Source organism: Chiloscyllium plagiosum, unplaced genomic scaffold, assembly GCF_037043375.1.
Source record: "Chiloscyllium plagiosum isolate Xiang-an unplaced genomic scaffold, Cpla_swu_hap1 HiC_scaffold_4, whole genome shotgun sequence".
Taxonomy (NCBI): domain Eukaryota; kingdom Metazoa; phylum Chordata; class Chondrichthyes; order Orectolobiformes; family Hemiscylliidae; genus Chiloscyllium; species Chiloscyllium plagiosum.
The window spans coordinates 41,261,816-41,330,821 of record NW_028270142.1 but is presented as its reverse complement, the minus strand read 5'-3'; the positions used below and the strand labels follow the sequence as shown (position 1 = coordinate 41,330,821).

The 69,006-nt window shown below is 55.6% G+C and overlaps 7 pseudogenes; all 7 read right to left on the bottom strand.

Moving 5' to 3' along the window:
* Positions 1-16,285: 16,285 nt before the first annotated feature.
* On the bottom strand, positions 16,286-25,417 carry LOC148150125 (uncharacterized; annotated as a pseudogene).
* Positions 25,418-25,794: 377 nt separating this feature from the next.
* On the bottom strand, positions 25,795-28,292 carry LOC148150124 (uncharacterized; annotated as a pseudogene).
* A 465-nt stretch (positions 28,293-28,757) lies between these two features.
* LOC148150123 (uncharacterized) lies at positions 28,758-34,141 on the bottom strand (annotated as a pseudogene).
* A 103-nt stretch (positions 34,142-34,244) lies between these two features.
* LOC148150122 (uncharacterized) lies at positions 34,245-40,616 on the bottom strand (annotated as a pseudogene).
* Positions 40,617-40,862: 246 nt separating this feature from the next.
* On the bottom strand, positions 40,863-51,645 carry LOC148150121 (uncharacterized; annotated as a pseudogene).
* Positions 51,646-52,166: 521 nt separating this feature from the next.
* On the bottom strand, positions 52,167-62,420 carry LOC148150120 (uncharacterized; annotated as a pseudogene).
* A 177-nt stretch (positions 62,421-62,597) lies between these two features.
* Positions 62,598-67,711, bottom strand: LOC148150119 (uncharacterized; annotated as a pseudogene).
* Between the last annotated feature and the right edge of the window lie 1,295 nt (positions 67,712-69,006).

Genomic DNA, 69,006 nt, shown 5'->3' with positions numbered 1-69,006 from the left:
ATTGAAACCTTAGTATCTACTGTTTGGCCTAATGTTTGTGTTTAGCTTAAATGTTAGAAAGGATGTATTACTTTCCTATGATAAGGTTGTCCTTCTTCTGTCAAGATTTGTCTGTTTTCTTCCTGGTTTTAGAGAACAGTTTTCTCTAAATTCAGGTCTTTATTTGGACTATAAAATGTCTGACAATGGCTCATTTGTTCAATTCCAACAATAGTCTGTCTCTTAGGAATTATGATTTAAAGCTCATTGTCAAAATTTTCCACTAATCTGAAGAAATCATTAATGAAATTATTTATGGATTCCCATGGAAATTGAACTCATCATAGATCTTCCTCTTTCAACAATTGTATTTGTCCCTAGATTAAAATTATCATCAAAAGTTTTTACAGCTCTGTCAAAAGTACCTTCTTTTATGTTTTGGCAAATTATAACATTCACAATTATGTGCCTTATTGAATAAATTAGTGTATTTACTTGTTCAAATTGTGATTTAGTATTTAAGTTAGAAACAAATCTGTATCCTAAAAACTGTTTTCTCCAAGATGTCCGAATCTTGTGTTCTGTTTGACTTGTGACTGATATTTCATCTTGCTGGTTGTATGTTTCTTCTGTTGTGTCTTCCTAATGTGATTATTTATTCATCTTATTTTAAAACTTTTAAAATCAGCAATATCTCAGCGCAGCTGCAATCTCTTTTTTTGAAGGCCTTTACTTCAGTAAATCGAAGTGCAGTTTTTCTTTCCTTATCTTAAAGCTTTAAACTCGCAATATAGTACTGCTGAATTCTTTTTCTACTTTAAAAAGCTTTTAATGCTTTTGAATAGTCATCTCGTATAGCTGTACTACCTGCTTATGAGTAAGCAGTTTCATGTTTCCAGTCAGAATGGAGATTTCCTGCAGACAAAATTCAGATGTTCTGCTTTACTCATCAGCAATAAACAGATTATTTCCTGCCTTTCACAATCTGATGCACAATACACATCCTTTTCCATGACTTCACCAATAAAGTTTTATGTCTGTGACTCTAATAAACTCTTTCCTCCCGAACCACAGTGTACCTTATGGAAGTTCATTCTTACCATGACCTCAGACATATTCTAACTATCTTCTGTTAGACTCTGTCTGCTTGGGCTCTTAAATGATCTGTTTTGTCAGCTTAATTCTGCATTGCAATGTTTCAATATTGCAACCTCAGCAGAAAGTATTTGGATGACACTTGATCTCCCTTCTTAGCTAGTTTATTCTATCATTGATTTAAAGCTTTACCCCTTGTCCAACAAAGATTTTTTTAACATTAATGACACAATTAATGATTAGGATATATTTGTTTCCTAGCTAACCAAATATCTAGGAATGCTCCTGCAGATTCTTGCTTTCCAATAAAATCTTCACTTGCCACGTGTGAATACTCTAAACATTTTCTTGCCTGTGCTGCTTCCTCTGTGTTTCTTAACAGGGCTAATGTGAAGGCTGATGTGTTGTTTCTCCCTGTTTCAATGAGTTCCTGCTGAACACTTGGTCGTTCAAGGACTTGTAGCTGCTGACAGTCTGTATATATAGTTCTTAAATTGGTAAATTCCCTGAAGTTGTAAACTCGCTTGGTCTTCTGGAAATTTCTTTATGCTGAGTCCAATGGATTTTTTCATCATTGTACTTTGAGGTATTATGATGTGGAGGTGCCAGTGTTGGACTGGGGTGTACAAAGTCTGAAGTCACATGCACCAGGTTATAGTCCAACAGGTTTATTTGAAATCACAAGCTTTTGGAGCATGACCCTTCAGCTCCGATAGCTTGTGACTTCAAATAAACCTGTTGGACTACAACCTGTGACTTCTAACGTGTGGTGTTAAGCAATGATGCCCAATGTGGAGCACCATGTGCTATTTGTGGTAAAAGTGTGCAACCATCATTCCTCATCCTTTGACTGCATCTAAGGGGTTACCTGGTTTACAAAGAGAGGAACAACAACAAGACAGTTTTAACAAGATGAGTTTCTTTTCTTAAACAAGGTATAGCTTATTGCATGATAGCAATTAGGCTGGGTTTCATTCATTTACTATACATCATTGCGATGACAATAAGGAGACCTCTAGATATAAGTTTTCACTTTCCTGAACTCCCAAGATGTATCTGCTTTATCCCCAACCACGCCTAAATGGCATCATCAGATTAGGTGAAGTTTAATGCTGTCTTCAGCAGTTTTCCAGATTGTTGACTTTACAATACTGATTTGGAACTACACCTTTAGCCAATTAATTCCAGTGTTTTTAATATATTCAAATTCCACCATCTGCCATGACAGGATTTGAACCTGGGTCCCTGGATTAATAGCTTAGCAACAATACCACTAGGCCATTACTTCCTGCCTGAAGACCATTCAAAATTGAGTGAACCTACAACAGGTCTGGAACAGTTCAAAAAAGTGTACTCAGCACACTTTCTCAAGGGCTAATCAGGAATGGGCAATAAATGCTGGCCTAGCCAATGATACCCACATTCCAAGAAAAAATAATTGTTAAAACTGCACCTCAACCACTCCCTGTTGGAGTGAGTTCCACATTATAAGCACTCTCTGAATAAATGTTTTTCTCATGAATTTCCTATTGGGCATATTAGTGACTATCAAATGATATTTAGTTTTGCTCTCTGCAATAACTGGAAACATCTTTTCACAGTTTTAAGAAATTTTATCAGGTCATACCCTAGTCTTTACTTTTCTGGAGATTTACATCCCTACTCTGTAGAATCCTTCCTATTTGTTATAACCATGTACATTCTGATATCATCCCTGGAAGTCATTTTTACTCTTTTTTTCCATTGCTGCTCTGTAATTTTTTTAAATATGAAGAGTAAAGCAGTTCACAGTCTTCGAAGTGAGGTTATAATTGGGAAGCCAGGAAATCTACGAGCTACAGAAATTGCTAACTGGACAACTTGGAGAATCATTAGTTCACTTTTACAACTGTTGAGTCATAGAGTTTTTACAACATGGGAAGAGGCCCTTCAGCCCATCATGTCCACACCCATCATCAAACATCCAACTAATGTAATCCCATCTTCCAGCACTTGGCCTACAGCTTTAGATACTCTGGCTCTTCAAGCCATCATCTGAATAGTTCTTAAATGCCTTGAAGGTTCCTATCTTTAACATTCTTTTAGGCAGTGAGTTCCAGATACACATAGCCCCCTGGTGAAAAACATTTTCCTGAAATCCCCTCCAAACCTCCTATTGCTTATCTTAAAATTGTGCCCCCTGGTTCTTGACCCCTATACTAAAAAGAAAGGTTTCTCCTTATCCACCCTGTCTATGTCTCTCAGAATTTACAACTTCAACAAGATCCCCCTCAGCCTTCTCTGCTCTAAGGAAAGCAACCCCAGCCAATCTAGTCTCTCTTCATAGCTGGTGACAGGCAACATCCTGGTGAATCTCTTCTGCACCTTGTTCATGGTCAAGGTTACGTGAAACTGACTCCTGATTTACTGGCTAGCAGGTGCAAGGTAACTGACACAAGGTAACTGACACCCAAGAAATTCGCAAACACATTGGATTATTTCTTGGAAAAAAAACCCCTGAAAAGTGAGGATTTGGGAATTTATTTTACAGTGAGTTTTTTGATCCAGTTTTCCTCTGAGAAGGTGGTGGAAGCAGATCCAATAACTTTCCAAAGGGGAAATAGTTAATTTTCAGAGCTATGGAAAAAGAGGGACTAACTGGATTGGTCTTTCAAAGTGTTGCCTCAGGTATGATGGACTGAACAGCCTCCTTCTGTGCTACACCCTTCTATTCTTTCAAATGGGAAAGGCAGAATTCTGTTTTCCTGATGGCTATAAAAACCAGTATGTAAATCTTACTGAGAAAGCCAATGTTCTGTAAATTGTGCAGGTTTATGGTGATATCTATTTAATTTTATTGTGCACTTGAGTTCAATAAGTGAATATGGGACTGTTTAGTGGTGTTACCACACAGTGATATATTAGTACTTTAATTATTGGATGAGATGGAGGTCACTTCTGGGGCTGCTTCCATTCTCCTCACTGGCTAGTTGTGACAATAATATGGCAGATGAAAGAGCTAATTCAACATAAATGTAATAATGTAAGAGTTTATCTTTGTACTGAGAGAAAAGCAATATTAATATGAATAATGTGAAGCCGTATGCAAACACTTGAAAAAGCATCAACTTCAGAACAAACAAAGGTACATTATTATTGAAGATTAGTGATCTTGAATTAATTTCTCTGTTTCTCCCATCATAAGATAGGCCTGTTAAATCTTATTGTAGAGGAATGCATCTCTCTTTAAACAATTAGGGTGCAGCGTCTATCATACACCCATGTCACAATATAATCATTAATGAGGCTGTGATTCATGCCTCTGATTTTCTTTTCTGCCATAATGGTAACTCACCCTCTTGCAGAGTGAGGGAGGGGAAGATAAGCCGTGTCTCTGTCTGAGGGGGTAGGTGTAACAGCAGATTATTAGAAGCAGTGTGCTTGTTCATGACAGATTAGATTGTCTGAGCACTGTGACTCAAATGTACTCCTTTGCAGTGTCATCCTGATGGTGTTTGGGGGAGCAGACCTGTGACTTTGAGTGTGGCCTCTCCAAACCCTTATCAAACACAGCAAGAATCCATTAGTCATAGAGTCACATAGTATGGAAACAGAGCCTTTGGTCCAACTTGTCCGTGCTGACCAGACATCCCAGTGTGACCTAGTTCTGTTTACCAGAACTTGGCCCATATCCCTTTAAACCCTTCTTATTCATGTACCCCATCCAGACGTCTTTTAAATTTGTGATTGTACCAGCCTCCACCACTTCCTCTGGCAGCTCATTCCATACATGCACCACCCTCTGTATGACAAAGTTAGCCCTCAGGTCCTTTTTAAATCTTTCCTTTCTCACCTTAAGCCTATGCTCTCTATTTTGGACCCTCATACCCTAGGAAAAAGACCTTGTCTATTTACCATGCCCCTCATGATTTTATAAATTTCTATAAGGGCATGCCTCAGCCTCCAACACTCCAGGGAAAAAAACCCTATCCTATTCAGCCTCTCCCTATAACTCAAACTGTCCACGCCCAGCAACATACTTGTAAATCTTATGTACCCCTTCAAGTTTAACAATATGCTTCCTGTAGAGGGGCCACCAGAATTGTATGCAGTATTCCAAAAGTGGCCTCACCAATGTCTTGCACAGCCACAATATAATGACCCCACTCCTATAATCAATGCTCTGACGAATGAAGGTACGCCTGCCAAATGCTGCCTTCACCACCCTGCGACCCAACGTTCAAGAAACTATGCACCCATAGGTCTGCTTGTTTGGCAACACTTTCCAGGGCTCTACCATTTACTGCAACAGTCCTGCCCTGATGTGCCTTACCAAAATGCAACACCTTATATTTATCTAAATTAAACTTCAACTACCACTCCTCAGCCCATTGGCCCATCTGATCAAAGTAAACTTATCCTCAGAACATCATAGAGCACTCCACTCCCACTGAATTTCTTTTGAACAACAGCCACTCACATAAGCAAACATAATCAAGTAAATTAGTTTGCATTGTATGCAGAAGTGAGTTTATCGCATAGCTGGGGAGAGAAAAAAAAATAGAGATTTGCTAAAAACCTCCCAAAGATCATTTGAAGAGAGTGGTAAACTGTGACACCAGGTGAGCAAAGAATGAGTAGCATTTTGTAAATTCTCTTTGTGATGCCAACAGCCATGATTCATAGCTCCTCTCTCATAGCTCAAACTCGACTCCAGAGATTTAGTAAAGAATACCAGCTGACAGTCTAGTGCAGCACTGATGGTGTGCTATCCATCCCAAGCATCACTGTCTTCCAGCTGAGATATGATACTAAAGCCCAGACTATGTGCTTGCCTGGATACAAAAGATCAACATTTCAGGCAAAAGCCCTTCATCAGGAATTCCTACACTCAGGTCTTGTCCAATATTATGGGTCAACCAGACTCAAGCAGGGAGGTGTCTGCTGGGCTTTTAACTCCTTCCCTGCCTCAATTCCTTTCTCCCACTGCTCCGATTGAGCTGAAGAATCAGTGTGATACTAAAGTGCGAGAAACCAAGCGTAAACTTCACCTTATTAGTCCTTAGCTCATTCCAATCATGTACAACATTTCACAGCAAATAAGCTCTTCATTGCTGATATCAACCGTGTAATTTGTGCTAGAGTCAAGATCACCTGGTACTCTGCACAGTGAGGGAGAATTCAATTCACAGATTAAACATGCCTTCATTGATCATAACCATCAATCATTTCACAGTTAATTGTATTTTTAAAACCTCCTTAAAGAAACAGTCTGTTCCCTGCAAAAATATTGACAAAGACAAGTGCCTTTTCTAGAAGTGAACTGGCAGTGATTTTGGAAAGAGGGGAAACTTCTGTTGAAAGATACACAAATAACACACAAGGGAGAATAAGAGAAAATTCTACAGTGCATTACAAATTGTAGCATCCATCTGTTATTTATTGATTATCTCATAGAATGCACTGTGACATTATTCTCTGAATAAGAGCTAAATCTATAGCTTAACTCACATGTCTGAACTTGCTGTCACACGAATCAGAGCTGAAAATGTGTTGCTGGAAAAGCGCAGCAGGTCAGGTAGCATCCAAGGAGCAGGAGAATCGCCGTTTTGGGCATGAGCCCTTCTTCAGGAATTCGAATCAGCTCTTCCACAGGAATCAAAAGCAGGAATTTCAGTATCATTTCCACAAACGATGTGAGTGGGCTAAAGCAGTGGCAAGTGTAAAACACTACGCATGGGAAGCAGATACAGGCAACAAAACTACTTCACAAAGTTTGGGGAAATGGCTAAGAGTGAAGTTTGAAATGGATCTCAGGGGTTTAGTAACAGAAACAGGAATGATAAAAGCACACAGAAAGTTCAACTAGACAGCTACAGAGAATGCATGTTAGAGAACTATGAAAAATTTAACCAAGAGCACAAAATGTGGAGGTGCTGGTGTTGGACTGGGGTGGACCAGGTCAGAAGTCACATGACACCAGATTAGGGTCCAACAGGTTTATTTGAAATCACAAGCTTTTGAAATACTGTTCCTTCATCACCCAGTGAAGGAGCAGCGCTTCAAAAGCTTGTGATTCTAAATAAATCTGTTGTACTATGACCTGGTGTTATGTGATTTCTGACCAAAACATTTCAGTGACTGGGGCAGGAGCAGGTCACATATCCTTTCAAGCCTCTCTGCCATACAATAAGCTGTTTAAAGCTTATTGTAGTTTTAACACCACTTTCTTGCTTACATTTTCATAATCTTTGAATCCCCTATTGTAATGATTCAGTGTCCATTACTCTGTTGGGGTAGAGAATTCCAAAGACTCACAACTCTCTGAAAGAAGAAAAAATCATCTTCGTTGCTCTGTAAATAAGATACATTTCTGAAGTTATCACCGCTGGATCTAGACTCTGTCATGAGGGGAGAAATCTTCTCAATATCTATACTGCAGGCCCCCATCAAAATTTCACATATGATTTGTTCCTTAAATACTGAAAGTCTTTAATTCCCTGCCTGTGCCTCATTTGATGAAAACCAACTGGGGACAGGAGCTGTTAAACTGGAATGAGGTTTCTCTTCCTGCTCCAACCTGAGTTAATGAAATATTAAACTGCAGTTAACAGGGTAACTTTCTCTGAGCCAGTGTATGGTCCTCTTCAAATATGCAGAATAATAATGGCTCTCCAATAATGGCTTTGGGATCTCATGTGCCATTTTAACCCAATATGTGAGCTGGGGAGATGTAATCAATTCTCTGAAACCCTCTTCCCCAAATCCAACTTCCAGAAAACAGCCACTTGGATCAGCAAGAGTTCAGTTGCATAAAGGTCTGTTTCCATTGTTTTGGTTTCTCATTAACCAAGAGGAGCAGGAAAGTTCTTCTTGAAACTAAGAGGGAAAGAAGAACTATCAGTATCCTTGCTATTATCAGTCTATATTGTTTTCTGCTTCCTTCGTTGTTCACTTGCAGTTGATATCCAGTTCCTTTGTGAATTCTGTCATCTGTATTATCAGTCTATTTCATGCTGGATAGTTGTAGACATCATTTTTTTTCCCCAATCTGTCAATTTATCATGCAACTGTGAATAAAAGAAGAGAAGCACATTTCTTGACACCTCCTCAAGTATCAGTGTCTCTTGACTGAAACGGTAATTCTAATGCAGATGCCATTGAGTGTCGAGTGTAATGTTAAAGATAATGGCCTAATGATTAATCACTCGGCAGAGATTGATTAGCGCTATGGATTACTTTATTTTCAACAGTGAAACAAATCACAAGTTATGAAGCAGATTTTACAGCAATCAACTGATTTCTGTGTATTCAGCTTGCAGACACAAAGCAGACTAACTACAAGGCAGATTTGTGACATTTTATACGCACATCATATATACATGGAGCCCTTGAAGGTAAACTCTCTGATAAGCAAGGTACACCCTCAACAGCCTAGGTTTGTCAGGTGATCACAGCAGAGTTGATAAAGTGTGGCGGTGAAAAAAGCACGGCAGGTCAGGCAGCTTCCAAGGAGCAAAAGAGTCGGCATTTCAGGCAGGACACTTAGAAGGGTTATGCCCAAAATGTCGACTCTACTGCTCCTCAGATGCTGCCTGACCTGCTGTACTTTTCCAGCACCACGCTTTATCAACTCTAGCTCTCCAGCAACTGCAGTCCTCACGTTCTCCTAGATGGTCACGGCAACCATTTTAAGTCAGTAGTGTCATTTTAACACCATGAAAGACTCAGGTATTATAGTCAAATGATGAAAATTAAATAATGACCATCCATTTTCACTATGATCAGAACACTTCACTGCTCCAGATTTCTCTCCCTGATTGAGATTCCCTTCTTGCAGCTGAGAATTACATCTGACAACCAGCAATAGCCCCTGGCTCTCGTCCAGTGGCCAGGCTTCATATTCTTTCTGGAATATGGCTTCATATTCTTGCCTCATTCCTGAAGCAGGGCTTATGCCCGAAACGTCGATTCTCCTGTTCCTTGGATACTGCCTGACCTGCTGCGCTTTTCCAGCAACAAATTTTCAGTTCATATTCTTTCTGACAACCTCTTTAAGTCTATTAATATTTTCATCTTTGTTTGTTATCCTTCCATGTTTTGTATCTTCTACATATTATGAAATTGTAACAACCATTACATCCAAGTCCAAGTTATTAATATTTACATAAATGAGTAGTCACCCTGTGATAATGTTCGGCATGGACTGGTGGGACTGAATAGTCTGTTTCCGTGCTGTATGACTTTATGACTCTATGGTAGAAGACCTATATGCTGGAAAAATGGAGTCTAGCAAAGGTGAATCTGAAATATTATTGTGCGGCCCCTCCAAACCACACACTAATCTGACTTGAATCTATATCAATATTCCTTCACTGATCTTTGGGTCAAAATCCCTTAGTAACAGCACTATAAGTGTGCCTAAGCTTCATGGACTGCAGCAGTTCAAGAAGGCAATTCACCTTCTCAAGGACCTGAAGGATGGGCAATAAATGCTGGCCCAGTCTTCAGCGTCCTCATCCTATGTATGAATAAAAAAAAGGGAACACAGATGGCAATTTCAGAGCTGATATCAAAAGATTTACATCCACTCACAGAAATCCTGGTTGAAACAAAACTTTGATGGAATTTGATGGAATGCAAAAACAGGGAGTTCTGGAGTTGTTCTCCTTTGAACATAGAAGGCTAAAGGGGAGTTTTGATCAAGGTTTTCAAAATATTTAAGAGTTTTGATGAAGTAAGTAAGGAAAAATGGTTTTCAGTGGCAGCTTGGTCACTAAACAGAGACACCAATTGGAGATAATTGGCAAAAGAACCAGAGGGAGAATGGAGGAACCCTTTTCTTTACCTGGCGAGTTGTTGTGATGTGGAAAGTACTGCCTGAAAACAGTTGGTGCAGACTCAATGGGCTAAATATCTTCTTTCTAACCAGTATGAGTCAAATGCTTAATGTGGGGAGTGTAGGTTTGGCTGTACTAGATGTATGCACAGCCCAAAATGCAGAGATAACGGTGCGGACCTTTTAATAAGAATAAAAGAAAGGTTATTGGGGCCCATTATTATTATACAGCATTTCAGTTCTACATGTGCAGTTAATTTGATGTCCAATTTGAGTGCAGCAAATACTTACTAGTCTGAGCCTATGGCTTCATGCTATAATGATGTAACATCAGAAAACTGAGAGAAAGAGTTGGAGAGATAGATAGTGGAGGAGATACTCTGAATGTGTGGAGATCATTGTTTGGATGTGGGGTCAGTCCATTGTTCCAGTGTAGGTGGACTGTTACAAAATTATTTAACAGAAAACAACACCAGCCATCACATTGACCCAAAGACAAAATAATTTGTCCTGCTCTTTCAAAACCTTTGCTACAATGATACGTTATGAAGAGAATCAGTATTCAATTACAGGAAGGGTATAAAGTTATGATACTCAACCCTTATATAGCTATTAAACAGGCCATGGGGTGACGTGGTGGCTCAGTGGTTAGATTGTTGCCTCACAGTGCCAGGAACCCAGGTTCAATTCTAGCCTCGGTCAAATGTATGGAGTTTGCACATTCTCCCCATGTCTGCGTGGGTTTCCTCCCACAGTCAAAGATATGCAACTTCGGTGGTTGGTCATGCTAAATTTCCTCAAGTATCCAGGGATGTGCAGGTTAGATGAGCTAGCATTGGGAAATGAGGGTTAAAGGTCAGGGGGTTGTGTCAAGGTGGGATGTTTTTCAGAGGGTCAGTTTGGACTTGATGGATCGAATGGCCTGTCTCCACACTGTACGGATTCTAACAAAATGTTACAACCTGTCCATTTTAAAATATGTGACTGCTTAGGGCTATTTGTCCACTGCTGAACACAAAGTCCAGGCCATTATCATTATGTGGACTGAAATTGCCAGATGAGAATTGTGAATCCCCTTTCTGACTGAACTATCCCTCGTGCCGAATTCCAGAGTATTTAAATGTGTTACTTACCCTGGTTTAAGACTATCCTGCTGCCTGGATCCTAACTTCCATCAAGCTCCATTCACTTGAATACTTGCCATTCTCCATTACTGATAGTGTAAAAAGTGGTGAGTGACAAGTACTTTCAGTATGTACCCAGCCCAACAAGAAAGGAAAGCTAACTTGATTCTTTGGAAGGAGGTGGACCAAGTAGATCAAGTATCTGCGAGGGAACATTCAGGAGATAATTATCATTATATTATATCATTTAGGATGGGAGGGAAAGGACAAAGGTTAATCCAGAATAAGAAAAAACTGACTGAAGGTGGTTTTCAATGGAGCAAGAGCAGATCTAAGTTGGATAGACTGTAAATATAGTTCGGTAGGAAACACTCTAACTGTGCAATGGGCTAGCTTCAAATAAGAGGTAATTTGGCTACCAGGTAAGGTATATTTCCAAATAAAAGAAAGATAGGGCAAACAAATCCAGAGTTGATGGGATGAAAGAGAGATAGAGATTAAGAAAAAGAGAAAAAAATGTGCTTACAACAAGTATCAAATGACAAAAATAGTTGAGAACCAAGCTAAATACTGGAAGGACAGAAAGGAGGTGCAAAAACAAATAAGAATACAAGAGGGATTATGAAAAAAAGACTGGCAGCTAATTTATCACAATGTATATCACAACATGTTATTTAGGCACATGCACGGTAAAGTAGTAGTAAAAGAGGAATAGAGATAATTAAGGGTTAAGATGAGGTGGCAGGTGGTGAGGATTGAAGATGGCAGAGCGGTGGATGTGATCTGTATGGGCTTCAGTAAGGCGATCAATAAGATTCCCCATGAGAGTCTGATAGCAAGGTTAGATCTCATGGAATTCAGGGAGAATTAGCCATTTTGGATACAGAACTGGCTCAAAGGTAGAAGACAGAGGGTGGTGAAGGGTTGTTTTTCAGACTGGAAGCCTTTGACCAGTGGAGTTCCATAAGGATTAGTGCTGGGTGCACTGCTTTTCATCATTTATACAAATGATTTGCATGTGAGCATAGGAGGTATAGTTAGTAAGTTTGCAGATGACACCAAAATTGGAGGTGTAGTGGACAGCGAAGAAGGTTATCCAGATTACAACAGGATCTTGATGAGATGGGCCAATGGGCTGAGAAGTGGTAGATGGAGTTTAATTCAGATAAATGTGAGGTGCTGCATTTTGGGAAAGCAAATCTTAACAGGACTTATACACTTAATGGTAAGGTCCTAGGGAATGTTGCTGAACAAAGAGACCTTGGAGTGCAGGTTCATAGTTCCTTGAAAGTTGAGTCACAGGTAGATAGGATAGTGAAGAAGGCATTTGGTTTGCTTTCCTTTATTGGTCAGAGTATTGAGTACAGGAGTTGGGAGGTCATGTTGCAGCTGTACAGGACATTGGTTCGGCCACTGTTGGAATATTGCGTGCAATTCTGGTCTCCTTCCTATTGGAAAGATGTTGTGAAACTTGAAAGGGTTCAGAAAAGATTTACAAGGATGTTGCCAGGGTTGGAGGATTTGGGCTAGAGGGAGAGGTTGAATAGTCTGGGGCTGTTTTCCCCGGAGTGTCGGAGGCTGAGGGTTGACCTTATAGAGGTTTACAAAATTATGAGGGGCATGGATAGGATACAGAACTGACTCAAAGTCTCTTCTCTGTTGGGGGGGGAGGCCAGAACTAGAGGACATAGGTCTAGGGTGAGAGGGGAAAGAGGGGAAAAGAGACCTAAGGGGCAACTTTTTCATGCAGAGGGCGTTACGTGTATGGAATGAGTTGCCAAAGGAAGTGGTGGAGGTTAGTATGATTGCAACATTTAAAAGACATCTGGATGGATATATGAATAGGCAGGGTTTGGAGGGATATGGGCTGGGTGCTGGCAGGTGGGACTAGATTGGGTTGGGATATCTGGTTGGCATGGACGAATAGAACTGAAGGGTCTGTTTCCGTGCTATACATCTCTATGGCTCTAAGTGTTAAATAAATATAGTAAATTTGTCTTTACGCGGAAGACGATGCCGTCCAGGCCATTGTGACAGAAGAAAAAAATTACAGAGCACTGGCCATTATCCTTCAATCTTCCCTGGACTCAGGGTGATACCAACAGGCTGGAGAATTAGAAAAAAATGATTTTAAAGATAAGTTGAGCAATGACTGACCAGTTAGGTTAACTTCCCGCCTCAGGCGACTGACTGCGTGGAGTTTGCACGTTCTCCCCGTGTCTGCGTGGGTTTCCTCCGGGTGCTCCGGTTTCCTCCCACAGTCCAAAGATGTGCAGGTCAGGTGAATTGGCCACGCTAAATTGCCCGTAGTGTTAGGTAAGGGGTAAATGTAGGGTTATGGGTGGGTTGCGCTTCGGTGGGTCGGTGTGGACTTGTTTGGCCGAAGGGCCTGTTTCCACACTGTAATGTAAAAAATGTAAAAACTTCAGTGGTCGGGACCATTCCTAAAACAATTATTCAGCATAGAATTAATAATCACATGGAAAAATATAGGTTAATTAGGTAGAGCCAGCATGTATACCTTAAGGGAAAATTGTGCTTAACTAACTTGCAGGAATTTCTTTGAAGAGGTAACAAATAGAGTTAATGAGGGTAATGCTGTTCATGAACTTCCAAAAGAAATCTGAATTAGTGCCACATCACAAACTTCTGAGAAATGATATAGCTCAAGGAACAAATAGGAGAGCAGCAAGACAGATACAAAATTAGCTGAGGGATAGGAAATAAAGGATATGGTTAATGAATATTTATGGATGGGGAAGGTTTGTAATTCAATAACTCAAGGGTTGGTTTTTGGGCCCTTGATTTTCTTGATATATATGAGTGTTCGAGATCTTGGTATCTAGGGGACAATTTCGAAATTTACAGAAAACAAACAACATGTGGAAACATTGTAAACTGTGAGGTAGACAACGTAAAATTACGAAAGGACATTGACATGTTGGTGGAGTGGACAGATGCAATTGAATATGGAGAGGTTTCAGACAATACATTTTGATGGAAAGAACACATATGTAAGAATTAAATAACGGCTGTGTAGGAGCAGAGAGACCTGGGTGTACTTCTGCATAAATTATGAAAGGTAAAGGACAGGTTGAGACAGTTAATACAGCATGTTGTAATTTAGGCTTTATTACTCAGGATTTAGAGTAGGAACATTCTGATGAACTTAAATAAAACATTTGTCAGACGTCAGCTGGAATATTGTATTTGTTCTTGATATATTAGGAAGAATGTGAACAAACTGGATAGAGTACAAAAGAGTTTTGCAAGCATGGTTTCAGGGAGGAGTTACACTTCGGTTACAAGGATAGATTGGAGAAATTAGCATAGTCTTCCTCAGAGAGAAGAAAGCTAAGGGAAGATCTGATAGAAATTTCAAAAATCATAAGGATGTTGGATAGAGTAGATAGGGAGAAACTGTAACCTCTTATAAAGAATCAAGAATGGGAGTGCACAGACAGATATAAAGTAAATTGCAAACGTAGTGCGCATACATTCTGTTTTCAAATTCCCACTATGACCAGTACTTTATGTAACTTCCTCCAGCCATACAACCCTCTGATACATCTACACTCCTCTCGCCTTTTTGGCATTTCAGATTTCAATCACTCAATGATTGGTGCCCAAGCATTTAGCTGCTATGGCCCCAGGCTTTGGGACTCTTTTTTGCTCAACCTGTCAGTCTCTCCAATTCCCCTTCCCTATTTAAGACACATCTTAAAACTTACAGCTTTGATGAAGCTTTTGGTCATTCACCCTAAGATCTCCTGACGTGGTATAGTGTTAAATTTTATGTGAATTTTATTGGGATGTTTTACTGCATTAAATCACTATATAAGTGCATAAGTTATTGTCATTGTTGTTGTAAATATGAGTTACTTCACACCATAACTTCCTCCTAAACTTTTGACTAACACGGGATCTTAACTGTTTCTCTTCAAATAGCATTTGTTTCTATTGAATAGGCTTCCTGCACTATTGCTCTTTTATTAATTTACATCCAGCATGAGTCTGAAGATGGATGATTGCTTTAATTGTTTCACTTACCAAAAGAGGCATTGGAATAAAGTATCTTTTGACTAGAATTGCTGAAGTGTTCTGCGTTATATGTATGTGGGCAGTATGCCTTTGAAAGTTGAAAGTTAAAAAAATAAAAGTGCAACCAAAAAGTCACAGCCTCAAAATCATTTTCCACCCACAAGTTTGTAATTATTTTTTATTTCCAACCTTTTTCTAATCTCTACCCAATTTTGCACTGATCCTCAATAATCCCTTCCTTAATTGAGAGAGTAGGAAACCATGAACTCTCAAGTATCTGTTGATTTCTCGATTTCTTTCTGAAATGAGAGAATTCTAGAATTAGAATTAGCTTTATTGTCACATGTACTCACATGACTACAGTGAAAAGATTACAAGTCACCACTTATGGCGCCATCTTAGCTGCTAAGGTAACTAGGTACAGATTCTTAAGTACAAATTCTTAGGGAAAAATGAGCAAAAATAAAGAAATAAAAAATCCAGCAATAAATTAAAAAATAAATAGACCAGAGTTCAAAATAACAGCCCTTCCAACCCAGACCACACCTCAAGGCCAGAAGTCGAATTCGCACTGAGACCAGGAGTTCGAGTCCACGCTGAGGCTGAGAGTTCAAGTCCATGCTGAGGCCCGGAGCTCAAATCTGTGCCGAGGCTAAGAGTTTGAGTCCACATTGAGGCAGGGAGTTCGAGTCTATTCTGAGAATTTGAGTCCTCGCTGAGGCCATGAGTTCATGTCCACACTGAGGCCAGGAATTTGAGTCCACACTGAGGCCAGGAATTTGAGTCCACACTGAGGCCAGGAGTTCAAGTCCACACTGAGGCCAGGAGTTCAAGTCCACACTGAGGCCAGGAGTTCAAGTCCACACTGATCAGGAACTTGAGTCCACACTCAGGCCAGGAATTGGAGACCACGCTGAGGCTGGGAGTTCGAGTCCAGGCTGAGGCTGGGAGTTCAAGTCTTCACTGAGGCCAGGAGTTGGAGTCCACACTGAGGCTGGGAGTTTAAGTTCACGCTGAGGCCGTGAGTTTGAGTCCACACTGAGGCTGAGAATTGGAGTCCATGCTGAGGCCGTGTGTTTGAGTCCGTGCTGAGGCCGGGAGTTGGAATCCACGCTGAGGCTGGGAGTTGGAGTCCACGCTTAGGCTAGGATTTCGAGTCCATGCTGAGGCTGGGAGTTTGAGTCTTCACTGAAGCCAGGAGTTCGAGTCCATGCTGAGGCTGGAAGTTCTAGTCCATGCTGAGACTGGGAGTTGGAGTCCACGCTGAGGCCAAGAGTTCTAGTCCACGCTGAGGCCAAGAGTTCTAGTCCATGCTGAGGCTGGGAGCACTAGTCCACACTGAGGCCGGGAGTTCTAGTCCACGCTGAGGCTGGGAGTTGGAGTCCACGCTGAGGCTGGGAGTTGGAGTCCATGCTGAGGCTGGAAGTTCTAGTCCACGCTGAGGCTGGGAGTTGGAGTCCATGCTGAGGCTGGGAATTGGGGTCCACGCTGAGGCTGGGAGTTGGACTCCACGCTGCAGCTGGGAGTTTGAGTCCACACTGAGGCAAGGAGTTTGAGTCCACACTGAGGCAAGGAGTTTGAGTCCACACTGAGGCTGGGAGTTGGAGTCCATGCTGAGGCTGGGAGCTCTATGTCCACACTGAGGCTGGGAGTTGGAGTCTACGCTGAGGCTGGGAGTTGGAGTCCACGCTGAGGCTGGGAGTTGGAGTCCACGCTGAGGCTGGGAGTTGGAATCCACGCTGAGGCTGGGAGTTGGAGTCCACACTGAGGCAAGGAGTTTGAGTCCACACTGAGGCTGGGAGTTGGAGTCCATGCTGAGGCTGGGAGCTCTATGTCCACACTGAGGCTGGGAGTTGGAGTCTACGCTGAGGCTGGGAGTTGGAGTCCACGCTGAGGCTGGGAGTTGGAGTCCACGCTGAGGCTGGGAGTTGGAATCCACGCTGAGGCTGGGAGTTGGAGTCCATGCTGAGGCTGGGAGTTGGAGTCCACGCTGAGGCTGGGAGTTGGAGTCCACACTGAGGCTGGGAGTTGGAGTCCACACTGAGGCTGGGAGTTGGAGTCCACACTGAGGCTGGGAATTGGAGTCCACACTGAGGCTGGGAGTTGGAGTCCACGCTGAGGCTGGGAGTTGGAGTCCACACTGAGTTTGGGAGTTGGAGTCCACGCTGAGGCTGGGAGGTCTCGTCCACGCTGAGGACGGGAGTTGGAGTCCATACTGAGGCTGGGAGTTAGAGTCCACACCGCGGCTGGGAGTTGGTGTCCACGCTGAGGCTGGGTGTTGGAATCCACACTGAGACTGGGTGTTGGAATCCACGCTGAGGCTGGGAGTTTGAGTCCACGCTGAGGCTGGGAGTTGGAGTCCACGCTGAGGCTGGGAGTTGGAGTCCATGCTGAGGCTGGGAGTTGGGGTCCACGCTGCAGCTGGGCGTTGGAGTCCACACTGAGGCAAGGAGTTTGAGTCCACACTGAGGCTGGGAGTTTGAGTCCACACTGAGGCTGGGAGTTGGAGTCCATGCTTAGGCTGGGAGCTCTAGTCCACACTGAGGCTGGGAGTTGGAGTCTCCGCTGAGGCTGGGAGTTGGAGTCCACGCTGAGGCTGGGAGTTGGAGTCCACACTGAGGCTGGGAGTTGGAGTCCACGCTGAGGCTGGGAGTTGGAGTCCACGCTGAGGCTGGGAGTTGGAGTCCACACTGAGTTTGGGAGTTGGAGTCCACACTGAGGCTGGGAGTTGGAGTCCACACTGAGGCTGGGAATTGGAGTCCACACTGAGGCTGGGAGTTTGAGTCCACGCTGAGGCTGGGAGTTGGAGTCCATGCTGAGGCTGGGAGTTGGGGTCCACGCTGCAGCTGGGAGTTTGAGTCCACACTGAGGCAAGGAGTTTGAGTCCACACTGAGGCTGGGAGTTGGGGTCCACGCTGAGGCTGGGAGTTGGGGTCCACTCTGCGGCTGGGAGTAGGAGTCCAAGCTGAGGCTGGAAGTTCTAGTCAATGCTGCGGCTGTGAGTTGGAGCCCACGCTGAGGCTGGGAGTTGGAGTCCACGCTAAGGCTGGGAGTTGGAGTCCATGCTGAGGCTGGGAGGTATAGTCCACGCTGAGGCTGGGAGGTTGGGGTCCACGCTGAGGCTGGGAGTTGGAGTCCACGCTGAGGTAGGGAGTTGGAGTCCTTGCTTAGGCTGGCAGTTGGAGTCCACGTTGTGGCTGGGAGTTTGAGTCCACGTTGTGGCTGGGAGTTTGAGTCCACACTGAGGCTGGGAGTTTGAGTCCAGACTGAGGCTGGGAGTTGGAGTCGACACTGAGTCTGGGAGTTGGAGTCCACTCTGAGGCTGGGATTTGGAGTCCACGCTGAGGCTGGGAGTTGCAGTCCATGCTGAGGCTGGGAGTTGCAGTCCATGCTGAGGCTGGGAGTTGGAGTCCACGCTGAGGCTGGATGTTGGAGTCCATGCTGAGGCTGGGAATTGGAGTCCATGCTGAGGCTGGGAGTTGGAGTCTACGCTGAGGCTGGGAGATGGAGTCCACGCTGAGGCTGGGAGTTGGAGTCCACGCTGAGGCTGGGAGTTGGAGTCCACGCTGAGGCTGGGAGTTTGAGTCCACACTGAGGCTGGGAGTTTGAGTCCAGACTGAGGCTGGGAGTTGGAGTCGACACTGAGGCTGGGAGTTGGAGTCCACGCTGAGGCTGGGAGTTGGAGTCCACGCTGAGGCTGGGATTTGGAGTCCACGCTGAGGCTGGGATTTGGAGTCCACGCTGAGGCTGGGATTTGGAGTCCACGCTGAGGCTGGGATTTGGAGTTCACGCTGAGGCTGGGAGTTGCAGTCCATGCTGAGGCTGGGAGTTGGAATCCACGCTGAGGCTGGATGTTGGAGTCCATGCTGAGGCTGGGAGTTGGAGTCCATGCTGAGGCTGGGAGTTGGAGTCTACGCTGAGGCTGGGAGATGGAGTCCACGCTGAGGCTGGGAGTTGGAGTCCACGCTGAGGCTGGGAGTTGGAGTCCACGCTGAGGCTGGGAGTTGGAGTCCACGCTGAGGCTGGGATTTGGAGTCCACGCTGAGGCTGGGATTTGGAGTCCACGCTGAGGCTGGGATTTGGAGTCCACGCTGAGGCTGGGATTTGGAGTTCACGCTGAGGCTGGGAGTTGCAGTCCATGCTGAGGCTGGGAGTTGGAATCCACGCTGAGGCTGGATGTTGGAGTCCATGCTGAGGCTGGGAGTTGGAGTCCATGCTGAGGCTGGGAGTTGGAGTCTACGCTGAGGCTGGGAGATGGAGTCCACGCTGAGGCTGGGAGTTGGAGTCCACGCTGAGGCTGGGAGTTGGAGTCCACGCTGAGGCTGGGAGTTGGAGTCCACGCTGAGGCTGGGAGTTTGAGTCCACGCTGAGGCTGGGGGTTGGAGTCCACGCTGAGGCTGGGAGTTTTGTCCACGCTGAGGCTGGGAGTTCTAGTCCACGCTGAGGCTGGGAGTTTGAGTCCACACAGAGACTGGGAGTTTGAGTCCACACTGAGGTTGGGAGTTGGAGTCCACGTTGAGGCTAGGAGTTGGAGTCCAAGCTGAGACTTGGAGTTGGATTCCATACTGAGGCCAGGAGTTCTAGTCCACGCTGAGGACGGGAGTTGGAGACCATGCTGAGGCTGGGAGTTAGTGTCCACGCTGAGGCTGGGAGTTGGAGTCCACACCGCGGCTGGGAGTTTGAGTCCACACTGAGGCTGGGAGTTTGAGTCCACACTGAGGCTGGGAGTTGGAGTCCATGCTGAGGCCGGGAGTTGGAATCCACGCTGAGGCCGGGAGTTCTAGTCCACGCTGAGGCTGGGAGTTTGAGTCCACACTGAGGCTGGGAGTTGGAGTCCACGCTGAGGCTGGGATTTGGAGTCCACGCTGAGGCTGGGAGTTGCAGTCCATGCTGAGGCTGGGAGTTGGAGTCCACGCTGAGGCTGGATGTTGGAGTCCATGCTGAGGCTGGGAGTTGGAGTCCATGCTGAGGCTGGGAGTTGGAGTCTACGCTGAGGCTGGGAGATGGAGTCCACGCTGAGGCTGGGAGTTGGAGTCCATGCTGAGGCTGGGAGTTGGAGTCCACGCTGAGGCTGGGAGTTTTGTCCACACTGAGGCTGGGAGTTCTAGTCCACGCTGAGGCTGGGAGTTTGAGTCCACACAGAGACTGGGAGTTTGAGTCCACACTGAGGTTGGGAGTTGGAAACCACGTTGAGGCTACGAGTTGGAGTCCAAGCTGAGACTTGGAGTTGGATTCCATACTGAGGCCAGGAGTTCTAGTCCACGCTGAGGACGGGAGTTGGAGACCATGCTGAGGCTGGGAGTTGGAGTCCATACTGAGGCTGGGAGTTGGAGTCCACACCGCGGCTGGGAGTTGGTGTCCACGCTGAGGCTGGGTGTTGGAATCCACACTGAGGCTGGGAGTTTGAGTCCACACTGAGGCTGGGAGTTTGAGTCCACACTGAGGCTGGGAGTTGGAGTCCATGCTGAGGCCGGGAGTTGGAATCCACGCTGAGGCCGGGAGTTCTAGTCCACGCTGAGGCTGGGAGTTTGAGTCCACACTGAGGCTGGGAGTTGGAGTCCACACAGAGGCTGGGAGTTGGAGTCCATGCTGAGGCCGAGAGTTGGAATCCACGCTGAGGACGGGAGTTCTAGTCCACGCTGTGGCTGGGAGTTGGAGTCCATGCTGAGGCTGGGAGTTGGAGTCCACGCTGAGGCTGGGAGTTAGAGTCCACACTGAGTTTGGGAGTTGGAGTCCACACTGAGGCTGGGAGTTGGAGTCCACACTGCGGCTGGGAATTGGAGTCCACACTGAGGCTGGGAGTTGGAGTCCACGATGAGGCTGGGAGTTGGAGTCCATGCTGAGGCTGTGAGTTGGAGTCCACGCTGAGGCTGGGAGTTGGAGTCCACACTGAGTTTGGGAGTTGGAGTCCACGCTGAGGCTGGGAGGTCTCGTCCACGCTGAGGACGGGAGTTAGAGTCCATACTGAGGCTGGGAGTTGGAGTCCACACCGCGGCTGGGAGTTGGTGTCCACGCTGAGGCTGGGTGTTGGAATCCACACTGAGGCTGGGAGTTTGAGTCCACGCTGAGGCTGGGAGTTGGAGTCCACGCTGAGGCTGGGAGTTGGAGTCCATGCTGAGGCTGGGAGTTGGAGTCCACGCTGAGGCTGGGAGTTGGAGTCCATGCTGAGGCTGGGAGTTGGGGTCCACGCTGAGGCTGGGAGTTGGAGTCCACGCTGCAGCTGGGAGTTTGAGTCCACACTGAGGCAAGAAGTTGGAGTCCACACTGAGGCTGGGAGTTGGAGTCCACGCTGAGGCTGGGAGTTGGAGTCCATGCTGAGGCTGGGAGTTGGAGTCCACACTGAGTTTGGGAGTTGGAGTCCACGCTGAGGCTGGGAGTTGGAGTCCACGCTGAGGCTGGGAGGTCTCGTCCACGCTGAGGACGGGAGTTGGAGTCCATACTGAGGCTGGGAGTTGGAGTCCACACCGCGGCTGGGAGTTGGTGTCCACGCTGAGGCTGGGTGTTGGAATCCACACTGAGGCTGGGAGTTTGAGTCCACGCTGAGGCTGGGAGTTGGAGTCCATGCTTATGCTGGGAGCTCTAGTCCACACTGAGGCTGGGAGTTGGAGTCTACGCTGAGGCTGGGAGTTGGAGTCTACGCTGAGGCTGGGAGTTGGAGTCCACGCTGAGGCTGGGAGTTGGAATCCACACTGAGGCTGGGAGTTTGAGTCCACGCTGAGGCTGGGAGTTGGAGTCCATGCTTATGCTGGGAGCTCTAGTCCACACTGAGGCTGGGAGTTGGAGTCTACGCTGAGGCTGGGAGTTGGAGTCTACGCTGAGGCTGGGAGTTGGAGTCCACGCTGAGGCTGGGAGTTGGAGTCCACGCTGAGGCTGGGAGTTGGAGTCCATGCTGAGGCTGGGAGTTGGAGTCCACGCTGAGGCTGGGAGTTGGAGTCCACACTGAGTTTGAGAGTTGGAGTCCACGCTGTGGCTGGGAGTTGGAGTCCATGCTGAGGCTGGGAGTTGGAGTCCACGCTGAGGCTGGGAGTTGGAGTCCACACTGAGTTTGAGAGTTGGAGTCCACACTGAGGCTGGGAGTTGGAGTCCACACTGAGGCTGGGAGTTGGAGTCCAGACTGAGGCTGGGAATTGGAGTCCACGCTGAGGCTGGGAGTTGGAGTCCACGCTGAGGCTGGGAGGTCTCGTCCACGCTGAGGACGGGAGTTGGAGTCCATACTGAGGCTGGGAGTTGGAGTCCACACCGCGGCTGGGAGTTGGTGTCCACGCTGAGGCTGGGTGTAGGAATCCACACTGAGGCTGGGAGTTGGAGTCCATGCTGAGGCCGGGAGTTGGAATCCACGCTGAGGCCGGGAGTTCTATTCCACGCTGTGGCCGGGAGTTCTAGTCCACTCTGCGGCTGGGAGTAGGAGTCCACGCTGAGGCTGGAAGTTCTAGTCCACGCTGAGGCTGGGAGTTGGAATCCACGCTGAGGCCGGGAGTTCTAGTCCACGCTGAGGCTGGGAGTTGGAATCCACGCTGTGTTCGGGAGTTCTAGTCCACGCTGTGGCTGGGAATTGGAGTCCACACTGAGGCTGGGAGTTGGAGTCCACGCTGAGGCTGGGAGTTGGAGTCCATACTGAGGCTGGGAGTTGGAGTCCACGCTGAGGCTGGGAGGTCTCGTCCACGCTGAGGACGGGAGTTGGAGTCCATACTGAGGCTGGGAGTTGGAGTCCACACCGCGGCTGGGAGTTGGTGTCCACGCTGAGGCTGGGTGTTGGAATCCAACTGAGACTGGGAGTTTGAGTCCACACTGAGGCTTGGAGTTTGAGTCTACACTGAGGCTGGGAGTTGGAGTCCATGCTGAGGCCGGGAGTTGGAATCCACGCTGAGGCCGGGAGTTCTAGTCCACGCTGATGCTGGGAGTTTGAGTCCACACTGAGGCTGGGAGTTGGAGTCCACACTGAGGCTGGGAGTTGGAGTCCATGCTGAGGCCGAGAGTTGGAATCCACGCTGAGGTCGGGAGTTCTCGTCCACACTGCGGCTGGGAATTGGAGTCCACACTGAGGCTGGGAGTTGGAGTCCACGCTGAGGCTGGGAGTTGGAGTCCATGCTGAGGCTGGGAGTTGGAGTCCACACTGAGTTTGGGAGTTGGAGTCCACGCTGAGGCTGGGAGGTCTCGTCCACGCTGAGGACGGGAGTTGGAGTCCATACTGAGGCTGGGAGTTGGAGTCCACACCGCGGCTGGGAGTTGGTGTCCACGCTGAGGCTGGGTGTTGGAATCCACACTGAGGCTGGGAGTTTGAGTCCACGCTGAGGCTGGGAGTTGGAGTCCACGCTGAGGCTGGGAGTTGGAGTCCATGCTGAGGCTGGGAGTTCTAGTCCACGCTGAGGCTGGGAGTTGGAGTCCATGCTGAGGCTGGGAGTTGGGGTCCACGCTGAGGCTGGGAGTTGGGGTCCACGCTGAGGCTGGGAGTTGGGGTCCACGCTGAGGCTGGGAGTTGAAGTCCACGCTGCAGCTGTGAGTTTGAGTCCACACTGAGGCAAGGAGTTGGAGTCCACACTGAGGCTGGGAGTTTGAGTCCACACTGAGGCTGGGAGTTGGAGTCCATGCTTAGGCTGGGAGCTCTAGTCCACACTGAGGCTGGGAGTTGGAGTCTACGCTGAGGCTGGGAGTTGGAGTCCACGCTGAGGCTGGGAGTTGGAGTCCATGCTGAGGCTGGGAGTTGGAGTCCATGCTGAGGACGGGAGTTGGAGTCCACACTGAGGCTGGGAGTTGGAGTCCATGCTGAGGCCGAGAGTTGGAATCCACGCTGAGGTCGGGAGTTCTCGTCCACACTGCGGCTGGGAATTGGAGTCCACACTGAGGCTGGGAGTTGGAGTCCACGCTGAGGCTGGGAGTTGGAGTCCACGCTGAGGCTGGGAGTTGGAGTCCATGCTGAGGACGGGAGTTGGAGTCCATACTGAGGCTGGGAGTTGGAGTCCACACCGCGGCGGGAAGTTGTTGTCCACGCTGAGGCTGGGTGTTGGAATCCAACTGAGGCTGGGAGTTTGAGTCCACGCTGAGGCTGGGAGTTGGAGTCCATGCTGAGGCTGGGAGTTCTAGTCCACGCTGAGGCTGGGAGTTGGAGTCCATGCTGAGTTTGGGAGTTGGGGTCCACGCTGAGGCTGGGAGTTGGAGTCCACGCTGCAGCTGGGAGTTTGAGTCCACACTGAGGCAAGGAGTTGGAGTCCACACTGAGGCTGGGAGTTTGAGTCCACACTGAGGCTCGGAGTTGGAGTCCATGCTGAGGCTGGGAGTTGGAGTCCACACCGCGGCTGGGAGTTGGTGTCCACGCTGAGGCTGGGAGTTGGAGTCCACACTGAGGCTGGGAGTTGGTGTCCACGCTGAGGCTGGGAGTTGGAGTCCACACTGAGTTTGGGAGTTGGAGTCCACGCTGAGGCTGGGAGGTCTCGTCCACGCTGAGGACGGGAGTTGGAGTCCATACTGAGGCTGGGATTTGGAGTCCACACCGCGGCTGGGATTTGGTGTCCACGCTGAGGCTGGGTGTTGGAATCCACACTGAGGCTGGGAGTTTGAGTCCACGCTGAGGCTGGGAGTTGGAGTCCACGCTGAGGCTGGGAGTTGGAGTCCATGCTGAGGCTGGGAGTTCGAGTCCACGCTGAGGCTGGGAGTTGGAGTCCATGCTGAGGCTGGGAGTTGGGGTCCACGCTGAGGCTGGGAGTTGGAGTCCACGCTGAAGCTGGGAGTTTGAGTCCACACTGAGGCAAGGAGTTGGAGTCCACACTGAGGCTGGGAGTTTGAGTCCACACTGAGGCTGGGAGTTGGAGTCCATGCTTAGGCTGGGAGCTCTAGTCCACACTGAGGCTGGGAGTTGGAGTCTACGCTGAGGCTGGGAGTTGGAGTCCACGCTGAGGCTGGGAGTTGGAGTCCATGCTGAGGCTGGGAGTTGGAGTCCACGCTGAGGCTGGGAGGTCTCGTCCACGCTGAGGCTGGGAGTTGGAGTCCACGCTGAGGCTGGGAGTTTTGTCCACGCTGAGGCTGGGAGTTCTAGTCCACGCTGAGGCTGGGAGTTTGAGTCCACACTGAGGTTGGGAGTTGGAGTCCACGTTGAGGCTAGGAGTTGGAGTCCAAGCTGAGACTGGGAGTTGGATTCCATACTGAGGCCAGGAGTTCTAGTCCACGCTGAGGACGGGAGTTGGAGACCATGCTGAGGCTGGGAGTTGGAGTCCATACTGAGGCTGGGAGTTGGAGTCCACACCGCGGCTGGGAGTTGGTGTCCACGCTGAGGCTGGGTGTTGGAATCCACACTGAGGCTGGGAGTTTGAGTCCACGCTGAGGCTGGGAGTTGGAGTCCACGCTGAGGCTGGGAGTTGGAGTCCATGCTGAGGCTGGGAGTTCTAGTCCACGCTGAGGCTGGGAGTTGGAGTCCATGCTGAGGCTGGGAGTTGGGGTCCACGCTGAGGCTGGGAGTTGAAGTCCACGCTGCAGCTGGGAGTTTGAGTCCACACTGAGGCTGGGTGTTGGAATCCACACTGAGGCTGGGAGTTTGAGTCCACACTGAGGCTGGGAGTTTGAGTCCACACTGAGGCTGGGAGTTGGAGTCCATGCTGAGGCCGGGAGTTGGAATCCACGCTGAGGCCGGGAGTTCTAGTCCACGCTGAGGCTGGGAGTTTGAGTCCACACTGAGGCAAGGAGTTTGAGTCCACACTGAGGCAAGGAGTTTGAGTCCACACTGAGGCCTGGAGTTGGAGTCCATGCTTAGGCTGGGAGCTCTAGTCCACACTGAGGCTGGGAGTTGGAGTCTACGCTGAGGCTGGGAGTTGGAGTCTACGCTGAGGCTGGGAGTTGGAGTCCACGCTGAGGCTGGGAGTTGGAGTCCACGCTGAGGCTGGGAGTTGGAGTCCACGCTGAGGCTGGGAGTTGGAGTCCATGCTGAGGCTGGGAGTTGGAGTCCACGCTAAGGCTGGGAGTTGGAGTCCACACTGAGGCTGGGAGTTGGAGTCCACACTGAGGCTGGGAGTTGGAGTCCACACTGAGGCTGGGAGTTGGAGTCCACGCTGAGGCTGGGAGTTGGAGTCCATGCTGAGGCTGGGAATTGGAGTCCACACTGAGGCTGGGAGTTGGAGTCCACGCTGAGGCTGGGAGTTGGAGTCCATGCTGAGGCTGGGAGTTGGAGTCCACGCTGAGGCTGGGAGTTGGAGTCCACACTGAGTTTGGGAGTTGGAGTCCACGCTGAGGCTGGGAGGTCTCGTCCACGCTGAGGACGGGAGTTGGAGTCCATACTGAGGCTGGGAGTTGGAGTCCACACCGTGGCTGGGAGTTGGTCTCCACGCTGAGGCTGGGTGTAGGAATCCACACTGAGGCTGGGAGTTTGAGTCCACACTGAGGCTGGGAGTTGGAGTCCATGCTGAGGCCGGGAGTTGGAATCCACGCTGAGGCCGCGAGTTCTATTCCACGCTGTGGCCGGGAGTTCTAGTCCACTCTGCGGCTGGGAGTAGGAGTCCACGCTGAGGCTGGAAGTTCTAGTCCACGCTGAGGCTGGGAGTTGGAATCCACGCTGAGGCCGGGACTTCTAGTCCACGCTGAGGCTGGGAGTTGGAGTCCACGCTGAGGCCGGGAGTTCTAGTCCACGCTGAGGCTGGGAGTTGGAGTCCACGCTGAGGCTGGGAGTTGGGGTCCACGCTGAGGCTGGGAGTTGGGGTCCACTCTGCGGCTGGGAGTAGGAGTCCATGCTGAGGCTGGAAGTTCTAGTCAATGCTGCGGCTGTGAGTTGGAGTCCACGCTGAGGCTGGGAGTTGGAGTCCACGCTGAGGTTGGGAGTTGGAGTCCATGCTGAGGCTGGGAGGTATAGTCCACGCTGAGGCTGGGAGGTTGGAGTCCACGCTGAGGCTGGGAGTTGGAGTCCACGCTGAGGTAGGGAGTTGGAGTCCTTGCTTAGGCTGGCAGTTTGAGTCCACGTTGTGGCTGGGAGTTTGAGTCCACACTGAGGCTGGGAGTTTGAGTCCAGACTGAGGCTGGGAGTTGGAGTCGACACTGAGTCTGGGAGTTGGAGTCCACTCTGAGGCTGGGATTTGGAGTCCACGCTGAGGCTGGGAGTTGGAGTCCACGCTGAGGCTGGGAGTTGGAGTCCACGCTGAGGCTGGGAGTTGGAGTCCATGCTGAGGCTGGGAGTTCTAGTCCACGCTGAGGCTGGGAGTTGCAGTCCATGCTGAGGCTGGGAGTTGGAGTCCACGCTGAGGCTGGGAGTTGGAGTCTACGCTGAGGCTGGGAGTTGGAGTCCACGCTGAGGCTGGGAGTTGGAGTCCACGCTGAGGCTGGGAGTTCTAGTCCACGCTGAGGCTGGGAGTTTGAGTCCACGCTGAGGCTGGGAGTTTTGTCCACGCTGAGGCTGGGTGTTCTAGTCCACGCTGAGGCTGGGAGTTTGAGTCCACACTGAGGTTGGGAGTTGGAGTCCACATTGAGGCTAGGAGTTGGAGTCCAAGCTGAGACTGGGAGTTGGATTCCATACTGAGGCCAGGAGTTCTAGTCCACGCTGAGGACGGGAGTTGGAGACCATGCTGAGGCTGGGAGTTGGAGTCCATACTGAGGCTGGGAGTTGGAGTCCACACCGCGGCTGGGAGTTGGTGTCCACGCTGAGGCTGGGTGTTGGAATCCACACTGAGGCTGGGAGTTTGAGTCCACACTGAGGCTGGGAGTTTGAGTCCACACTGAGGCTGGGAGTTGGAGTCCATGCTGAGGCCGGGAGTTGGAATCCACGCTGAGGCCGGGAGTTCTAGTCCACGCTGAGGCTGGGAGTTTGAGTCCACACTGAGGCTGGGAGTTGGAGTCCACACTGAGGCTGGGAGTTGGAGTCCATGCTGAGGCCGGGAGTTGGAATCCACGCTGAGGACGGGAGTTCTAGTCCACGCTGTGGCTGGGAGTTGGAGTCCATGCTGAGGCTGGGAGTTGGAGTCCACGCTGAGTTTGGGAGTTGGAGTCCACACTGAGGCTGGGAGTTGGAGTCCACACTGCGGCTGGGAATTGGAGTCCACACTGAGGCTGGGAGTTGGAGTCCACGCTGAGGCTGGGAGTTGGAGTCCATGGTGAGGCTGGGAGTTGGAGTCCACGCTGAGGCTGGGAGTTGGAGTCCACACTGAGTTTGGGAGTTGGAGTCCACGCTGAGGCTGGGAGGTCTCGTCCACGCTGAGGACGGGAGTTGGAGTCCATACTGAGGCTGGGAGGTCTCGTCCACGCTGAGGACGGGAGTTGGAGTCCATACTGAGGCTGGGAGTTGGAGTCCACACCGCGGCTGGAAGTTGGTGTCCACGCTGAGGCTGGGTGTTGGAATCCACACTGAGGCTGGGAGTTTGAGTCCACACTGAGGCTGGGGGTTGGAGTCCACGCTGAGGCTGGGAGTTGGAGTCCATGCTGAGGCTGGGAGTTCTAGTCCACGCTGAGGCTGGGAGTTGGAGTCCAACTGAGTTTGGGAGTTGGAGTCCACGCTGAGGCTGGGAGGTCTCGTCCACGCTGAGGACGGGAGTTGGAGTCCACGCTGAGGCTGGGAGTTGGAGTCCACACCGCGGCTGGGAGTTGGTGTCCACGCTGAGGCTGGGTGTTGGAATCCACACTGAGGCTGGGAGTTTGAGTCCACACTGAGGCTGGGAGTTGGAGTCCATGCTGAGGCCGGGAGTTGGAATCCACGCTGAGGCCGCGAGTTCTATTCCACGCTGTGGCCGGGAGTTCTAGTCCACTCTGCGGCTGGGAGTAGGAGTCCACGCTGAGGCCGGGAGTTCTAGTCCACGCTGAGGCTGGGAGTTGGAGTCCACGCTGAGGCTGGGAGTTGGGGTCCACGCTGAGGCTGGGAGTTGGGGTCCATTCTGCGGCTGTGAGTAGGAGTCCATGCTGAGGCTGGAAGTTCTAGTCAATGCTGCGGCTGTGAGTTGGAGTCCACGCTGAGGCTGGGAGTTGGAGTCCACGCTGAGGTTGGGAGTTGGAGTCCATGCTGAGGCTGGGAGGTATAGTCCACGCTGAGGCTGGGAGGTTGGAGTCCACGCTGAGGTAGGGAGTTGGAGTCCTTGCTTAGGCTGGCAGTTGGAGTCCACGTTGTGGCTGGGAGTTTGAGTCCACGTTGTGGCTGGGAGTTTGAGTCCACACTGAGGCTGGGAGTTTGAGTCCAGACTGAGGCTGGGAGTTGGAGTCGACACTGAGTCTGGGAGTTGGAGTCCACGCTGAGGCTGGGAGTTGGAGTCCACGCTGAGGCTGGGAGTTGGAGTCCACGCTGAGGCTGGGAGTTGGAGTCCATGCTGAGGCTGGGAGTTCTAGTCCACGCTGAGGCTGGGAGTTGCAGTCCATGCTGAGGCTGGGAGTTGGAGTCCACGCTGAGGCTGGGAGTTGGAGTCTACGCTGAGGCTGGGAGTTGGAGTCCACGCTGAGGCTGGGAGTTGGAGTCCACACTGAGGCTGGGAGTTGGAGTCCACGCTGAGGCTGGGAGTTGGAGTCCACGCTGAGGCTGGAAGTTCTAGTCCACGCTGAGGCTGGGAGTTGGAATCCACGCTGAGGCCGGGACTTCTAGTCCACGCTGAGGCTGGGAGTTGGAGTCCACGCTGAGGCCGGGAGTTCTAGTCCACGCTGAGGCTGGGAGTTGGAGTCCACGCTGAGGCTGGGAGTTGGGGTCCACGCTGAGGCTGGGAGTTGGGGTCCACTCTGCGGCTGGGAGTAGGAGTCCATGCTGAGGCTGGAAGTTCTAGTCAATGCTGCGGCTGTGAGTTGGAGTCCACGCTGAGGCTGGGAGTTGGAGTCCACGCTGAGGTTGGGAGTTGGAGTCCATGCTGAGGCTGGGAGGTATAGTCCACGCTGAGGCTGGGAGGTTGGAGTCCACGCTGAGGCTGGGAGTTGGAGTCCACGCTGAGGTAGGGAGTTGGAGTCCTTGCTTAGGCTGGCAGTTTGAGTCCACGTTGTGGCTGGGAGTTTGAGTCCACACTGAGGCTGGGAGTTTGAGTCCAGACTGAGGCTGGGAGTTGGAGTCGACACTGAGTCTGGGAGTTGGAGTCCACTCTGAGGCTGGGATTTGGAGTCCACGCTGAGGCTGGGAGTTGGAGTCCACGCTGAGGCTGGGAGTTGGAGTCCACGCTGAGGCTGGGAGTTGGAGTCCATGCTGAGGCTGGGAGTTCTAGTCCACGCTGAGGCTGGGAGTTGCAGTCCATGCTGAGGCTGGGAGTTGGAATCCACGCTGAGGCTGGGAGTTGGAGTCTACGCTGAGGCTGGGAGTTGGAGTCCACGCTGAGGCTGGGAGTTGGAGTCCACGCTGAGGCTGGGAGTTCTAGTCCACGCTGAGGCTGGGAGTTTGAGTCCACGCTGAGGCTGGGAGTTTTGTCCACGCTGAGGCTGGGTGTTCTAGTCCACGCTGAGGCTGGGAGTTTGAGTCCACACTGAGGTTGGGAGTTGGAGTCCACATTGAGGCTAGGAGTTGGAGTCCAAGCTGAGACTGGGAGTTGGATTCCATACTGAGGCCAGGAGTTCTAGTCCACGCTGAGGACGGGAGTTGGAGACCATGCTGAGGCTGGGAGTTGGAGTCCATACTGAGGCTGGGAGTTGGAGTCCACACCGCGGCTGGGAGTTGGTGTCCACGCTGAGGCTGGGTGTTGGAATCCACACTGAGGCTGGGAGTTTGAGTCCACACTGAGGCTGGGAGTTTGAGTCCACACTGAGGCTGGGAGTTGGAGTCCATGCTGAGGCCGGGAGTTGGAATCCACGCTGAGGCCGGGAGTTCTAGTCCACGCTGAGGCTGGGAGTTTGAGTCCACACTGAGGCTGGGAGTTGGAGTCCACACTGAGGCTGGGAGTTGGAGTCCATGCTGAGGCCGGGAGTTGGAATCCACGCTGAGGCCGGGAGTTGGAATCCACGCTGAGGCCGGGAGTTCTAGTCCACGCTGAGGCTGGGAGTTTGAGTCCACACTGAGGCTGGGAGTTCTAGTCCACGCTGTGGCTGGGAGTTGGAGTCCATGCTGAGGCTGGGAGTTGGAGTCCACGCTGAGTTTGGGAGTTGGAGTCCACACTGAGGCTGGGAGTTGGAGTCCACACTGCGGCTGGGAATTGGAGTCCACACTGAGGCTGGGAGTTGGAGTCCACGCTGAGGCTGGGAGTTGGAGTCCATGGTGAGGCTGGGAGTTGGAGTCCACGCTGAGGCTGGGAGTTGGAGTCCACACTGAGTTTGGGAGTTGGAGTCCACGCTGAGGCTGGGAGGTCTCGTCCACGCTGAGGACGGGAGTTGGAGTCCATACTGAGGCTGGGAGGTCTCGTCCACGCTGAGGACGGGAGTTGGAGTCCATACTGAGGCTGGGAGTTGGAGTCCACACCGCGGCTGGAAGTTGGTGTCCACGCTGAGGCTGGGTGTTGGAATCCACACTGAGGCTGGGAGTTTGAGTCCACACTGAGGCTGGGGGTTGGAGTCCACGCTGAGGCTGGGAGTTGGAGTCCATGCTGAGGCTGGGAGTTCTAGTCCACGCTGAGGCTGGGAGTTGGAGTCCAACTGAGTTTGGGAGTTGGAGTCCACGCTGAGGCTGGGAGGTCTCGTCCACGCTGAGGACGGGAGTTGGAGTCCACGCTGAGGCTGGGAGTTGGAGTCCACACCGCGGCTGGGAGTTGGTGTCCACGCTGAGGCTGGGTGTTGGAATCCACACTGAGGCTGGGAGTTTGAGTCCACACTGAGGCTGGGAGTTGGAGTCCATGCTGAGGCCGGGAGTTGGAATCCACGCTGAGGCCGCGAGTTCTATTCCACGCTGTGGCCGGGAGTTCTAGTCCACTCTGCGGCTGGGAGTAGGAGTCCACGCTGAGGCCGGGAGTTCTAGTCCACGCTGAGGCTGGGAGTTGGAGTCCACGCTGAGGCTGGGAGTTGGGGTCCACGCTGAGGCTGGGAGTTGGGGTCCATTCTGCGGCTGTGAGTAGGAGTCCATGCTGAGGCTGGAAGTTCTAGTCAATGCTGCGGCTGTGAGTTGGAGTCCACGCTGAGGCTGGGAGTTGGAGTCCACGCTGAGGTTGGGAGTTGGAGTCCATGCTGAGGCTGGGAGGTATAGTCCACGCTGAGGCTGGGAGGTTGGAGTCCACGCTGAGGTAGGGAGTTGGAGTCCTTGCTTAGGCTGGCAGTTGGAGTCCACGTTGTGGCTGGGAGTTTGAGTCCACGTTGTGGCTGGGAGTTTGAGTCCACACTGAGGCTGGGAGTTTGAGTCCAGACTGAGGCTGGGAGTTGGAGTCGACACTGAGTCTGGGAGTTGGAGTCCACGCTGAGGCTGGGAGTTGGAGTCCACGCTGAGGCTGGGAGTTGGAGTCCACGCTGAGGCTGGGAGTTGGAGTCCATGCTGAGGCTGGGAGTTCTAGTCCACGCTGAGGCTGGGAGTTGCAGTCCATGCTGAGGCTGGGAGTTGGAGTCCACGCTGAGGCTGGGAGTTGGAGTCTACGCTGAGGCTGGGAGTTGGAGTCCACGCTGAGGCTGGGAGTTGGAGTCCACACTGAGGCTGGGAGTTGGAGTCCACGCTGAGGCTGGGAGTTGGAGTCCACGCTGAGGCTGGGAGTTGGAGTCCACGCTGAGGCTGGGAGTTGGAGTCCACGCTGAGGCTGGGAGTTCTAGTCCACGCTGAGGCTGGGAGTTTGAGTCCACGCTGAGGCTGGGAGTTTTGTCCACGCTGAGGCTGGGAGTTCTAGTCCACGCTGAGGCTGGGAGTTTGAGTCCACACTGAGGCTGGGAGTTGGAGTCCACGTTGAGGCTAGGAGTTGGAGTCCAAGCTGAGACTGGGAGTTGGATTCCATACTGAGGCCAGGAGTTCTAGTCCACGCTGAGGACGGGAGTTGGAGACCATGCTGAGGCTGGGAGTTGGAGTCCATACTGAGGCTGGGAGTTGGAGTCCATACTGAGGCTGGGAGTTGGAGTCCACACCGCGGCTGGGAGTTTGAGTCCACACTGAGGCTGGGAGTTGGAGTCCATGCTGAGGCTGGGAGTTGGAATCCACGCTGAGGCCGGGAGTTCTAGTCCACGCTGAGGCTGGGAGTTTGAGTCCACACTGAGGCTGGGAGTTGGAGTCCACACTGAGGCTGGGAGTTGGAGTCCATGCTGAGGCCGGGAGTTGGAATCCACGCTGAGGACGGGAGTTCTAGTCCACGCTGTGGCTGGGAGTTGGAGTCCATGCTGAGGCTGGGAGTTGGAGTCCACGCTGAGGCTGAGAGTTAGAGTCCACACTGAGTTTGGGAGTTGGAGTCCACGCTGAGGCTGAGAGTTAGAGTCCACACTGAGTTTGGGAGTTGGAGTCCATGCTGAGGCTGGGAGTTGGAATCCACACTGAGGCTGGGAGTTGGAGTCCACACTGAGTTTGGGAGTTGGAGTCCACGCTGAGGCTGGGAGGTCTCGTCCACGCTGAGGACGGGAGTTGGAGTCCATACTGAGGCTGGGAGTTGGAGTCCACACCGCGGCTGGGAGTTGGTGTCCACGCTGAGGCTGGGTGTTGGAATCCACACTGAGGCTGGGAGTTTGAGTCCACGCTGAGGCTGGGAGTTGGAGTCCACGCTGAGGCTGGGAGTTGGAGTCCATGCTGAGGCTGGGAGTTCTAGTCCACGCTGAGGCTGGGAGTTGGAGTCCATGCTGAGGCTGGGAGTTGGGGTCCATGCTGAGGCTGGGAGTTGGAGTCCACGCTGCAGCTGGGAGTTTGAGTCCACACTGAGGCAAGGAGTTGGAGTCCACACTGAGGCTGGGAGTTTGAGTCCACACTGAGGCAAGGAGTTGGAGTCCACACTGAGGCTGGGAGTTTGAGTCCACACTGAGGCTGGGAGTTGGAGTCCATGCTTAGGCTGGGAGCTCTAGTCCACACTGAGGCTGGGAGTTGGAGTCTACGCTGAGGCTGGGAGTTGGAGTCCACGCTGAGGCTGGGAGTTGGAGTCCATGCAGAGGCTGGGAGTTGGAGTCCACGCTGAGGCTGGGAGGTCTCGTCCACGCTGAGGACGGGAGTTGGACTCCACACTGAGGCTGGGAGTTGGAGTCCACGCTGAGGCTGGGAGTTGGAGTCCACGCTGAGGCTGGGAGTTGGAGTCCACGCTGAGGCTGGGAGTTGGAGTCCACGCTGAGGCTGGGAGTTGGAGTCCATACTGAGGCTGGGAGGTATAGTCCACGCTGAGGCTGGGAGGTTGGAGTCCACGCTGAGGCTGGGAGTTGGAGTCCACGCTGAGGTAGGGAGTTGGAGTCCTTGCTTAGGCTGGCAGTTGGAGTCCACGCTGTGGCTGGGAGTTTGAGTCCACACTGAGGCTGGGAGTTTGAGTCCAGACTGAGGCTGGGAGTTGGAGTCGACACTGAGTCTGGGAGTTGGAGTCCACTCTGAGGCTGTGATTTGGAGTCCACGCTGAGGCTGGGATTTGGAGTCCACGCTGAGGCTGGGAGTTGGAGTCCATGCTGAGGCTGGGAGTTCTAATCCACGCTGAGGCTGGGATTTGGAGTCCACACCGCGGCTGGGAGTTGGTGTCCACGCTGAGGCTGGGTGTTGGAATCCACACTGAGGCTGGGAGTTTGAGTCCACACTGAGGCTGGGAGTTGGAGTCCATGCTGAGGCCGGGAGTTGGAATCCACTCTGAGGCCGGGGGTTCTAGTCCACGCTGAGGCCGGGAGTTCTAGTCCATGCTGAGGCTGGGAGTTGGAATCCACGCTGAGGCCGGGAGTTCTAGTCCACGCTGAGGCTGGGAGTTGGAGTCCACGCTGAGGCTGGGAGTTGGAGTCCACGCTGAGGCTGGGAGTTGGAGTCCACACTGAGGCTGGGAGTTGGAGTCCACGCTGAGGCTGGGAGTTGGAGTCCATGCTGAGGCTGGGAGTTGGAGTCCACGCTGAGGCTGGGAGGTCTCGTCCACGCTGAGGACGGGAGTTGGAGTCCATACTGAGGCTGGGAGTTGGAGTCCACACCGCGGCGGGAAGTTGTTGTCCACGCTGAGGCTGGGTGTTGGAATCCAACTGAGACTGGGTGTTGGAATCCACACTGAGGCTGGGAGTTTGAGTCCACGCTGAGGCTGGGAGTTGGAGTCCATGCTGAGGCTGGGAGTTCTAGTCCACGCTGAGGCTGGGAGTTGGAGTCCATGCTGAGGCTGGGAGTTGGGGTCCACGCTGAGGCTGGGAGTTGGAGTCCACGCTGCAGCTGGGAGTTTGAGTCCACACTGAGGCAAGGAGTTTGAGTCCACACTGAGGCAAGGAGTTTGAGTCCACACTGAGGCCTGGAGTTGGAGTCCATGCTTAGGCTGGGAGCTCTAGTCCACACTGAGGCTGGGAGTTGGAGTCTACGCTGAGGCTGGGAGTTGGAGTCCACGCTGAGGCTGGGAGTTGGAGTCCACGCTGAGGCTGGGAGTTGGAGTCCACGCTGAGGCTGGGAGTTGGAGTCCATGCTGAGGCTGGGAGTTGGAGTCCACGCTGAGGCTGGGAGTTGGAGTCCACACTGAGTTTGGGAGTTGGAGTCCACACTGAGGCTGGGAGTTGGAGTCCACACTGAGGCTGGGAATTGGAGTCCACACTGAGGCTGGGAGTTGGAGTCCACGCTGAGGCTGGGAGTTGGAGTCCATGCTGAGGCTGGGAGTTGGAGTCCACGCTGAGGCTGGGAGTTGGAGTCCACACTGAGTTTGGGAGTTGGAGTCCACGCTGAGGCTGGGAGGTCTCGTCCACGCTGAGGACGGGAGTTGGCGTCCATACTGAGGCTGGGAGTTGGAGTCCACACCGCGGATGGGAGTTGGTGTCCACGCTGATGCTGGGTGTTGGAATCCACACTGAGGCTGGGAGTTTGAGTCCACACTGAGGCTGGGAGTTGGAGTCCATGCTGAGGCCGGGAGTTGGAATCCACGCTGAGGCCGGGGGTTCTAGTCCACGCTGAGGCCGGGAGTTCTAGTCCACGCTGAGGCTGGGAGTTGGAATCCACGCTGAGGCCGGGAGTTCTAGTCCACGCTGAGGCTGGGAGTTGGAGTCCACGCTGAGGCCGGGAGTTCTAGTCCACGCTGAGGCTGGGAGTTGGAGTCCACGCTGAGGCTGGGAGTTGGGGTCCACGCTGAGGCTGGGAGTTGGGGTCCACTCTGCGGCTGGGAGTAGGAGTCCATGCTGAGGCTGGAAGTTCTAGTCAATGCTGCGGCTGTGAGTTGGAGTCCACGCTGAGGCTGGGAGTTGGAGTCCACGCTGAGGCTGGGAGTTGGAGTCCATACTGAGGCTGGGAGGTATAGTCCACGCTGAGGCTGGGAGGTTGGAGTCCACGCTGAGGCTGGGAGTTGGAGTCCACGCTGAGGTAGGGAGTTGGAGTCCTTGCTTAGGCTGGCAGTTGGAGTCCACGTTGTGGCTGGGAGTTTGAGTCCACACTGAGGCTGGGAGTTTGAGTCCAGACTGAGGCTGGGAGTTGGAGTCGACACTGAGTCTGGGAGTTGGAGTCCACTCTGAGGCTGTGATTTGGAGTCCACGCTGAGGCTGGGATTTGGAGTCCACGCTGAGGCTGGGAGTTGGAGTCCATGCTGAGGCTGGGAGTTCTAATCCACGCTGAGGCTGGGAGTTGGAGTCCACACCGCGGCTGGGAGTTGGTGTCCACGCTGAGGCTGGGTGTTGGAATCCACACTGAGGCTGGGAGTTTGAGTCCACACTGAGGCTGGGAGTTGGAGTCCATGCTGAGGCCGGGAGTTGGAATCCACTCTGAGGCCGGGGGTTCTAGTCCATGCTGAGGCCGGGAGTTCTAGTCCACGCTGAGGCTGGGAGTTGGAATCCACGCTGAGGCCGGGAGTTCTAGTCCACGCTGAGGCTGGGAGTTGGAGTCCACGCTGAGGCCGGGAGTTCTAGTCCACGCTGAGGCTGGAAGTTGGAGTCCACGCTGAGGCTGGAAGTTGGAGTCCACGCTGAGGCTGGGAGTTGGAGTCCACGCTGAGGCTGGGAGTTGGAGTCCACGCTGAGGCTGGGAGTTTTGTCCACGCTGAGGCTGGGAGTTCTAGTCCACGCTGAGGCTGGGAGTTTGAGTCCACACTGAGGTTGGGAGTTGGAGTCCACGTTGAGGCTAGGAGTTGGAGTCCATGCTGAGACTGCGAGTTGGATTCCATACTGAGGCCAGGAGTTCTAGTCCACGCTGAGGACGGGAGTTGGAGACCATACTGAGGCTGGGAGTTGGAGTCCACACCGCGGCTGGGAGTTGGTGTCCACGCTGAGACTGGGAGTTTGAGTCCACACTGAGGCTGGGAGTTGGAGTCCACACTGAGGCTGGGAGTTGGAGTCCATGCTGAGGCCGGGAGTTGGAATCCACGCTGAGGACGGGAGTTCTAGTCCACGCTGTGGCTGGGAGTTGGAGTCCATGCTGAGGCTGGGAGTTGGAGTCCACGCGGAGGCTGGGAGTTAGAGTCCACACTGAGTTTGGGAGTTGGAGTCCACACTGAGGCTGGGAGTTGGAGTCCACACTGCGGCTGGGAATTGGAGTCCACGCTGAGGCTGGGAGGTCTCGTCCACGCTGAGGACGGGAGTTGGAGTCCATACTGAGGCTGGGAGTTGGAGTCCACACCGCGGCTGGGAGTTGGTGTCCACGCTGAGGCTGGGTGTTGAAATCCACACTGAGGCTGGGAGTTGGAGTCCACGCTGAGGCTGGGAGTTGGAGTCCACGCTGAGGCTGGGAGTTGGAGTCCATGCTGAGGCTGGGAGTTCTAGTCAATGCTGAGGCTGGGAGTTGGTGTCCATGCTGAGGCTGGGAGTTGGGGTCCACGCTGAGGCTGGGAGTTGGAGTCCACGCTGCAGCTGGGAGTTTGAGTCCACACTGAGGCTGGGAGTTGGAGTCCATGCTTAGGCTGGGAGCTCTAGTCCACACTGAGGCTGGGAGTTGGAGTCTACGCTGAGGCTGGGAGGTCTCGTCCACGCTGAGGACGGAAGATGGAGTCCATACTGAGGCTGGGAGTTGGAGTCCACACCGCGGCGGGAAGTTGTTGTCCACGCTGAGGCTGGGTGTTGGAATCCAACTGAGACTGGGTGTTGGAATCCACACTGAGGCTGGGAGTTTGAGTCCACGCTGAGGCTGGGAGTTGGAGTCCATGCTGAGGCTGGGAGTTCTAGTCCACGCTGAGGCTGGGAGTTGGAGTCCATGCTGAGGCTGGAAGTTGGGGTCCACGCTGAGGCTGGGAGTTGGAGTCCACGCTGCAGCTTGGAGTTTGAGTCCACACTGAGGCAAGGAGTTTGAGTCCACACTGAGGCAAGGAGTTTGAGTCCACACTGAGGCCTGGAGTTGGAGTCCATGCTTAGGCTGGGAGCTCTAGTCCACACTGAGGCTGGGAGTTGGAGTCTACGCTGAGGCTGGGAGTTGGAGTCCACGCTGAGGCTGGGAGTTGGAGTCCACGCTGAGGCTGGGAGTTGGAGTCCACGCTGAGGCTGGGAGTTGGAGTCCACGCTGAGGCTGGGAGTTGGAGTCCACGCTGAGGCTGGGAGTTGGAGTCCATACTGAGGCTGGGAGGTATAGTCCACGCTGAGGCTGGGAGGTTGGAGTCCACGCTGAGGCTGGGAGTTGGAGTCCACGCTGAGGTAGGGAGTTGGAGTCCTTGCTTAGGCTGGCAGTTGGAGTCCACGTTGTGGCTGGGAGTTTGAGTCCACACTGAGGCTGGGAGTTTGAGTCCAGACTGAGGCTGGGAGTTGGAGTCCATGCTGAGGCCGGGAGTTGGAATCCACGCTGAGGCCGGGGGTTCTAGTCCACGCTGAGGCCGGGAGTTCTAGTCCACGCTGAGGCTGGGAGTTGGAATCCACGCTGAGGCCGGGAGTTCTAGTCCACGCTGAGGCTGGGAGTTGGAGTCCACGCTGAGGCCGGGAGTTCTAGTCCACGCTGAGGCTGGGAGTTGGAGTCCACGCTGAGGCTGGGAGTTGGGGTCCACGCTGAGGCTGGGAGTTGGGGTCCACTCTGCGGCTGGGAGTAGGAGTCCATGCTGAGGCTGGAAGTTCTAGTCAATGCTGCGGCTGTGAGTTGGAGTCCACGCTGAGGCTGGGAGTTGGAGTCCACGCTGAGGCTGGGAGTTGGAGTCCACGCTGAGGCTGGGAGTTGGAGTCCATACTGAGGCTGGGAGGTATAGTCCACGCTGAGGCTGGGAGGTTGGAGTCCACGCTGAGGCTGGGAGTTGGAGTCCACGCTGAGGTAGGGAGTTGGAGTCCTTGCTTAGGCTGGCAGTTGGAGTCCACGTTGTGGCTGGGAGTTTGAGTCCACACTGAGGCTGGGAGTTTGAGTCCAGACTGAGGCTGGGAGTTGGAGTCGACACTGAGTCTGGGAGTTGGAGTCCACTCTGAGGCTGTGATTTGGAGTCCACGCTGAGGCTGGGATTTGGAGTCCACGCTGAGGCTGGGAGTTGGAGTCCATGCTGAGGCTGGGAGTTCTAATCCACGCTGAGGCTGGGAGTTGGAGTCCACACCGCGGCTGGGAGTTGGTGTCCACGCTGAGGCTGGGTGTTGGAATCCACACTGAGGCTGGGAGTTTGAGTCCACACTGAGGCTGGGAGTTGGAGTCCATGCTGAGGCCGGGAGTTGGAATCCACTCTGAGGCCGGGGGTTCTAGTCCACGCTGAGGCCGGGAGTTCTAGTCCACGCTGAGGCTGGGAGTTGGAATCCACGCTGAGGCCGGGAGTTCTAGTCCACGCTGAGGCTGGGAGTTGGAGTCCACGCTGAGGCCGGGAGTTCTAGTCCACGCTGAGGCTGGGAGTTGGAGTCCACGCTGAGGCTGGGAGTTGGAGTCCACGCTGAGGCTGGGAGTTGGAGTCCACGCTGAGGCTGGGAGTTTTGTCCACGCTGAGGCTGGGAGTTCTAGTCCACGCTGAGGCTGGGAGTTTGAGTCCACACTGAGGTTGGGAGTTGGAGTCCACGTTGAGGCTAGGAGTTGGAGTCCAAGCTGAGACTGGGAGTTGGATTCCATACTGAGGCCAGGAGTTCTAGTCCACGCTGAGGACGGGAGTTGGAGACCATACTGAGGCTGGGAGTTGGAGTCCACACCGCGGCTGGGAGTTGGTGTCCACGCTGAGGCTGGGAGTTTGAGTCCACACTGAGGCTGGGAGTTGGAGTCCACACTGAGGCTGGGAGTTGGAGTCCATGCTGAGGCCGGGAGTTGGAATCCACGCTGAGGACGGGAGTTCTAGTCCACGCTGTGGCTGGGAGTTGGAGTCCATGCTGAGGCTGGGAGTTGGAGTCCACGCGGAGGCTGGGAGTTAGAGTCCACACTGAGTTTGGGAGTTGGAGTCCACACTGAGGCTGGTAGTTGGAGTCCACACTGCGGCTGGGAATTGGAGTCCACGCTGAGGCTGGGAGTTGGAGTCCACGCTGAGGCTGGGAGTTGGAGTCCATGCTGAGGCTGGGAGTTGGAGTCCACGCTGAGGCTGGGAGTTGGAGTCCACACTGAGTTTGGGAGTTGGAGTCCACGCTGAGGCTGGGAGGTCTCGTCCACGCTGAGGACGGGAGTTGGAGTCCATACTGAGGCTGGGAGTTGGAGTCCACACCGCGGCTGGGAGTTGGTGTCCACGCTGAGGCTGGGTGTTGGAATCCACACTGAGGCTGGGAGTTGGAGTCCACGCTGAGGCTGGGAGTTGGAGTCCACGCTGAGGCTGGGAGTTGGAGTCCATGCTGAGGCTGGGAGTTCTAGTCAATGCTGAGGCTGGGAGTTGGTGTCCATGCTGAGGCTGGGAGTTGGGGTCCACGCTGAGGCTGGGAGTTGGAGTCCACGCTGCAGCTGGGAGTTGGAGTCCACACTGAGGTAAGGAGTTGGAGTCCACACTGAGGCTGGGAGTTTGAGTCCACACTGAGGCTGGGAGTTGGAGTCCATGCTTAGGCTGGGAGCTCTAGTCCACACTGAGGCTGGGAGTTGGAGTCTACGCTGAGGCTGGGAGGTCTCGTCCACGCTGAGGACGGGAGATGGAGTCCATACTGAGGCTGGGAGTTGGAGTCCACACCGCGGCGGGAAGTTGTTGTCCACGCTGAGGCTGGGTGTTGGAATCCAACTGAGACTGGGTGTTGGAATCCACACTGAGGCTGGGAGTTTGAGTCCACGCTGAGGCTGGGAGTTGGAGTCCATGCTGAGGCTGGGAGTTCTAGTCCACGCTGAGGCTGGGAGTTGGAGTCCATGCTGAGGCTGGAAGTTGGGGTCCACGCTGAGGCTGGGAGTTGGAGTACACGCTGCAGCTGGGAGTTTGAGTCCACACTGAGGCAAGGAGTTTGAGTCCACACTGAGGCAAGGAGTTTGAGTCCACACTGAGGCCTGGAGTTGGAGTCCATGCTTAGGCTGGGAGCTCTAGTCCACACTGAGGCTGGGAGTTGGAGTCTACGCTGAGGCTGGGAGTTGGAGTCCACGCTGAGGCTGGGAGTTGGAGTCCACGCTGAGGCTGGGAGTTGGAGTCCACGCTGAGGCTGGGAGTTGGAGTCCACGCTGAGGCTGGGAGTTGGAGTCCATACTGAGGCTGGGAGGTATAGTCCACGCTGAGGCTGGGAGGTTGGAGTCCACGTTGTGGCTGGGAGTTTGAGTCCACACTGAGGCTGGGAGTTTGAGTCCAGACTGAGGCTGGGAGTTGGAGTCGACACTGAGTCTGGGAGTTGGAGTCCACTCTGAGGCTGTGATTTGGAGTCCACGCTGAGGCTGGGAGTTGGAGTCCATGCTGAGGCTGGGAGTTCTAATCCACGCTGAGGCTGGGAGTTGGAGTCCACACCGCGGCTGGGAGTTGGTGTCCACGCTGAGGCTGGGTGTTGGAATCCACACTGAGGCTGGGAGTTTGAGTCCACACTGAGGCTGGGAGTTGGAGTCCATGCTGAGGCCGGGAGTTGGAATCCACGCTGAGGCCGGGGGTTCTAGTCCACGCTGAGGCCGGGAGTTCTAGTCCACGCTGAGGCTGGGAGTTGGAATCCACGCTGAGGCCGGGAGTTCTAGTCCACGCTGAGGCTGGGAGTTGGAGTCCACGCTGAGGCCGGGAGTTCTAGTCCACGCTGAGGCTGGGAGTTGGAGTCCACGCTGAGGCTGGGAGTTGGGGTCCACGCTGAGGCTGGGAGTTGGGGTCCACTCTGCGGCTGGGAGTAGGAGTCCATGCTGAGGCTGGAAGTTCTAGTCAATGCTGCGGCTGGGAGTTGGAGTCCACGCTGAGGCTGGGAGTTGGAGTCCACGCTGAGGCTGGGAGTTGGAGTCCACGCTGAGGCTGGGAGTTGGAGTCCACGCTGAGGCTGGGAGTTGGAGTCCATACTGAGGCTGGGAGGTATAGTCCACGCTGAGGCTGGGAGGTTGGAGTCCACGCTGAGGCTGGGAGTTGGAGTCCACGCTGAGGTAGGGAGTTGGAGTCCTTGCTTAGGCTGGCAGTTGGAGTCCACGCTGAGGCTGGGAGTTGGAGTCCACGCTGAGGTAGGGAGTTGGAGTCCTTGCTTAGGCTGGCAGTTGGAGTCCACGTTGTGGCTGGGAGTTTGAGTCCACACTGAGGCTGGGAGTTTGAGTCCAGACTGAGGCTGGGAGTTGGAGTCGACACTGAGTCTGGGAGTTGGAGTCCACTCTGAGGCTGTGATTTGGAGTCCACGCTGAGGCTGGGATTTGGAGTCCACGCTGAGGCTGGGAGTTGGAGTCCATGCTGAGGCTGGGAGTTGGAGTCCATACTGACGCTGGGAGGTATAGTCCACGCTGAGGCTGGGAGGTTGGAGTCCACGCTGAGGCTGGAAGTTGGAGTCCACGCTGAGGTAGGGAGTTGGAGTCCTTGCTTAGGCTGGCAGTTGGAGTCCACGCTGAGGCTGGGAGGTTGGAGTCCACGCTGAGGCTGGGAGTTGGAGTCCACGCTGAGGTAGGGAGTTGGAGTCCTTGCTTAGGCTGGCAGTTGGAGTCCACGCTGTGGCTGGGAGTTTGAGTCCACACTGAGGCTGGGAGTTTGAGTCCAGACTGAGGCTGGGAGTTGGAGTCGACACTGAGTCTGGGAGTTGGAGTCCACTCTGAGGCTGTGATTTGGAGTCCACGCTGAGGCTGGGATTTGGAGTCCACGCTGAGGCTGGGAGTTGGAGTCCATGCTGAGGCTGGGAGTTCTAATCCACGCTGAGGCTGGGATTTGGAGTCCACACCGCGGCTGGGAGTTGGTGTCCACGCTGAGGCTGGGTGTTGGAATCCACACTGAGGCTGGGAGTTTGAGTCCACACTGAGGCTGGGAGTTGGAGTCCATGCTGAGGCCGGGAGTTGGAATCCACTCTGAGGCCGGGAGTTCTAGTCCACGCTGAGGCCGGGAGTTCTAGTCCACGCTGAGGCTGGGAGTTGGAGTCCACGCTGAGGCCGGGAGTTCTAGTCCACGCTGAGGCTGGGAGTTGGAGTCCACGCTGAGGCTGGGAGTTGGAGTCCACGCTGAGGCTGGGAGTTGGAGTCCACACTGAGGCTGGGAGTTGGAGTCCACGCTGAGGCTGGGAGTTGGAGTCCACGCTGAGGCTGGGAGTTGGAGTCCACACTGAGGCTGGGAGTTGGAGTCCACGCTGAGGCTGGGAGTTGGAGTCCACGCTGAGGCTGGGAGGTCTCGTCCACGCTGAGGACGGGAGTTGGAGTCCATACTGAGGCTGGGAGTTGGAGTCCACACCGCGGCGGGAAGTTGTTGTCCACGCTGAGGCTGGGTGTTGGAATCCAACTGAGACTGGGTGTTGGAATCCACACTGAGGCTGGGAGTTTGAGTCCACGCTGAGGCTGGGAGTTGGAGTCCATGCTGAGGCTGGGAGTTCTAGTCCACGCTGAGGCTGGGAGTTGGAGTCCATGCTGAGGCTGGGAGTTGGGGTCCACGCTGAGGCTGGGAGTTGGAGTCCACGCTGCAGCTGGGAGTTTGAGTCCACACTGAGGCAAGGAGTTTGAGTCCACACTGAGGCAAGGAGTTTGAGTCCACACTGAGGCCTGGAGTTGGAGTCCATGCTTAGGCTGGGAGCTCTAGTCCACACTGAGGCTGGGAGTTGGAGTCTACGCTGAGGCTGGGAGTTGGAGTCCACGCTGAGGCTGGGAGTTGGAGTCCACGCTGAGGCTGGGAGTTGGAGTCCACGCTGAGGCTGGGAGTTGGAGTCCATGCTGAGGCTGGGAGTTGGAGTCCACGCTGAGGCTGGGAGTTGGAGTCCACACTGAGTTTGGGAGTTGGAGTCCACACTGAGGCTGGGAGTTGGAGTCCACGCTGAGGCTGGGAGGTCTCGTCCACGCTGAGGACGGGAGTTGGCGTCCATACTGAGGCTGGGAGTTGGAGTCCACACCGCGGCTGGGAGTTGGTGTCCACGCTGAGGCTGGGTGTTGGAATCCACACTGAGGCTGGGAGTTTGAGTCCACACTGAGGCTGGGAGTTGGAGTCCATGCTGAGGCCGGGAGTTGGAATCCACGCTGAGGCCGGGGGTTCTAGTCCACGCTGAGGCCGGGAGTTCTAGTCCACGCTGAGGCTGGGAGTTGGAATCCACGCTGAGGCCGGGAGTTCTAGTCCACGCTGAGGCTGGGAGTTGGAGTCCACGCTGAGGCCGGGAGTTCTAGTCCACGCTGAGGCTGGGAGTTGGAGTCCACGCTGAGGCTGGGAGTTGGGGTCCACGCTGAGGCTGGGAGTTGGGGTCCACTCTGCGGCTGGGAGTAGGAGTCCATGCTGAGGCTGGAAGTTCTAGTCAATGCTGCGGCTGTGAGTTGGAGTCCACACTGAGGCTGGGAGTTGGAGTCCACGCTGAGGCTGGGAGTTGGAGTCCACGCTGAGGCTGGGAGTTGGAGTCCACACTGAGGCTGGGAGTTGGAGTCCACGCTGAGGCTGGGAGTTGGAGTCCATGCTGAGGCTGGGAGTTGGAGTCCACGCTGAGGCTGGGAGGTCTCGTCCACGCTGAGGACGGGAGTTGGAGTCCATACTGAGGCTGGGAGTTGGAGTCCACACCGCGGCGGGAAGTTGTTGTCCACGCTGAGGCTGGGTGTTGGAATCCAACTGAGACTGGGTGTTGGAATCCACACTGAGGCTGGGAGTTTGAGTCCACGCTGAGGCTGGGAGTTGGAGTCCATGCTGAGGCTGGGAGTTCTAGTCCACGCTGAGGCTGGGAGTTGGAGTCCATGCTGAGGCTGGGAGTTGGGGTCCACGCTGAGGCTGGGAGTTGGAGTCCACGCTGCAGCTGGGAGTTTGAGTCCACACTGAGGCAAGGGGTTTGAGTCCACACTGAGGCAAGGAGTTTGAGTCCACACTGAGGCCTGGAGTTGGAGTCCATGCTTAGGCTGGGAGCTCTAGTCCACACTGAGGCTGGGAGTTGGAGTCTACGCTGAGGCTGGGAGTTGGAGTCCACGCTGAGGCTGGGAGTTGGAGTCCACGCTGAGGCTGGGAGTTGGAGTCCACGCTGAGGCTGGGAGTTGGAGTCCATGCTGAGGCTGGGAGTTGGAGTCCACGCTGAGGCTGGGAGTTGGAGTCCACACTGAGTTTGGGAGTTGGAGTCCACACTGAGGCTGGGAGTTGGAGTCCACGCTGAGGCTGGGAGGTCTCGTCCACGCTGAGGACGGGAGTTGGCGTCCATACTGAGGCTGGGAGTTGGAGTCCACACCGCGGCTGGGAGTTGGTGTCCACGCTGAGGCTGGGTGTTGGAATCCACACTGAGGCTGGGAGTTTGAGTCCACACTGAGGCTGGGAGTTGGAGTCCATGCTGAGGCCGGGAGTTGGAATCCACGCTGAGGCCGGGGGTTCTAGTCCACGCTGAGGCCGGGAGTTCTAGTCCACGCTGAGGCTGGGAGTTGGAATCCACGCTGAGGCCGGGAGTTCTAGTCCACGCTGAGGCTGGGAGTTGGAGTCCACGCTGTGGCCGGGAGTTCTAGTCCACGCTGAGGCTGGGAGTTGGAATCCACGCTGAGGCCGGGAGTTCTAGTCCACGCTGAGGCTGGGAGTTCTAGTCCACGCTGAGGCTGGGAGTTGGAATCCACGCTGAGGCCGGGAGTTCTAGTCCACGCTGAGGCTGGGAGTTGGAATCCACGCTGAGGCCGGGAGTTCTAGTCCACGCTGAGGCTGGGAGTTGGAATCCACGCTGAGGCCGGGGGTTCTAGTCCACGCTGAGGCCGGGAGTTCTAGTCCACGCTGAGGCTGGGAGTTGGAGTCCACGCTGAGGCTGGGAGTTGGGGTCCACGCTGAGGCTGGGAGTTGGGGTCCACTCTGCGGCTGGGAGTAGGAGTCCATGCTGAGGCTGGAAGTTCTAGTCAATGCTGCGGCTGTGAGTTGGAGTCCACACTGAGGCTGGGAGTTGGAGTCCACGCTGAGGCTGGGAGTTGGAGTCCATGCTGAGGCTGGGAGTTGGAGTCAACGCTGAGGCTGGGAGTTGGAGTCCACGCTGAGGCTGGGAGGTCTCGTCCACGCTGAGGACGGGAGTTGGAGTCCATACTGAGGCTGGGAGTTGGAGTCCACACCGCGGCTGGGAGTTGGTGTCCACGCTGAGGCTGGGTGTTGGAATCCACACTGAGGCTGGGAGTTGGAGTCCACGCTGAGGCTGGGAGTTGGAGTCCACGCTGAGGCTGGGAGTTGGAGTCCATGCTGAGGCTGGGAGTTCTAGTCAATGCTGAGGCTGGGAGTTGGTGTCCATGCTGAGGCTGGGAGTTGGGGTCCACGCTGAGGCTGGGAGTTGGAGTCCACGCTGCAGCTGGGAGTTGGAGTCCACACTGAGGCAAGGAGTTGGAGTCCACACTGAGGCTGGGAGTTTGAGTCCACACTGAGGCTGGGAGTTGGAGTCCATGCTTAGGCTGGGAGCTCTAGTCCACACTGAGGCTGGGAGTTGGAGTCTACGCTGAGGCTGGGAGGTCTCGTCCACGCTGAGGACGGGAGTTGGAGTCCATACTGAGGCTGGGAGTTGGAGTCCACACCGCGGCGGGAAGTTGTTGTCCACGCTGAGGCTGGGTGTTGGAATCCAACTGAGACTGGGTGTTGGAATCCACACTGAGGCTGGGAGTTTGAGTCCACGCTGAGGCTGGGAGTTGGAGTCCATGCTGAGGCTGGGAGTTCTAGTCCACGCTGAGGCTGGGAGTTGGAGTCCATGCTGAGGCTGGAAGTTGGGGTCCACGCTGAGGCTGGGAGTTGGAGTCCACGCTGCAGCTGGGAGTTTGAGTCCACACTGAGGCAAGGAGTTTGAGTCCACACTGAGGCAAGGAGTTTGAGTCCACACTGAGGCCTGGAGTTGGAGTCCATGCTTAGGCTGGGAGCTCTAGTCCACACTGAGGCTGGGAGTTGGAGTCTACGCTGAGGCTGGGAGTTGGAGTCCACGCTGAGACTGGGAGTTGGAGTCCACGCTGAGGCTGGGAGTTGGAGTCCACGCTGAGGCTGGGAGTTGGAGTCCACGCTGAGGCTGGGAGTTGGAGTCCACGCTGAGGCTGGGAGTTGGAGTCCATACTGAGGCTGGGAGGTATAGTCCACGCTGAGGCTGGGAGGTTGGAGTCCACGCTGAGGCTGGGAGTTGGAGTCCACGCTGAGGTAGGGAGTTGGAGTCCTTGCTTAGGCTGGCAGTTGGAGTCCACGTTGTGGCTGGGAGTTTGAGTCCACACTGAGGCTGGGAGTTTGAGTCCAGACTGAGGCTGGGAGTTGGAGTCGACACTGAGTCTGGGAGTTGGAGTCCACTCTGAGGCTGTGATTTGGAGTCCACGCTGAGGCTGGGATTTGGAGTCCACGCTGAGGCTGGGAGTTGGAGTCCATGCTGAGGCAGGGAGTTCTAATCCACGCTGAGGCTGGGAGTTGGAGTCCACACCGCGGCTGGGAGTTGGTGTCCACGCTGAGGCTGGGTGTTGGAATCCACACTGAGGCTGGGAGTTTGAGTCCACACTGAGGCTGGGAGTTGGAGTCCATGCTGAGGCCGGGAGTTGGAATCCACGCTGAGGCCGGGGGTTCTAGTCCACGCTGAGGCCGGGAGTTCTAGTCCACGCTGAGGCTGGGAGTTGGAATCCACGCTGAGGCCGGGAGTTCTAGTCCACGCTGAGGCTGGGAGTTGGAGTCCACGCTGAGGCCGGGAGTTCTAGTCCACGCTGAGGCTGGGAGTTGGAGTCCACGCTGAGGCTGGGAGTTGGGGTCCACGCTGAGGCTGGGAGTTGGGGTCCACTCTGCGGCTGGGAGTAGGAGTCCATGCTGAGGCTGGAAGTTCTAGTCAATGCTGCGGCTGGGAGTTGGAGTCCACGCTGAGGCTGGGAGTTGGAGTCCACACTGAGGCTGGGAGTTGGAGTCCACGCTGAGGCTGGGAGTTGGAGTCCACGCTGAGGCTGGGAGTTGGAGTCCATACTGAGGCTGGGAGGTATAGTCCACGCTGAGGCTGGGAGGTTGGAGTCCACGCTGAGGCTGGGAGTTGGAGTCCACGCTGAGGTAGGGAGTTGGAGTCCTTGCTTAGGCTGGCAGTTGGAGTCCACGCTGAGGCTGGGAGGTTGGAGTCCACGCTGAGGCTGGGAGTTGGAGTCCACGCTGAGGTAGGGAGTTGGAGTCCTTGCTTAGGCTGGCAGTTGGAGTCCACGTTGTGGCTGGGAGTTTGAGTCCACACTGAGGCTGGGAGTTTGAGTCCAGACTGAGGCTGGGAGTTGGAGTCGACACTGAGTCTGGGAGTTGGAGTCCACTCTGAGGCTGTGATTTGGAGTCCACGCTGAGGCTGGGATTTGGAGTCCACGCTGAGGCTGGGAGTTGGAGTCCATGCTGAGGCTGGGAGTTGGAGTCCATACTGACGCTGGGAGGTATAGTCCACGCTGAGGCTGGGAGGTTGGAGTCCACGCTGAGGCTGGGATTTGGAGTCCACGCTGAGGTAGGGAGTTGGAGTCCTTGCTTAGGCTGGCAGTTGGAGTCCACGCTGAGGCTGGGAGGTTGGAGTCCACGCTGAGGCTGGGAGTTGGAGTCCACGCTGAGGTAGGGAGTTGGAGTCCACACTGAGGCTGGGAGTTGGAGTCCACGCTGTGGCTGGGAGTTTGAGTCCACACTGAGGCTGGGAGTTTGAGTCCAGACTGAGGCTGGGAGTTGGAGTCGACACTGAGTCTGGGAGTTGGAGTCCACTCTGAGGCTGTGATTTGGAGTCCACGCTGAGGCTGGGATTTGGAGTCCACGCTGAGGCTGGGAGTTGGAGTCCATGCTGAGGCTGGGAGTTCTAATCCACGCTGAGGCTGGGATTTGGAGTCCACACCGCGGCTGGGAGTTGGTGTCCACGCTGAGGCTGGGTGTTGGAATCCACACTGAGGCTGGGAGTTTGAGTCCACACTGAGGCTGGGAGTTGGAGTCCATGCTGAGGCCGGGAGTTGGAATCCACTCTGAGGCCGGGGGTTCTAGTCCACGCTGAGGCCGGGAGTTCTAGTCCACGCTGAGGCTGGGAGTTGGAATCCACGCTGAGGCCGGGAGTTCTAGTCCACGCTGAGGGTGGGAGTTGGAGTCCACGCTGAGGCCGGGAGTTCTAGTCCACGCTGAGGCTGGGAGTTGGAGTCCACGCTGAGGCTGGGAGTTGGAGTCCACGCTGAGGCTGGGAGTTGGAGTCCACACTGAGGCTGGGAGTTGGAGTCCACGCTGAGGCTGGGAGTTGGAGTCCATGCTGAGGCTGGGAGTTGGAGTCCACGCTGAGGCTGGGAGGTCTCGTCCACGCTGAGGACGGGAGTTGGAGTCCATACTGAGGCTGGGAGTTGGAGTCCACACCGCGGCGGGAAGTTGTTGTCCACGCTGAGGCTGGGTGTTGGAATCCAACTGAGACTGGGTGTTGGAATCCACACTGAGGCTGGGAGTTTGAGTCCACGCTGAGGCTGGGAGTTGGAGTCCATGCTGAGGCTGGGAGTTCTAGTCCACGCTGAGGCTGGGAGTTGGAGTCCATGCTGAGGCTGGGAGTTGGGGTCCACGCTGAGGCTGGGAGTTGGAGTCCACGCTGCAGCTGGGAGTTTGAGTCCACACTGAGGCAAGGAGTTTGAGTCCACACTGAGGCAAGGAGTTTGAGTCCACACTGAGGCCTGGAGTTGGAGTCCATGCTTAGGCTGGGAGCTCTAGTCCACACTGAGGCTGGGAGTTGGAGTCTACGCTGAGGCTGGGAGTTGGAGTCCACGCTGAGGCTGGGAGTTGGAGTCCACGCTGAGGCTGGGAGTTGGAGTCCACGCTGAGGCTGGGAGTTGGAGTCCATGCTGAGGCTGGGAGTTGGAGTCCACGCTGAGGCTGGGAGTTGGAGTCCACACTGAGTTTGGGAGTTGGAGTCCACACTGAGGCTGGGAGTTGGAGTCCACACTGAGGCTGGGAATTGGAGTCCACACTGAGGCTGGGAGTTGGAGTCCACGCTGAGGCTGGGAGTTGGAGTCCACACTGAGTTTGGGAGTTGGAGTCCACGCTGAGGCTGGGAGGTCTCGTCCACGCTGAGGACGGGAGTTGGCGTCCATACTGAGGCTGGGAGTTGGAGTCCACACCGCGGCTGGGAGTTGGTGTCCACGCTGAGGCTGGGTGTTGGAATCCACACTGAGGCTGGGAGTTTGAGTCCACACTGAGGCTGGGAGTTGGAGTCCATGCTGAGGCCGGGAGTTGGAATCCACGCTGAGGCCGGGGGTTCTAGTCCACGCTGAGGCCGGGAGTTCTAGTCCACGCTGAGGCTGGGAGTTGGAATCCACGCTGAGGCCGGGAGTTCTAGTCCACGCTGAGGCTGGGAGTTGGAGTCCACGCTGAGGCCGGGAGTTCTAGTCCACGCTGAGGCTGGGAGTTGGAGTCCACGCTGAGGCTGGGAGTTGGGGTCCACGCTGAGGCTGGGAGTTGGGGTCCACTCTGCGGCTGGGAGTAGGAGTCCATGCTGAGGCTGGAAGTTCTAGTCAATGCTGCGGCTGTGAGTTGGAGTCCACGCTGAGGCTGGGAGTTGGAGTCCACGCTGAGGCTGGGAGTTGGAGTCCACGCTGAGGCTGGGAGTTGGAGTCCATACTGAGGCTGGGAGGTATAGTCCACGCTGAGGCTGGGAGGTTGGAGTCCACGCTGAGGCTGGGAGTTGGAGTCCACGCTGAGGCTGGGAGTTGGAGTCCTTGCTTAGGCTGGCAGTTGGAGTCCACGCTGAGGCTGGGAGTTGGAGTCCACGCTGAGGCTGGGAGTTGGAGTCCACGCTGAGGCTGGGAGTTGGAGTCCACGCTGAGGCTGGGAGTTTTGTCCACGCTGAGGCTGGGAGTTCTAGTCCACGTTGTGGCTGGGAGTTTGAGTCCACACTGAGGTTGGGAGTTGGAGTCCACGTTGAGGCTAGGAGTTGGAGTCCAAGCTGAGACTGGGAGTTGGATTCCATACTGAGGCCAGGAGTTCTAGTCCACGCTGAGGACGGGAGTTGGAGACCATACTGAGGCTGGAGGTTGGAGTCCACACCGCGGCTGGGAGTTGGTGTCCACGCTGAGGCTGGGTGTTGGAATCCACACTGAGGCTGGGAGTTTGAGTCCACACTGAGGCTGGGAGTTGGAGTCCACACTGAGGCTGGGAGTTGGAGTCCATGCTGAGGCCGGGAGTTGGAATCCACGCTGAGGACGGGAGTTCTAGTCCACGCTGTGGCTGGGAGTTGGAGTCCATGCTGAGGCTGGGAGTTGGAGTCCACGCTGAGGCTGGGAGTTAGAGTCCACACTGAGTTTGGGAGTTGGAGTCCACACTGAGGCTGGGAGTTGGAGTCCACACTGCGGCTGGGAATTGGAGTCCACACTGAGGCTGGGAGTTGGAGTCCACGCTGAGGCTGGGAGTTGGAGTCCATGCTGAGGCTGGGAGTTGGAGTCCACGCTGAGGCTGGGAGTTGGAGTCCACACTGAGTTTGGGAGTTGGGGTCCACGCTGAGGCTGGGAGGTCTCGTCCACGCTGAGGACGGGAGTTGGAGTCCATACTGAGGCTGGGAGTTGGAGTCCACACCGCGGCTGGGAGTTGGTGTCCACGCTGAGGCTGGGTGTTGGAATCCACACTGAGGCTGGGAGTTGGAGTCCACGCTGAGGCTGGGAGTTGGAGTCCACGCTGAGGCTGGGAGTTGGAGTCCATGCTGAGGCTGGGAGTTCTAGTCAACGCTGAGGCTGGGAGTTGGTGTCCATGCTGAGGCTGGGAGTTGGGGTCCACGCTGAGGCTGGGAGTTGGAGTCCACGCTGCAGCTGGGAGTTGGAGTCCACACTGAGGCAAGGAGTTGGAGTCCACACTGAGGCTGGGAGTTTGAGTCCACACTGAGGCTGGGAGTTGGAGTCCATGCTTAGGCTGGGAGCTCTAGTCCACACTGAGGCTGGGAGTTGGAGTCTACGCTGAGGCTGTGAGGTCTCGTCCACGCTGAGGACGGGAGTTGGAGTCCATACTGAGGCTGGGATTTGGAGTCCACACCGCGGCGGGAAGTTGTTGTCCACGCTGAGGCTGGGTGTTGGAATCCAACTGAGACTGGGTGTTGGAATCCACACTGAGGCTGGGAGTTTGAGTCCACGCTGAGGCTGGGAGTTGGAGTCCATGCTGAGGCTGGGAGTTCTAGTCCACGCTGAGGCTGGGAGTTGGAGTCCATGCTGAGGCTGGAAGTTGGGGTCCACGCTGAGGCTGGGAGTTGGAGTCCACGCTGCAGCTGGGAGTTTGAGTCCACACTGAGGCAAGGAGTTTGAGTCCACACTGAGGCAAGGAGTTTGAGTCCACACTGAGGCCTGGAGTTGGAGTCCATGCTTAGGCTGGGAGCTCTAGTCCACACTGAGGCTGGGAGTTGGAGTCTACGCTGAGGCTGGGAGTTGGAGTCCACGCTGAGGCTGGGAGTTGGAGTCCACGCTGAGGCTGGGAGTTGGAGTCCACGCTGAGGCTGGGAGTTGGAGTCCATACTGAGGCTGGGAGGTATAGTCCACGCTGAGGCTGGGAGGTTGGAGTCCACGCTGAGGCTGGGAGTTGGAGTCCACGCTGAGGTAGGGAGTTGGAGTCCTTGCTTAGGCTGGCAGTTGGAGTCCACGTTGTGGCTGGGAGTTTGAGTCCACACTGAGGCTGGGAGTTTGAGTCCAGACTGAGGCTGGGAGTTGGAGTCGACACTGAGTCTGGGAGTTGGAGTCCACTCTGAGGCTGTGATTTGGAGTCCACGCTGAGGCTGGGATTTGGAGTCCACGCTGAGGCTGGGAGTTGGAGTCCATGCTGAGGCTGGGAGTTCTAATCCACGCTGAGGCTGGGAGTTGGAGTCCACACCGCGGCTGGGAGTTGGTGTCTACGCTGAGGCTGGGTGTTGGAATCCACACTGAGGCTGGGAGTTTGAGTCCACACTGAGGCTGGGAGTTGGAGTCCATGCTGAGGCCGGGAGTTGGAATCCACGTGAGGCCGGGGGTTCTAGTCCACGCTGAGGCCGGGAGTTCTAGTCCACGCTGAGGCTGGGAGTTGGAATCCACGCTGAGGCCGGGAGTTCTCGTCCACGCTGAGGCTGGGAGTTGGAGTCCACGCTGAGGCCGGGAGTTCTAGTCCACGCTGAGGCTGGGAGTTGGAGTCCACGCTGAGGCTGGGAGTTGGGGTCCACGCTGAGGCTGGGAGTTGGGGTCCACTCTGCGGCTGTGAGTAGGAGTCCATGCTGAGGCTGGAAGTTCTAGTCAATGCTGCGGCTGGGAGTTGGAGTCCACGCTGAGGCTGGGATTTGGAGTCCACGCTGAGGCTGGGAGTTGGAGTCCACGCTGAGGCTGGGAGTTGGAGTCCACGCTGAGGCTGGGAGTTGGAGTCCATACTGAGGCTGGGAGGTATAGTCCACGCTGAGGCTGGGAGGTTGGAGTCCACGCTGAGGCTGGGAGTTGGAGTCCACGCTGAGGTAGGGAGTTGGAGTCCACACTGAGGCTGGGAGTTGGAGTCCACACTGAGGCTGGGAGTTGGAGTCCATGCTGAGGCCGGGAGTTGGAATCCACGCTGAGGCTGGGAGTTGGAGTCCACGCTGAGGCTGGGAGTTGGAGTCCATGCTGAGGCTGGGAGTTGGAGTCCACGCTGAGGCTGGGAGTTAGAGTCCACACTGAGTTTGGGAGTTGGAGTCCACACTGAGGCTGGGAGTTGGAGTCCACACTGCGGCTGGGAATTGGAGTCCACACTGAGGCTGGGAGTTGGAGTCCACGCTGAGGCTGGGAGTTGGAGTCCATGCTGAGGCTGGGAGTTGGAGTCCACGCTGAGGCTGGGAGTTGGAGTCCACACTGAGTTTGGGAGTTGGGGTCCACGCTGAGGCTGGGAGGTCTCGTCCACGCTGAGGACGGGAGTTGGAGTCCATACTGAGGCTGGGAGTTGGAGTCCACACCGCGGCTGGGAGTTGGTGTCCACGCTGAGGCTGGGTGTTGGAATCCACACTGAGGCTGGGAGTTGGAGTCCACGCTGAGGCTGGGAGTTGGAGTCCACGCTGAGGCTGGGAGTTGGAGTCCATGCTGAGGCTGGGAGTTCTAGTCAACGCTGAGGCTGGGAGTTGGTGTCCATGCTGAGGCTGGGAGTTGGGGTCCACGCTGAGGCTGGGAGTTGGAGTCCACGCTGCAGCTGGGAGTTGGAGTCCACACTGAGGCAAGGAGTTGGAGTCCACACTGAGGCTGGGAGTTTGAGTCCACACTGAGGCTGGGAGTTGGAGTCCATGCTTAGGCTGGGAGCTCTAGTCCACACTGAGGCTGGGAGTTGGAGTCTACGCTGAGGCTGGGAGGTCTCGTCCACGCTGAGGACGGGAGTTGGAGTCCATACTGAGGCTGGGATTTGGAGTCCACACCGCGGCGGGAAGTTGTTGTCCACGCTGAGGCTGGGTGTTGGAATCCAACTGAGACTGGGTGTTGGAATCCACACTGAGGCTGGGAGTTGGAGTCCACGCTGAGGCTGGGAGTTGGAGTCCATGCTGAGGCTGGGAGTTCTAGTCCACGCTGAGGCTGGGAGTTGGAGTCCATGCTGAGGCTGGAAGTTGGGGTCCACGCTGAGGCTGGGAGTTGGAGTCCACGCTGCAGCTGGGAGTTTGAGTCCACACTGAGGCAAGGAGTTTGAGTCCACACTGAGGCAAGGAGTTTGAGTCCACACTGAGGCCTGGAGTTGGAGTCCATGCTTAGGCTGGGAGCTCTAGTCCACACTGAGGCTGGGAGTTGGAGTCTACGCTGAGGCTGGGAGTTGGAGTCCACGCTGAGGCTGGGAGTTGGAGTCCACGCTGAGGCTGGGAGTTGGAGTCCACGCTGAGGCTGGGAGTTGGAGTCCATACTGAGGCTGGGAGGTATAGTCCACGCTGAGGCTGGGAGGTTGGAGTCCACGCTGAGGCTGGGAGTTGGAGTCCACGCTGAGGTAGGGAGTTGGAGTCCTTGCTTAGGCTGGCAGTTGGAGTCCACGTTGTGGCTGGGAGTTTGAGTCCACACTGAGGCTGGGAGTTTGAGTCCAGACTGAGGCTGGGAGTTGGAGTCGACACTGAGTCTGGGAGTTGGAGTCCACTCTGAGGCTGTGATTTGGAGTCCACGCTGAGGCTGGGATTTGGAGTCCACGCTGAGGCTGGGAGTTGGAGTCCATGCTGAGGCTGGGAGTTCTAATCCACGCTGAGGCTGGGAGTTGGAGTCCACACCGCGGCTGGGAGTTGGTGTCTACGCTGAGGCTGGGTGTTGGAATCCACACTGAGGCTGGGAGTTTGAGTCCACACTGAGGCTGGGAGTTGGAGTCCATGCTGAGGCCGGGAGTTGGAATCCACGCTGAGGCCGGGGGTTCTAGTCCACGCTGAGGCCGGGAGTTCTAGTCCACGCTGAGGCTGGGAGTTGGAATCCACGCTGAGGCCGGGAGTTCTAGTCCACGCTGAGGCTGGGAGTTGGAGTCCACGCTGAGGCCGGGAGTTCTAGTCCACGCTGAGGCTGGGAGTTGGAGTCCACGCTGAGGCTGGGAGTTGGGGTCCACGCTGAGGCTGGGAGTTGGGGTCCACTCTGCGGCTGTGAGTAGGAGTCCATGCTGAGGCTGGAAGTTCTAGTCAATGCTGCGGCTGGGAGTTGGAGTCCACGCTGAGGCTGGGATTTGGAGTCCACGCTGAGGCTGGGAGTTGGAGTCCACGCTGAGGCTGGGAGTTGGAGTCCACGCTGAGGCTGGGAGTTGGAGTCCATACTGAGGCTGGGAGGTATAGTCCACGCTGAGGCTGGGAGGTTGGAGTCCACGCTGAGGCTGGGAGTTGGAGTCCACGCTGAGGTAGGGAGTTGGAGTCCTTGCTTAGGCTGGCAGTTGGAGTCCACGCTGAGGCTGGGAGGTTGGAGTCCACGCTGAGGCTGGGAGTTGGAGTCCACGCTGAGGTAGGGAGTTGGAGTCCTTGCTTAGGCTGGCAGTTGGAGTCCACGCTGTGGCTGGGAGTTTGAGTCCACACTGAGGCTGGGAGTTTGAGTCCAGACTGAGGCTGGGAGTTGGAGTCGACACTGAGTCTGGGAGTTGGAGTCCACTCTGAGGCTGTGATTTGGAGTCCACGCTGAGGCTGGGAGTTGGAGTCCATGCTGAGGCTGGGAGTTCTAATCCACGCTGAGGCTGGGAGTTGGAGTCCACACCGCGGCTGGGAGTTGGTGTCCACGCTGAGGCTGGGTGTTGGAATCCACACTGAGGCTGGGAGTTTGAGTCCACACTGAGGCTGGGAGTTGGAGTCCATGCTGAGGCCGGGAGTTGGAATCCACTCTGAGGCCGGGGGTTCTAGTCCACGCTGAGGCCGGGAGTTCTAGTCCACGCTGAGGCTGGGAGTTGGAATCCACGCTGAGGCCGGGAGTTCTAGTCCACGCTGAGGCTGGGAGTTGGAGTCCACGCTGAGGCCGGGAGTTCTAGTCCACGCTGAGGCTGGGAGTTGGAGTCCACGCTGAGGCTGGGAGTTGGAGTCCACGCTGAGGCTGGGAGTTGGAGTCCACGCTGAGGCTGGGAGTTTTGTCCACGCTGAGGCTGGGAGTTCTAGTCCACGCTGAGGCTGGGAGTTTGAGTCCACACTGAGGTTGGGAGTTGGAGTCCACGTTGAGGCTAGGAGTTGGAGTCCAAGCTGAGACTGGGAGTTGGATTCCATACTGAGGCCAGGAGTTCTAGTCCACGCTGAGGACGGGAGTTGGAGACCATACTGAGGCTGGGAGTTGGTGTCCACGCTGAGGCTGGGTGTTGGAATCCACACTGAGGCTGGGAGTTTGAGTCCACACTGAGGCTGGGAGTTTGAGTCCACGCTGAGGCTGGGAGTTGGAGTCCATGCTGAGGCCGGGAGTTGGAATCCACGCTGAGGCCGGGAGTTCTAGTCCACGCTGAGGCTGGGAGTTTGAGTCCACACTGAGGCTGGGAGTTGGAGTCCACACTGAGGCTGGGAGTTGGAGTCCATGCTGAGGCCGGGAGTTGGAATCCACGCTGAGGACGGGAGTTCTAGTCCACGCTGTGGCAGGGAGTTGGAGTCCATGCTGAGGCTGGGAGTTGGAGTCCACGCTGAGGCTGGGAGTTAGAGTCCACACTGAGTTTGGGAGTTGGAGTCCACACTGAGGCTGGGAGTTGGAGTCCACACTGCGGCTGGGAATTGGAGTCCACACTGAGGCTGGGAGTTGGAGTCCACGCTGAGGCTGGGAGTTGGAGTCCACGCTGAGGCTGGGAGTTGGAGTCCACGCTGAGGCTGGGATTTGGAGTCCACGCTGAGGCTGGGAGTTGGAGTCCATGCTGAGGCTGGGAGTTCTAATCCACGCTGAGGCTGGGATTTGGAGTCCACACCGCGGCTGGGAGTTGGTGTCCACGCTGAGGCTGGGTGTTGGAATCCACACTGAGGCTGGGAGTTTGAGTCCACACTGAGGCTGGGAGTTGGAGTCCATGCTGAGGCCGGGAGTTGGAATCCACTCTGAGGCCGGGGGTTCTAGTCCACGCTGAGGCCGGGAGTTCTAGTCCACGCTGAGGCTGGGAGTTGGAATCCACGCTGAGGCCGGGAGTTCTAGTCCACGCTGAGGCTGGGAGTTGGAGTCCACGCTGAGGCCGGGAGTTCTAGTCCACGCTGAGGCTGGGAGTTGGAGTCCACGCTGAGGCTGGGAGTTGGAGTCCACGCTGAGGCTGGGAGTTGGAGTCCACACTGAGGCTGGGAGTTGGAGTCCACGCTGAGGCTGGGAGTTGGAGTCCATGCTGAGGCTGGGAGTTGGAGTCCACGCTGAGGCTGGGAGGTCTCGTCCACGCTGAGGACGGGAGTTGGAGTCCATACTGAGGCTGGGAGTTGGAGTCCACTCCGCGGCGGGAAGTTGTTGTCCACGCTGAGGCTGGGTGTTGGAATCCAACTGAGACTGGGTGTTGGAATCCACACTGAGGCTGGGAGTTTGAGTCCACGCTGAGGCTGGGAGTTGGAGTCCATGCTGAGGCTGGGAGTTCTAGTCCACGCTGAGGCTGGGAGTTGGAGTCCACGCTGAGGCCGGGAGTTCTAGTCCACGCTGAGGCTGGGAGTTGGAGTCCACGCTGAGGCTGGGAGTTGGGGTCCACGCTGAGGCTGGGAGTTGGGGTCCACTCTGCGGCTGGGAGTAGGAGTCCATGCTGAGGCTGGAAGTTCTAGTCAATGCTGCGGCTGGGAGTTGGAGTCCACGCTGAGGCTGGGATTTGGAGTCCACGCTGAGGCTGGGAGTTGGAGTCCACGCTGAGGCTGGGAGTTGGAGTCCACGCTGAGGCTGGGAGTTGGAGTCCATACTGAGGCTGGGAGGTATAGTCCACGCTGAGGCTGGGAGGTTGGAGTCCACGCTGAGGCTGGGAGTTGGAGTCCACGCTGAGGTAGGGAGTTGGAGTCCTTGCTTAGGCTGGCAGTTGGAGTCCACGCTGAGGCTGGGAGGTTGGAGTCCACGCTGAGGCTGGGAGTTGGAGTCCACGCTGAGGTAGGGAGTTGGAGTCCTTGCTTAGGCTGGCAGTTGGAGTCCACATTGTGGCTGGGAGTTTGAGTCCACACTGAGGCTGGGAGTTTGAGTCCAGACTGAGGCTGGGAGTTGGAGTCGACACTGAGTCTGGGAGTTGGAGTCCACTTTGAGGCTGTGATTTGGAGTCCACGCTGAGGCTGGGATTTGGAGTCCACGCTGAGGCTGGGAGTTGGAGTCCATGCTGAGGCTGGGAGTTCTAATCCACGCTGAGGCTGGGAGTTGGAGTCCACACCGCGGCTGGGAGTTGGTGTCCACGCTGAGGCTGGGTGTTGGAATCCACACTGAGGCTGGGAGTTTGAGTCCACACTGAGGCTGGGAGTTGGAGTCCATGCTGAGGCCGGGAGTTGGAATCCACTCTGAGGCCGGGGGTTCTAGTCCACGCTGAGGCCGGGAGTTCTAGTCCACGCTGAGGCTGGGAGTTGGAATCCACGCTGAGGCCGGGAGTTCTAGTCCACGCTGAGGCTGGGAGTTGGAGTCCACGCTGAGGCCGGGAGTTCTAGTCCACGCTGAGGCTGGGAGTTGGAGTCCACGCTGAGGCTGGGAGTTGGAGTCCACGCTGAGGCTGGGAGTTAGAGTCCACGCTGAGGCTGGGAGTTTTGTCCACGCTGAGGCTGGGAGTTCTAGTCCACGCTGAGGCTGGGAGTTTGAGTCCACACTGAGGTTGGGAGTTGGAGTCCACGTTGAGGCTAGGAGTTGGAGTCCAAGCTGAGACTGGGAGTTGGATTCCATACTGAGGCCAGGAGTTCTAGTCCACGCTGAGGACGGGAGTTGGAGACCATACTGAGGCTGGGAGTTGGTGTCCACGCTGAGGCTGGGTGTTGGAATCCACACTGAGGCTGGGAGTTTGAGTCCACACTGAGGCTGGGAGTTTGAGTCCACGCTGAGGCTGGGAGTTGGAGTCCATGCTGAGGCCGGGAGTTGGAATCCACGCTGAGGCCGGGAGTTCTAGTCCACGCTGAGGCTGGGAGTTTGAGTCCACACTGAGGCTGGGAGTTGGAGTCCACACTGAGGCTGGGAGTTGGAGTCCATGCTGAGGCCGGGAGTTGGAATCCACGCTGAGGACGGGAGTTCTAGTCCACGCTGTGGCAGGGAGTTGGAGTCCATGCTGAGGCTGGGAGTTGGAGTCCACGCTGAGGCTGGGAGTTAGAGTCCACACTGAGTTTGGGAGTTGGAGTCCACACTGAGGCTGGGAGTTGGAGTCCACACTGCGGCTGGGAATTGGAGTCCACACTGAGGCTGGGAGTTGGAGTCCACGCTGAGGCTGGGAGTTGGAGTCCACGCTGAGGCTGGGAGTTGGAGTCCATGCTGAGGCTGGGAGTTGGAGTCCACGCTGAGGCTGGGAGTTGGAGTCCACGCTGAGGCTGGGAGTTGGAGTCCATGCTGAGGCTGGGAGTTCTAATCCACGCTGAGGCTGGGATTTGGAGTCCACACCGCGGCTGGGAGTTGGTGTCCACGCTGAGGCTGGGTGTTGGAATCCACACTGAGGCTGGGAGTTTGAGTCCACACTGAGGCTGGGAGTTGGAGTCCATGCTGAGGCCGGGAGTTGGAATCCACTCTGAGGCCGGGGGTTCTAGTCCACGCTGAGGCCGGGAGTTCTAGTCCACGCTGAGGCTGGGAGTTGGAATCCACGCTGAGGCCGGGAGTTCTAGTCCACGCTGAGGCTGGGAGTTGGAGTCCACGCTGAGGCCGGGAGTTCTAGTCCACGCTGAGTCTGGGAGTTGGAGTCCACGCTGAGGCTGGGAGTTGGAGTCCACGCTGAGGCTGGGAAATGGAGTCCACACTGAGGCTGGGAGTTGGAGTCCACGCTGAGGCTGGGAGTTGGAGTCCATGCTGAGGCTGGGAGTTGGAGTCCACGCTGAGGCTGGGAGGTCTCGTCCACGCTGAGGACGGGAGTTGGAGTCCATACTGAGGCTGGGAGTTGGAGTCCACTCCGCGGCGGGAAGTTGTTGTCCACGCTGAGGCTGCGTGTTGGAATCCAACTGAGACTGGGTGTTGGAATCCACACTGAGGCTGGGAGTTTGAGTCCACGCTGAGGCTGGGAGTTGGAGTCCATGCTGAGGCTGGGAGTTCTAGTCCACGCTGAGGCTGGGAGTTGGAGTCCATGCTGAGGCTGGGAGTTGGGGTCCACGCTGAGGCTGGGAGTTGGAGTCCACGCTGCAGCTGGGAGTTTGAGTCCACACTGAGGCAAGGAGTTTGAGTCCACACTGAGGCAAGGAGTTTGAGTCCACACTGAGGCCTGGAGTTGGAGTCCATGCTTAGGCTGGGAGCTCTAGTCCACACTGAGGCTGGGAGTTGGAGTCTACGCTGAGGCTGGGAGTTGGAGTCCACGCTGAGGCTGGGAGTTGGAGTCCACGCTGAGGCTGGGAGTTGGAGTCCACGCTGAGGCTGGGAGTTGGAGTCCATGCTGAGGCTGGGAGTTGGAGTCCACGCTGAGGCTGGGAGTTGGAGTCCACACTGAGTTTGGGAGTTGGAGTCCACACTGAGGCTGGGAGTTGGAGTCCACACTGAGGCTGGGAATTGGAGTCCACACTGAGGCTGGGAGTTGGAGTCCACGCTGAGGCTGGGAGTTGGAGTCCACACTGAGTTTGGGAGTTGGAGTCCACGCTGAGGCTGGGAGGTCTCGTCCACGCTGAGGACGGGAGTTGGCGTCCATACTGAGGCTGGGAGTTGGAGTCCACACCGCGGCTGGGAGTTGGTGTCCACGCTGAGGCTGGGTGTTGGAATCCACACTGAGGCTGGGAGTTTGAGTCCACACTGAGGCTGGGAGTTGGAGTCCATGCTGAGGCCGGGAGTTGGAATCCACGCTGAGGCCGGGGGTTCTAGTCCACGCTGAGGCCGGGAGTTCTAGTCCACGCTGAGGCTGGGAGTTGGAATCCACGCTGAGGCCGGGAGTTCTAGTCCACGCTGAGGCTGGGAGTTGGAGTCCACGCTGAGGCCGGGAGTTCTAGTCCACGCTGAGGCTGGGAGTTGGTGTCCACGCTGAGGCTGGGAGTTGGGGTCCACGCTGAGGCTGGGAGTTGGGGTCCACTCTGCGGCTGGGAGTAGGAGTCCACGCTGAGGCTGGGAGTAGGAGTCCACGCTGAGGCTGGAAGTTCTAGTCAATGCTGCGGCTGTGAGTTGGAGTCCACGCTGAGGCTGGGAGTTGGAGTCCACGCTGAGGCTGGGAGTTGGAGTCCATGCTGAGTCCGGGAGTTGGAATCCACTCTGAGGCCGGGGGTTCTAGTCCACGCTGAGGCCGGGAGTTCTAGTCCACGCTGAGGCTGGGAGTTGGAATCCACGCTGAGGCCGGGAGTTCTAGTCCACGCTGAGGCTGGGAGTTGGAGTCCACGCTGAGGCCGGGAGTTCTAGTCCACGCTGAGGCTGGGAGTTGGAGTCCACGCTGAGGCTGGGAGTTGGAGTCCACGCTGAGGCTGGGAGTTGGAGTCCACACTGAGGCTGGGAGTTGGAGTCCACGCTGAGGCTGGGAGTTGGAGTCCATGCTGAGGCTGGGAGTTGGAGTCCACGCTGAGGCTGGGAGGTCTCGTCCACGCTGAGGACGGGAGTTGGAGTCCATACTGAGGCTGGGAGTTGGAGTCCACACCGCGGCTGGGAGTTGGTGTCCACGCTGAGGCTGGGTGTTGGAATCCACACTGAGGCTGGGAGTTGGAGTCCACGCTGAGGCTGGGAGTTGGAGTCCACGCTGAGGCTGGGAGTTGGAGTCCATGCTGAGGCTGGGAGTTCTAGTCAACGCTGAGGCTGGGAGTTGGGGTCCACGCTGAGGCTGGGAGTTGGAGTCCACGCTGCAGCTGGGAGTTGGAGTCCACACTGAGGCAAGGAGTTGGAGTCCACACTGAGGCTGGGAGTTTGAGTCCACACTGAGGCTGGGAGTTGGAGTCCATGCTTAGGCTGGGAGCTCTAGTCCACGCTGAGGCTGGGAGTTGGAGTCCATACTGAGGCTGGGAGGTATAGTCCACGCTGAGGCTGGGAGGTTGGAGTCCACGCTGAGGCTGGGAGTTGGAGTCCACGCTGAGGTAGGGAGTTGGAGTCCTTGCTTAGGCTGGCAGTTGGAGTCCACGCTGAGGCTGGGAGTTGGAGTCCACGCTGAGGCTGGGAGTTGGAGTCCACGCTGAGGCTGGGAGTTGGAGTCCACGCTGAGGCTGGGAGTTTTGTCCACGCTGAGGCTGGGAGTTCTAGTCCACGCTGAGGCTGGGAGTTTGAGTCCACACTGAGGTTGGGAGTTGGAGTCCACGTTGAGGCTAGGAGTTGGAGTCCAAGCTGAGACTGGGAGTTGGATTCCATACTGAGGCCAGGAGTTCTAGTCCACGCTGAGGACGGGAGTTGGAGACCATACTGAGGCTGGGAGTTGGAGTCCACACCGCGGCTGGGAGTTGGTGTCCACGCTGAGGCTGGGTGTTGGAATCCACACTGAGGCTGGGAGTTTGAGTCCACACTGAGGCTGGGAGTTGGAGTCCACACTGAGGCTGGGAGTTGGAGTCCATGCTGAGGCCGGGAGTTGGAATCCACGCTGAGGACGGGAGTTCTAGTCCACGCTGTGGCTGGGAGTTGGAGTCCATGCTGAGGCTGGGAGTTGGAGTCCACGCTGAGGCTGGGAGTTAGAGTCCACACTGAGTTTGGGAGTTGGAGTCCACACTGAGGCTGGGAGTTGGAGTCCACACTGCGGCTGGGAATTGGAGTCCACACTGAGGCTGGGAGTTGGAGTCCACGCTGAGGCTGGGAGTTGGAGTCCATGCTGAGGCTGGGAGTTGGAGTCCACGCTGAGGCTGGGAGTTGGAGTCCACACTGAGTTTGGGAGTTGGAGTCCACGCTGAGGCTGGGTGGTCTCGTCCACGCTGAGGACGGGAGTTGGAGTCCATACTGAGGCTGGGAGTTGGAGTCCACACCGCGGCTGGGAGTTGGTGTCCACGCTGAGGCTGGGTGTTGGAATCCACACTGAGGCTGGGAGTTGGAGTCCACGCTGAGGCTGGGAGTTGGAGTCCACGCTGAGGCTGGGAGTTGGAGTCCATGCTGAGGCTGGGAGTTCTAGTCAACGCTGAGGCCGGGAGTTGGTGTCCATGCTGAGGCTGGGAGTTGGGGTCCACGCTGAGGCTGGGAGTTGGAGTCCACACTGCAGCTGGGAGTTGGAGTCCACACTGAGGCAAGGAGTTGGAGTCCACACTGAGGCTGGGAGTTTGAGTCCACACTGAGGCTGGCAGTTGGAGTCCATGCTGAGGCTGGGAGTTGGAGTCTACGCTGAGGCTGGGAGGTCTCGTCCACACTGAGGCAAGGAGTTGGAGTCCACACTGAGGCTGGCAGTTGGAGTCCACACTGAGGCTGGCAGTTGGAGTCCATGCTGAGGACGGGAGTTGGAGTCCATACTGAGGCTGGGAGTTGGAGTCCACACCGCGGCGGGAAGTTGTTGTCCACGCTGAGGCTGGGTGTTGGAATCCAACTGAGACTGGGTGTTGGAATCCACACTGAGGCTGGGAGTTTGAGTCCACGCTGAGGCTGGGAGTTGGAGTCCATGCTGAGGCTGGGAGTTCTAGTCCACCCTGAGGCTGGGAGTTGGAGTCCATGCTGAGGCTGAAAGTTGGGGTCCACGCTGAGGCTGGGAGTTGGAGTCCACGCTGCAGCTGGGAGTTTGAGTCCACACTGAGGCAAGGAGTTTGAGTCCACACTGAGGCAAGGAGTTTGAGTCCACACTGAGGCCTGGAGTTGGAGTCCATGCTTAGGCTGGGAGCTCTAGTCCACACTGAGATTAGATTACTTACAGTGTGGAAACAGGCCCTTCGGCCCAACAAGTCCACACCAACCCGCCGAAGCGCAACCCACCCATACCCCTACATTTACCCCTTACATAACACTACGGGCAATTTAGCATGGCCAATTCACCTGACCTGCACATCTTTGGACTGTGGGAGGAAACCGGAGCACCCGGAGGAAACCCACGCAGACACGGGGAGAATGTGCAAACTCCACACAGTCAGTCGCCTGAGGCTGGTATTGAACCCGGGTCTCTGGCGCTGTGAGGCAGCAGTGCTAACCACTGTGCCACCGTGCCGCCCACGGTGAGGCTGGGAGTTGGAGTCTACGCTGAGGCTGGGAGTTGGAGTCCACGCTGAGGCTGGGAGTTGGAGTCCACGCTGAGGCTGGGAGTTGGAGTCCACGCTGAGGCTGGGAGTTGGAGTCCATACTGAGGCTGGGAGTTGGAGTCCATACTGAGGCTGGGAGGTATAGTCCACGCTGAGGCTGGGAGGTTGGAGTCCACGCTGAGGCTGGGAGTTGGAGTCCACGCTGAGGTAGGGAGTTGGAGTCCTTGCTTAGGCTGGCAGTTGGAGTCCACGTTGTGGCTGGGAGTTTGAGTCCACACTGAGGCTGGGAGTTTGAGTCCAGACTGAGGCTGGGAGTTGGAGTCGACACTGAGTCTGGGAGTTGGAGTCCACTCTGAGGCTGTGATTTGGAGTCCACGCTGAGGCTGGGATTTGGAGTCCACGCTGAGGCTGGGAGTTGGAGTCCATGCTGAGGCTGGGAGTTCTAATCCACGCTGAGGCTGGGAGTTGGAGTCCACACCGCGGCTGGGAGTTGGTGTCTACGCTGAGGCTGGGTGTTGGAATCCACACTGAGGCTGGGAGTTTGAGTCCACACTGAGGCTGGGAGTTGGAGTCCATGCTGAGGCTGGGAGTTGGAGTCCATGCTGAGGCCGGGAGTTGGAATCCACGCTGAGGCCGGGGGTTCTAGTCCACGCTGAGGCCGGGAGTTCTAGTCCACGCTGAGGCTGGGAGTTGGAATCCACGCTGAGGCTGGGAGTTCTAGTCCACGCTGAGGCTGGGAGTTGGAGTCCACGCTGAGGCCGGGAGTTCTAGTCCACGCTGAGGCTGGGAGTTGGAGTCCACGCTGAGGCTGGGAGTTGGGGTCCACGCTGAGGCTGGGAGTTGGGGTCCACTCTGTGGCTGGGAGTAGGAGTCCATGCTGAGGCTGGAAGTTCTAGTCAATGCTGCGGCTGTGAGTTGGAGTCCACGCTGAGGCTGGGAGTTGGAGTCCACGCTGAGGCTGGGAGTTGGAGTCCACGCTGAGGCTGGGAGTTGGAGTCCACGCTGAGGCTGGGAGTTGGAGTCCATACTGAGGCTGGGAGGTATAGTCCACGCTGAGGCTGGGAGGTTGGAGTCCACGCTGAGGCTGGGAGTTGGAGTCCACGCTGAGGTAGGGAGTTGGAGTCCTTGCTTAGGCTGGCAGTTGGAGTCCACGCTGAGGCTGGGAGGTTGGAGTCCACGCTGAGGCTGGGAGTTGGAGTCCACGCTGAGGTAGGGAGTTGGAGTCCTTGCTTAGGCTGGCAGTTGGAGTCCACGTTGTGGCTGGGAGTTTGAGTCCACACTGAGGCTGGGAGTTTGAGTCCAGACTGAGGCTGGGAGTTGGAGTCGACACTGAGTCTGGGAATTGGAGTCCACTCTGAGGCTGTGATTTGGAGTCCACGCTGAGGCTGGGATTTGGAGTCCACGCTGAGGCTGGGAGTTGGAGTCCATGCTGAGGCTGGGAGTTCTAATCCACGCTGAGGCTGGGAGTTGGAGTCCACACCGCGGCTGGGAGTTGGTGTCCACGCTGAGGCTGGGTGTTGGAATCCACACTGAGGCTGGGAGTTTGAGTCCACACTGAGGCTGGGAGTTGGAGTCCATGCTGAGGCCGGGAGTTGGAATCCACTCTGAGGCCGGGGGTTCTAGTCCACGCTGAGGCCGGGAGTTCTAGTCCACGCTGAGGCTGGGAGTTGGAATCCACGCTGAGGCCGGGAGTTCTAGTCCACGCTGAGGCTGGGAGTTGGAGTCCACGCTGAGGCCGGGAGTTCTAGTCCACGCTGAGGCTGGGAGTTGGAGTCCACGCTGAGGCTGGGAGTTGGAGTCCACGCTGAGGCTGGGAGTTGGAGTCCACGCTGAGGCTGGGAGTTTTGTCCACGCTGAAGCTGGGAGTTCTAGTCCACGCTGAGGCTGGGAGTTTGAGTCCACACTGAGGTTGGGAGTTGGAGTCCACGTTGAGGCTAGGAGTTGGAGTCCAAGCTGAGACTGGGAGTTGGATTCCATACTGAGGCCAGGAGTTCTAGTCCACGCTGAGGACGGGAGTTGGAGACCATACTGAGGCTGGGAGTTGGTGTCCACGCTGAGGCTGGGTGTTGGAATCCACACTGAGGCTGGGAGTTTGAGTCCACACTGAGGCTGGGAGTTGGAGTCCATGCTGAGGCCGGGAGTTGGAATCCACGCTGAGGCCGGGAGTTCTAGTCCACGCTGAGGCTGGGAGTTTGAGTCCACACTGAGGCTGGGAGTTTGAGTCCACACTGAGGCTGGGAGTTGGAATCCAACTGAGACTGGGTGTTGGAATCCACACTGAGGCTGGGAGTTTGAGTCCATGCTGAGGCTGGGAGTTGGAGTCCATGCTGAGGCTGGGAGTTCTAGTCCACGCTGAGGCTGGGAGTTGGAGTCCATGCTGAGGCTGGAAGTTGGGGTCCACGCTGAGGCTGGGAGTTGGAGTCCACGCTGCAGCTGGGAATTTGAGTCCACACTGAGGCAAGGAGTTTGAGTCCACACTGAGGCAAGGAGTTTGAGTCCACACTGAGGCCTGGAGTTGGAGTCCATGCTTAGGCTGGGAGCTCTAGTCCACACTGAGGCTGGGAGTTGGAGTCTACGCTGAGGCTGGGAGTTGGAGTCCACGCTGAGGCTGGGAGTTGGAGTCCACGCTGAGGCTGGGAGTTGGAGTCCACGCTGAGGCTGGGAGTTGGAGTCCACGCTGAGGCTGGGAGTTGGAGTCCACGCTGAGGCTGGGAGTTGGAGTCCACACTGAGTTTGGGAGTTGGAGTCCACGCTGAGGCTGGGAGTTGGAGTCCACGCTGAGGCTGGGAGTTGGAGTCCATGCTGAGGCTGGGAGTTGGAGTCCACGCTGAGGCTGGGAGTTGGAGTCCACGCTGAGTTTGGGAGTTGGAGTCCACGCTGAGGCTGGGAGGTCTCGTCCACGCTGAGGACGGGAGTTGGCGTCCATACTGAGGCTGGGAGTTGGAGTCCACACCGCGGCTGGGAGTTGGTGTCCACGCTGAGGCTGGGTGTTGGAATCCACACTGAGGCTGGGAGTTTGAGTCTACACTGAGGCTGGGAGTTGGAGTCCATGCTGAGGCCGGGAGTTGGAATCCACGCTGAGGCCGGGGGTTCTAGTCCACGCTGAGGCCGGGAGGTCTAGTCCACACTGAGGCTGGGAGTTGGAATCCACGCTGAGGCCGGGAGTTCTAGTCCACGCTGAGGCTGGGAGTTGGAGTCCACGCTGAGGCCGGGAGTTCTAGTCCACGCTGAGGCCGGGAGTTCTAGTCCACGCTGAGGCTGGGAGTTGGAGTCCACGCTGAGGCTGGGAGTTGGGGTCCACGCTGAGGCTGGGAGTTGGGGTCCACTCTGCGGCTGGGAGTAGGAGTCCATGCTGAGGCTGGAAGTTCTAGTCAATGCTGCGGCTGTGAGTTGGAGTCCACGCTGAGGCTGGGAGTTGGAGTCCACGCTGAGGCTGGGAGTTGGAGTCCACGCTGTGGCTGGGAGTTGGAGTCCACGCTGAGGTAGGGAGTTGGAGTCCTTGCTTAGGCTGGCAGTTGGAGTCCACGTTGTGGCTGGGAGTTTGAATCCACACTGAGGCTGGGAGTTTGAGTCCAGACTGAGGCTGGGAGTTGGAGTCGACACTGAGTCTGGGAGTTGGAGTCCACTCTGAGGCTGTGATTTGGAGTCCACGCTGAGGCTGGGATTTGGAGTCCACGCTGAGGCTGGGAGTTGGAGTCCATGCTGAGGCTGGGAGTTCTAATCCACGCTGAGGCTGGGAGTTGGAGTCCACACCGCGGCTGGGAGTTGGTGTCCACGCTGAGGCTGGGTGTTGGAATCCACACTGAGGCTGGGAGTTTGAGTCCACACTGAGGCTGGGAGTTGGAGCCCATGCTGAGGCCGGGAGTTGGAATCCACGCTGAGGCCGGGGGTTCTAGTCCACGCTGAGGCCGGGAGTTCTAGTCCACGCTGAGGCTGGGAGTTGGAATCCACGCTGAGGCCGGGAGTTCTAGTCCACGCTGAGGCTGGGAGTTGGAGTCCACGCTGAGGCCGGGAGTTCTAGTCCACGCTGAGGCTGGGAGTTGGAGTCCACACTGAGGCTGGGAGTTGGGGTCCACGCTGAGGCTGGGAGTTGAGGTCCACTCTGCGGCTGGGAGTAGGAGTCCATGCTGAGGCTGGAAGTTCTAGTCAATGCTGCGGCTGTGAGGTGGAGTCCACGCTGAGGCTGGGAGTTGGAGTCCACGCTGAGGCTGAGAGTTGGAG